Raw genomic sequence first — 72,089 nt, 5'->3', positions numbered from 1 at the left:
TCACGCATTGGTTTTTGGCTGAGTAACAGCTGCAAAAAGAGGATATTTCCCAAATGAAAATATAAAAATGCCCTTAGGATGCAGAAATTTTATCACTCTTTGGGAACAGTGCATTCTGTTTTAGATATTAAAAATTCAGTGTACATAGTTCATACCTATTGACTAAAGTTCTAACGGTGGTTGCTCTAAACAGTACTGTGTGAGGCAAGGATATAAGGAAATAAATTAACTTGATGGAAATTAAATGGCTTCTAAATATATGGTCTTCACAGAATTACGTTTAAACATTCTCATTCTCTTTCCAGTCCTTCTGTTAGTGAAGTCAGTGACAAAACTAGTGATTTCAGTGGTATACAGGAAAAATCCCTTGGTTTTAGTACATTATCTTGGAAAAGTCTCTATGTCTAAGACAGTAAGACATGTTTTATTGCCCTGCAGAAGAGGACAAAACACCATGAGTCAATGTTCCCTACACTAAATGATCTTCTTGTTATGAAAGAAAAGGTTCTGCAGACTCTGAGTCATTAAAAAATAGCAAGGATCCGCAGCAGGATTTTTGCTAAACAGTCAAAGAAGAAACTATATAATTTTTAATGGAATTGTAAATTTATCATCAAATAGATTTCCAGGTCCTGTTTAAAGAACAATTGAAAAGTTACTCATGATCTGTTTTGTTCTGATTAGGAATGGACTGAATTTTTCTGGAAGAACAGTTTTCTATGAGGTAATATGATCTAATGATATTGAAAAATATCTGAGAAGATTTATATTCAGTTGAAACTCCTAATGGAAGCCAAACTGGCTTCCAGATTTTCATCCTGCTTGTTGTCCCATTCACTTTGTCCTAATCACTGTCTCTTCAGCAGCTCTATGGAGCTAGAATAATAATAATAATAAAAAAAATCTTTGTCATCAAGGAAAATTTTTTATTTGCCATTGTTTCATCAAATTCAGAGGAGAAAAAGTAGATATTTGGTATTTAGTTTTTGGGTGCTTATTTTTATTTTACAGAAAGGAAAGTGCAGGTCACACCCCAAAATATTTACTAAAATCCAGAATTTACGAATATTTACTTCTTCCAGAATCTAAGAAGAGCCAGGTTAAGAAAAGCCAGGACATTCTGAACTTACACCCAATCTTGGCTTTTAATCTCAAGTAAAAACCTGGAAGGAGGTACGAATGAAAAGTTAGTGTCAGTAAATAAAACTCCTTATTCATTCTTGACTTCTTTCTCTCAGATTTGATATCAGTGCAATTATATTTTTTTATCTAGAAAGTAAAGCAACTGTATGATTTCTTGATACAAATGTTTTGTTAGAGAAACTCATGATTTGCCATGAGAAATTAGGAAGGCATATAAGCACAGAAAGCTGTATTAGCATATTAGCATTTACATTGGGGCAAGTGCAAATGACATAAATTCTAGAAAATGGTCATAAGAGAGTTGACTTTATGGCTACTTTTAGCTTTCCATGACAGGTGGACCACCTACTAGCATTAATGGTGGAGGCACTGCCTCTTCACTGCTCCCACAGCAAGGCTGGAGCATGGCAGAGGCTCCCACCCTAAATGTCAGTCAAAGCAGAAGGTCACATGCTAATACTCACATTGCAGATGCATTTTGCTCATGGTTTCTCATCTTCTCCTCTAGCATTCTCCAAAGGTTGCCTCAAAGCCATGTCTGGGTCTGGACTTCAGTATATGCCTAGACTCAGGCTTTTGCACAGCGCATGGACAAAGTCAGAGAGGTTCATGCCCAGACTCACAATTCAGGCACCTATGTTTCTTTATAAGCCCACTTTAAGGAGCTAGACTTGCCTGGGCAATCGATGTAAAGCCTGCCTGGGCTGTGTAGGTGCTCAGATACTTATCTTAGACCCAAAAGCTTCTTTGGGTACCTTTAGTGGCATTGCTACACATGACGGGGCCACAGTTTTGGCTAATTTAGTCAGTTCACGGCTTCTCCCTCGAAGGTCTTGATTTGCTAGAAGTGATCTGAGCATTCCCGGTTCAGCAAGAGATAGTAATAAACTACCTAGGGAAGAGTGAAAGGCAGTGGCCATGTTGTCCTGATGACCTTGGGGGGAAAGCACTTGCCTGGGAAGTGGAAGATCTGATTCAGTTTCCTCTACATCCTGAGGAAGTCCCAGCCCCCTCCCATTTCCCAGCCTCTGTGCTAGACTGGGATGGAGTCACACTCCATCCTTCCTATTGCAGATAGACTACCGATAGCCCAGATGAAGAAATCATGAACCCAAAGAAAATGTAGACAAGAAGGCTCCCGTGTGGCTTGTGCTGTGTTGGGAGCAGTAGGACTCTTGGTTTTTGTTCTCTGATTAGGAGTGAACATGTAAACAGCTTGGGAAGAACAATGTTTACATCAGAGTCTAAGCTACCTCTAAATGAGTAACGTCTTTTCTGGGCAATACCACCACCTGTGGTTTGGATTGATATGAATGATTCAGTGTCACATCTGCGATGTGCCTGCTCTTCTGAATACATCACCACAGTCAGGGGGATGAGTATGTCCATTTTGGCCCATTTAGCAAATTAGCCAAAGTTATGAATAATAGCCACGATAAAAACCATGAGATGACTAATCAGTTACAATTTTTTTTTTGGTGAGAATGTCAAAAGGCATTAAACATTTTTTAGAGATAAGAAATGTAATAAGCCTCTAGGCAATCTAAGGCAAGGGAGAAAGAAAACACTGGTACGCTTCTTCCAGAGGGGGCTGAAGGGTTCATGCTTCTCAGAAGTTACTGAAACAAGAGAAACTCATGCTGAAGAAGAGGGAATAAAGTAGCAAAACATAGTCCCTTGTGGACAATTTATTTGCTGGGATCCCTATTCTTTTTTTCGTCCTTGCCCTTCCTCCCTTCTCTTCCATCTTCCTTATCAGAGTGGAGCAGGAATTATTGTGATATTATGTTAGTCCAGAGCATTGAGCAACTTTAATCTTAAATGCCTCTATGTGCTTATGCATGTGTGCCTGTGGATATATTCATGCACTTGTACAAAATTCCATCTGATGCTGGCAAAATACATCCAAAGGAAGGAGTGATGGTATTTCCTCCTTTTGTTCTTGAGGAAGGTAAGACATTTTTTTTCTGCACACAAGTGCTCCCCTGTCCCTGATGCAATCACTTTCAAAATGTGCTGTCCCACGCAAATGAGGATTGCATCCTACTTTTCTCCTCTGCAGTCTGCAAGCTTTAACTGTTAGGGCTTGTCTCTACAAGTACCGTCTTTACTTCCCCCTGCCTCCATGTAGCCAAAGAGAGGGGAGAATCTGGTCCTGCATCAGTTGCATATATCCTGTACATCACCAGCGTTCAACTGTCCATCTTGAAAAAACAGGGTACCTCTTAAAACCTGGATGGAACCTGAAGATGGGTAGGGGGAAAAAAACCCCCGTAACCTGAAAATTATGTTTAATAAATAACAGAACTGTAACTCTGAGAATTTGGTGTTGTTCTGCAATGTCAGTCTGTATTATCTGTTATCTTTTGAGACTATGTCTCCAGGGGCTGCAGAAGTAGGTGCTGAGCCTGGGGTTCTTTCTGACTCAGAAAGGCACAGGGCCAGGAAAAATGGTAGTTCCCAGCCCTTATTAATGAGAGCATGGGGAGATCTTTCTATTTACAGAATCAAAGACCAGCTGACACTTGCTCTGGCACTGAGAAGATTATTATTTTAAATAAGGATCCTGCTTTTGTGTGTTCCTGAGCACCTTCAAATCTGTTTGACCTTGATGAAGAGGAAGAAGAAATTGTTAATACAAGTGTCTGAAGATTCTCTGTGAAGTCCTTACATTCACGTGGGACAGCAGTGAGAAATGTCAGGAACTTGAGCATCCTCAAGATACCATGACCTCAGGACTATTCTGATCAGACTCTGTTTTGCTGAAGCCAGCATAAATATTTTTGGAATACAAAGTTATGTTTTTTTAAACGACGACTGGAAGAAGTGACCTTGTGGATATGGGTGAAGTTGTATTGAATGTCTTAGATGATGAATTATGATATTATTTTGTATCCAATTACATTGTTCCTGAAGAGGCATAGTTTGGCTACAGGAAGGGTATTAGCTTGGATATTTGTTATCATTTCATTTTCATATTATGAAAACAAAAAATATGCAGATTGGTTGTGTATGATTTACATAAAAAGACGTGGCTGGTTTTCTGTTACTTACTAACGAAATGCTATATGCTGTTGTAACTAAAAAAAAATTTCCTTCTCCATGGTTTAACTTTATGCAGTTATCTATGTTGCTGATTTGTGGCAGAAAACTAAGCAAATGCCGTATCTGTTTTTTTACTATTAGGGCAGTACCATGCTTTGGCAAGTTGGTATATTTTTGTCTTTAGTTTACTTAGTCAATTTTTTCAGTTGTTTGTCATTGATTATTAATAATTTAATTATTAATAAACCAATAAATTATTTTTATCTAAAAAGCCCTGAATGGAACAACAGGTGGAACAGAGAAGTAAATCATGACTGAACCTTCAGTTCTCTCTTCTTTCGACATACATCTTCTGCAAATCAATGATTTACATATAAATATATATAAACTGCTGCTGATTGATTTTCTGTCATCTATTCTGGACCATTGTTGGTGTGAACACTTGTGACCATACCAAACAATGCCAAAAATCTAAATCACTTTTTAAAAAGTATGATTTTAAAATGCCAAAACAAGAGATAACCAAATGCTGGAGAATTACTCTATTATTAGATAAAAACATCATCCAGATAGAATGATTTGATATGTGGCTTTCCTTTAGCAAAATAGAGAAAGTGTACTGTAAAGATTTAAGATTGAAGGATTATGCATTTTATATAGATGCTGTTCAACTGCAGCTTTTCAAGAAAGAATATTATTCAAAAAATGAAGTGGGATTTTTTAAATTGGCTGCTGTCATTTTCCCAGCAGCAGCTTTTTGCTCTTCTGTTCTGCAAGTCTATTGCTTTTTTCCTCCCAGTTTCCTGCTCCCACCCCCCACCTCCCTGCCGTGGAGCATCTCCATCACTTCTGCAGCCTCTGCTCAGCTCCTGAAGCCCCTGCATACAAAGCATTACTGCTGCATGGGACAGGTCGCTGGGAAGAAATACATATTATGAGAGCAACTTAGCTGGTAAGTGGGGAGTAACAGTCCCTTGATTTCAAAGAAGGGACATGCAAGAACAGTGGTGGCAGTTGGGAAGTTTAAAGCACTCCCTGACACCAGATCGATGGCTATAAATACTAGCCTGACTTTTGTGTCCTTTTATCTGTCCTCCCACCTTTTAAGAAAATGACCTAAGAAAACCCACCATAATATAGACACAGTCTCTGTCAAGTTTCGGTTACACCAGGATATTTGGAAAACTCTGTGGCAGATGACTTCGTGGATAAAAGCCTGTAAAAAACCTTGCAGATTAAACCCAGCATTCTTTCAGGTTCAGCTCCTAAACAGATCAAATAATCTTAATATCTGCCTTATAAATGTTTATTCTGACAATAAAATCCATAAAGGAAATATTGAATAGCAAATTCACCTGTATTAAATGTTGACCTCATAGAAAGACACTTAAAACCACTTTCAAAGAGAACCTTGTTTACAGTGCTGGAGTGTATAACTTGGAGGCTTTTCAAATGAAACTGTTTTGGAAGAACTTTTTTCTTTTCACTAGTTTCCTGAGCAAAGCTTGCAGCCTGTCAGAAATAAACACCATATTTCAGTGGGAACAGTTTATCATAGTTTCATTATAATGTAAATTTACACCAGTTTTGCACTGGTGTAACTGCTGGCTCCAGCTCAACGTCAATGGAAGTGAAATCATGATCAGTCCCTGGGGATTTGGAACAGGGGAAAAAAAATGGTCAAGATACAGTCATGTAATACTCAGTGTATGTATTTAATTAGGTAATTATATAATACTCTGTGTATGCGTGTGTGTGTGTGTGTATGCAGTATATATAATATATGTAAAGAGCTCCTATATCCATGCAGGTGAAGCACTGCTGTGCACATTTGTCTGGTGTGGAAGCTCGCTTTTGTCAGAGTTACCGGCTTAATATGAGTTTGACTGCAGACTAAGTGTAGCAGGGCAGGGCAGCAGTGGGCTGAGGAGGACTCTTCCCTCTGGCTGTGCAGCACTCACACCTCCTGGACCCGCTGCCAGGGTCCGGCTGCACAGCCACATGGCCCCCTCTGCTCTTGGCAGAATTACATTATTCCAGGATTTGCGCACCCAGAGCTCCCAGTGACTCCTGCTTGCCCTTCTCTGGCAGGGGGTAGCTGCCTGGGCCAGGTTTCTGCCCTTGAGCCAAATCCATTCCAGCCAGGCTGGGGGAGCTCCTCGTGGCTGCTTTTCAAATATCTCTGATATTTTAATCTGGACATAATAGTTCACGTTACTCCAATGTCAATCTGATTTCTGTCCCTTTTCCTCTCTTGGTCCCTGCAGGTATTTCACAGCACTCTAGTCAGCCCCATGCTGAATTAATGCTGTTTACCTTCAAGTCCAGACTGTTAACAGCATGACTGATGTACGGACTTCAGTGACTTTTATTAGGTTTAAACTGCTCCTTTAATAGGGCTGCTCATCCCCATCAAAGCCTGTAAGGTTGACTTCATTTTTTTTTTTTCTTTGTATCCAAAGCAGAAAAATCAGAAAGACCTGATACCTCTTTCAGGTGCATTTCAAGTCAGTACAGGTTTGCTTTTATTTCTGGGATTTCCACTGGGTTTTCAGTCATAATTCCTTTCATAATTCCTTGCTCAAGCAATAGTTCTTTTTTTGTGTGTGTGTTTTTGTTTTGTTTTTTGTTTGTTTGATTTTTTAGTTTTATGTTTTGTTTGTTTGTGTGTGTGTATGTGTGTTTGTTTGATTGTTGGTTTGTTTTCTGGAAAAGGAAAATGAACTGCCTTTCCCTTCCCAGAGTCATTTGTGCAGCTCATATCGTATCTCTTTGCAAACCTGCTAAATGTGAATGTCAGAGGACCTGGATTGCTTGCATTTACTGGAATGACGCTGCTAATCTCTTCCTGCATCTGATTTATACGTAAATAGAAAGGAGGTGCCTTGTAGGGAGTCCAAATAGGAATCCCTTCTGTTATAGGAAGCCACAGCTATGAGTCACTCCAAGTGAAAAACGTAGCAAAAACATCAACATCCCTAAAACCTTTTGGGGAAAAAAATCCGTGCAAAGGAAAATTAACCTGCTGATTCTAACCCCACATTACACGGCTGCTTTTCTCCTGAATGTTCATTCCCTTTGCTTGAGCTAGTAACAGTGCTTTACTACAGAAAGTGGTTTTAAATTGTATACAGAGCCAACCCTTTGAAGCTTAATGGTGATGCAGAGATGAGCCCTCAGAGGATCACTGGCATGAATGAACACTGCAGAATAAGAGTGATAAGCAAAACAGGGACATTACAGAGCTACTTGAAGTTTATGGCTTTATTGAGATGCCAACTCTTACGCATGAAAAAGCCCAACTAAAATTCTCAGTGCCTTTTAACTATTCACACTTCTGAGTTCTCCCCACAGAAAATTCTATTTACAGACTCAAGCTACTCACCTCTTGGGTTCCTCACCCTTGTTTTTCAGGAGGTTTTCTTTTTTATTTCTTTTTTCTGCTTTTTGACGCTGCTAGTGAAAGGGCCTGGCCATCGTGGTGCTCCCCTCCAGGGACAGCAGTGCTGGGTGCCCTCACCTCTGGGCCACCAAGAGGAGCCAGAGCTAGCTCTATGAGCACAGCTGAATGAAAGTGGAGCTCACTGTGTTTTTCTCTCTTCTGCCGTTTTTTTGTCATCAGGATATTATATCTTGTCTCCTGTTTGCAGGTGGCATGCTGGTCCTGCTGAGCAGTGGCTGGCGTTTGGGTGTCCAGCCTGCCGAGCTGCCTCCAGGAGCCCAGATCAGCTAGCAAAGCTCTGTAGGATACCTGGAGAGCTCAGGTCCTCGTGGAGGGTCCCCACCGTCAATGCTGAGGGGGAAGATAAATGGAAATGAATGCTGCAGGGCCAAGGGGTTGCATTAGCTGCTTTTCTTCCTGACCCTGGAGGACCCTCCGTCCATGGTACAAGAGCCAGCTGCCAAGCTGGGTCCTTCCACCCACTGTCTGGGGAGGGGAAGTGGCTCCTGCTCCTTGCATCAGGGATGGCAGTGAGAGATGCCAGATGGGCACTGAGCACTCCCTCATTCTTAAACCCTCCCTCAGGGCCAAAGGCTGAGTTTCAAGCTTGGTGGCTGGACAGCCTGTGCATGAGGCTGATGCTCAGTGTGGGTGCCCATCCCATGTATGTGCTCCTTGAAGGAAGTCACAGTACAGCATCACCTTACAGAGCTTCTCTTTTCTGAGCCTATTTTTGTTTACTCTTATTCTTTCTTTGTTTTTTGTTTTTTTTTCCTCTTTCCTATAAAAAGAGCCATGATAAATCAGAAAAACCTCAAGTTAATCAGGCTAGTAAATGCTACCAATCACACATATTCACCTCTCTAACTATGAACACCTTCACCTGAGTACCAGCTATCTCAGTACAAGCCAGCCAATTGCTATCTACAGACATTTTGCCTTTATGCTTTCAAAGGTTGTCAGAGTGAGATAGGAAGCTTTGACATCTCCCCCCAGGTTGAACCTGAACCCCCCCTGGGTTGGGTGCCAGTCAGACTTAGATAGGCAATGCACACAGAGATGCTGTGCCCTGCAAATGCTGTGGCTGTTGTAGGAACAGTGGAGGATGAGACCCCTAAGGGACTCTGCTGTAAAAGAGGGGGTTGCAGAGATGTCTTCAAAGCAAAATGCCATCTGAGTGCAATCTGAGCAGGCTGAGGTGGTGAAATCCCACCTAACTCCTGCCTCAGGTGCCTTCTTCAGATCCAGTGCTGAAAGTATTCAGCGCATTCAGCAGTATTCAATTGCACCGTAGATGATACCCTCAAGTAGATCCATTAGGAAGGGATCCTGGAGTAGGTAGATATTGCCTGGATTCCCTGGCCATCTGGAAGTGTGAAGTGGCAATAGTTTGTGAAAATGCATCCATGCTTTGAATATATAAAATATTATCTCTATAAATATATATAAAATATTATCTCTATAAATATATATAAAACAATTATATATAAAAAATATCTGAAAAAACTCTCTGATGTGCTCCACTGGAACACTGCTGCTTTCTGAAACACCAAAATTAAGGTTGCCAAATCCAAGTGATGGCTTTTTGTCCATTCTCCCCCTTTGTCTTCAGGGTTCCTCACACCATTCAGGTTTAAGCAGTCTTGCTGTATTTTACTATCCTCCTTCCCTCTGTTTTGTAGCTGAATACTCCAGATGCCTCACCCACAGATTTCTGTATACCGGCTTTATGTTACTTGAGTTTCTGTCTGTTTGTTTGTCTCATTGGCCTGGAAGCTTTCCCACGCACAAGGCAGGAGTTAGGGGACAGCAATCCACCTGCGGTAAGCTATAGCCATTATACGCTTTTCTTTTATTTTAGCAGAACACTGCCTGACCTTGAGCAATGCACGAACTGCAGAGAACACCGGAAATTCAGGCTAAAACCAAACCTGAAAATTAGCAGGCGAAATAAGGGAACGTGAACAGTGAGGTTTTGGTTACAGCAGTCTCTTCTTTAACTCTCAGCCACAATGAAGTGACCAGCAGGCTCCATGCCAGCATCTCCTTCCCCACATAGGAGACTGGATACGAAGTAAAGCCACCAAACCTGTGACTCGTGCAGATTGTAAGAATTTCCTTCTGCTGATTTATTTTTCTAAAGTGGCTTCTTCTTCTTCATCTTTGGTTAAGATGGAAGTGACTATGTTAAACTATCAACTTTTGTTTAACACAATAGGTAATCAGGAAAAGTCGCAACGTCTTTGGAATGAATAGGAACGCCTAGATGTGGCTCCTATAACTGTGTAAATGTACAAATTGAAGTTGTCCACCTCTCTTCTGGGGACTTTGTATGTTATGCAGGAGGGATTGTAACACCCTTCCAGTCATTCAGTTGATGTCACTTGAGTTCCATGAATTAGTGTAAGTAATTGTCACTTAGCAGCACTATAAAAAACAAACAAAATCCCAAGATATCTAATCCTGATTTATTTCAGTTTAATTAATAGGTTGTTTATTTGATCATTTATTTCGTTTATGATGCCACATAACCTGAAGCAGTATCACTAGCTGAAGGAGAACAGAAAATAAAGGACCTAATAAAAAACTGTAAAACTAACCTAAGTTTTCTGTGTGTCACTGCCACTGTGTTTTTAATTTGATCTAGGTACACCTACTATTTAAACATCCTTCCTAATTTAATTATGGGCGATGTAAAATAGGGATTTATTTACCTGCATTGGTGTGCCATATATGTTTGTTTTGGCAATATTTCACAGAAGGCATAGCTTAACAAATATTAATAATATTGTCCAGTATCTTAATGAACAAAGGCTAAATAAGTCTATCAGATTTATCTACTTTCCATGTGAATCACAGCTGTAAGACAAAGCAAACTCAGGATTTTGGCCCCCAAAATTTACTTGAATCTGAAGTGGCCAGCAAGCAAACCCTGAGAGGTTTTTTTTTGAGAAAAAACCAGCCTCATGGTGACAATTAACATGCCCTTGCAGAGGTGTGGTTTGAAAGCCTTGTGTCCTTGTTGGAAACCTTTCCCTTTGTGGTCCTCCTCCTCACACAGCAGTATTGTTAGTCTGATCTCTGTTTATTTTTCAAAGGCCCAGTTTAGAAGCAATCCTCTGAAATATTTATGACTTCTAATACTTTCAAGTTGTTCAAAGAAGCCATGAAATGAAGTTTAGGTACTTGGAGTAGCCATTGGCTTAGGCTGAAGTCAGTGGAGTTGTGTCAGGAGCCGAGCAAGTTTGTGGCATTTCACATTTTTTATCTAATATGAACTTCTTGGTTAGTGTGCTGCTTGTGCCTGTTAATAGTCAAAATATTTTTTTCCTCTTAGGTTTTTTTCTGTGAAACTAAAGATTGCTTTGAGGTCTCACCTAACGACAGTTTGCTAGATGTTCTATATACCGGACCTGGATATTTGGACTCTGTTCAGGCTGGCTATTCCTACAGCCTTTATTTGGTCATCATTTCTGCTTCAGTTTGATACTCTGCAGCAGGAGGTCTGAGATGACCCTTTGTTACTCATTCTGTGGCTGATGGGCTACAACAGTAGCTCTCACCCAAACAGAAGAAAGATGTGGCTGGCCACTTGTGGGTCTAACGCTCCAGATTTCTTGAAGAGGGAGAGCACTCTGTGTCATAGGCCAGAGCATCTGGGCAGAAACGCTTTGTCAGAACAAAGATGTCTCAGCTGTGTTCAGATTGTCCTATCCATTTTCCTGCAGTGGCAATTGGTATCACAGGACAGAAACTCTTAATTAGATCTACTATCTTGTAGACTATATATACTCAATGCATTCATATATAAAGCAGTATGTCTACTAAGTGCCTATTTTCCTCATGCTGTAGGGTAGGGTGTCTGGAAAGTATGTGACATCGGATCCAAATCCAAGTGAGATGGCTGATCATTTGCCCTTTTTGAAAGCCTGTACCTTTTTAATAGTGGAAAGACAACATGTGCTAATGACTTCAGGAAAAAAAAATATCAAAAAGCATGCACTAGCTGCAGGAACAGGAGAACTAATAGCTTGTGGTAGTATGCCTTCCTGGTACTGAAGAAAAACTGCAGCTCAAGCTTTGAAACCTCCTTTCATCCAGGCATTTTGACAAGACAGGAAAAAAAACGGTAACATTCTTTGCTTCTCCAAAATCTTTGTTTTTTCTTTGCCATTGTAGCAAGGGTTTCATCTTTCAGAATATAAGAAAATCCCAGAAAAAAAAATAAAAGTCAGGTTTTCAACAGCTGCAAGCCAAGGAAGCCCCTAGAGCTGTGCTGGCTTGCACCAGCTGCAGGATCTTGCCATTAGTGTCTTAATTCTGACAAATGTTCACAGGAACTGTATTCCTGTTTAACTGAACAGCAACTTCAAGTACCACAAGGTGCTCATTATCTTTCTAAAAATGAACATATTCAATAATATCTTGGTAATTTTTACTCTGTTCATTTTATGGACTGATATGCCAATATATAGTATTACATATTATATATACAGTTGTAAGTCTGTAATTAGGTAAGAAAAAACCACGGAAATAAAGTGTCCTGGTTTTGGTTGCAATAGAGTTAATTTTCTTCTTAGTAGCTGGTAGAATGCTGTGTTTTGGATTTAGTATGAGAATAATGTTGATAAGACACTGATGCTTTAGTTGTTGCTCAGTAGTGCTTACTTTAAGTCAAGGACTTTTCAGTTTCCCGTGCTCTGCCAGTGAGCTGGTGCACAAGAAGCTGGGAGGGACCAGAGCCAGGACAACTGATCTGAACTCTCCAAAGGGATATTCCATACCATAGGACGTCATGCTCAGTGTATAAACTGGGGGAGAGTCGGCTGGGAGCTGCCAGTTGCTGGTCAGGGACCAGCTGAGCGTTGGTCAATGGGTGGTGAGCGAATGAATTGTCCATCACCTGTTTTTTTTCCCCTTGGGTTTTATTTCTCTCTCTCCCTCTCCTCTTCATTACAATTATTATTGTTATTGCTCTTGTTGTTATTGTTATTTTTACTTTATTTCAATTATTAAACTGTTCTTATCTCAACTCATGGGTTTTACCTATTTTTTTTGATTCTTCTCCCCATCCCACTGGGGAAAGGAGGGGAGCGAGTGAGCAGCTGCATGGTACTCAGTTGCTGGCTGGGGTTAAACCATGACATAACGTCATGCAGTTACTGAGTGGATTTTGCTGAAGGTGCTACCTAAGTTATACTTGAAGGCTTGAAGTCTCAACTTGCATCTCACAATCACTTGTTATAGTTCAGATGGTAGTTTCCAACTCCACTATGGAGCTTGCTAAATTAAATCTAATGGCTCATATTATGCAGGAGCCAGACCAGGCAATTGCAACATGTCTTTCCAGCTTCTAGAAAATCCATAAAGAACAATAAACACTAGTTTTCCACATAGACCTAAAGCCCTTTTTGAACATATGACTAAGAGCTTTGAAGCTTTTCTTTTTAGCAGTGTCCCAAATACAACAGGTCTTAAAAAAACGTGGAGTTTTTGTTTGGGTTTTTTATTTTTGTTTTGTTTTATTTGTTAATGGCCTTTATAGCCAATTAAGAGTTATGTTCTACATCCAGGCAGTGGGCAAACAGTGAATTAGTTCTATACCACTGGAGCTGACTGCTTAGCTGTAGTATTACAAAAATTCCTGGTAAGAACTAAATTAAATAAAACATTCTAAATCTGTTGGTTTGGTAGGATTCTGCATAATAAAGTGGTTATCAAAAGCATAGAAGTAAAAAAGCAATTTCAGAGACTTCTGTGATCGTTAGCTATGCATGCTAAAAGTATATTTTTTTTGTAGTCAACTCGAAGGAAAAAAATAGAAAAAGGTTTTTATAGTAGTAATTTCAATATATTTATTTTGATCACTTTCACACTGGCAACAGTCAGCACTTGATGTGTGTATTCTTCAATTGGACAAAGAATAGTATCTGTAACCCCATGGTTCCAAAGCCTCTTCAACTAGTTTGTAAATTGCCAGGCAGCTCTTACAGGCACTTGGTGGAATTTTAATCAGCGAAATTACGGGAAGGGCTGTGGAAAAATAATGAGAAAATAATTTAATAGTATTTTCAGAGTGTTTCCCATACTTCTAGTTCCTATCTACTTCAAACAAAATCACACTGAATGAATAATCAAATAACCTTTTTCTTTCGGTGAGAGTGAAGCTTCTTCCTATTACTTCTGCTGATTCCTTTACATTTCAGGAAATCAATCCTTCAGCTAGTGTCCCCTAGAAAAGAATATATATATATATAAAGTCAACTCATATAGTTGCTAAAGTTGTCAGTATTTCCTCTAATATTTCAAGTCTTACAAAGATGGATTTCTTTCTTTCCTTGTGTTAAGTCATTTTCCCAACCCATAGCCTTCTAATCCAGCTCCAGAATTCTCGCCTTTTCCTCCACTATCTGCTGCCTAGAAAAAGAGTAGTAAATGTAGTAGTCTAAGCATTTCTTCGTGAGAGGCTGGGAAGGATTCCATTGAGCCTGCTGAGCTTGATTCAAACCCAGCGTGTAGATAAAATCTGTGTTAGGACAAAAAGAGCTAGGAGCCTCCTCCTGGGGAGAAGTCTTCCTACACTTGCACTGCCAGCCCAGGTAGGTGAATGAGGTGCCCCAGGCTGGGTGACACAGCCTGCAATGCCTCCTCTCCACTGCTCCAGCATTTTTCCTTGCATGCACTTCAGCCTGACCACGAATGCAGCAGAACTATTCCAACAGCCATAAAGAAAAAGGAGAAGCAATGGTCCAGAAAATGCCACACAGAAGCAGCTGTGACATCAATGACAGTGTCCCAAGAGGGAAGGACAAATTTTTTAGCAGCAGAGGTGAGTCATGCTTTTTTGCTTCAGAGTGCTTGTTTGAGAATATTGGCCACAGACTCTACTGCTGAATTTACTTTCTTCCTACTTCATACCAAGTAGCCAAATATTCCCTAAATCAGGGGTTTAGATAATAGGATATTCTGCCCTTATTAGAGTCGACTAAATAAGCCATTTCAACTGCTAGTTCCTTAATGTATTACTTTCCAGATGGGAAGCTCTCTGCTCAGTCGATAGCTTTGAAACCTCTCTTCTGATACAGAGGTGCTATCTAGAAGTGCTGACTTTCAGCTTTCTTTCCTCAGCTTTCCTTATTTGAAAAGGAGACTTCAGAAAATTCCACTGGAACGGTGGCGATAGCAGCTCGCTTCTCCAGTGTCAGTGTAGAGCCCATGCAAAATGCACCACTGCTGCACACTGCTCCAGCTGCTGTGCCCCGTGCACCACGCCAGATTCTTGGAACTTCTCTAGGCTAACTTCTTGGGAAGTTCATTTCAGGTGCTTTGCCATCAATGAACTTAAAATGCATAGGAAAGCAAAAATAATACCATGAAAATAATTTGCAGCAGAGAAAAGAGAAATTTCTCAGCTGAAGAATGGCTGTTAGCTGCCAGATTTTACAATGAACTTCCAAAAGGAGTAAACATTTACCAGAAAGGAAAATATAGTTTTGTGTACTAACCAGTGAACAACAGGTAATACGATTTCATTTTACACCTGTGTTAATCAGAAGTCACTCTGGCAGAGTCAGTGATCCAGATTCAATAGCAAAACAGTGCGGTTAGTGTTACTGTGAAGCCTTAATGCACGGAGTGCTGATCACACACTGTATCTTAATATTTTGAGTTATTGGCATTTTAAGCATTGATTGTTGTAAAATTACAGTTTTCTCTCAAAATAAACAGCTATTATATACGGCTGTTTGCTCTTCCCAAGTGCCTGCCAAATACGGAAGAAACCAAGTTGCATTTCATTTGGAGTATTGAGTAAGTATAATAAGGTATTATTAATAAGTAAAGAAAATGTATGGGAATTTTCTGAAGTACGTCAGTGCTGTTTAGTCCAGTATTGTGTAAGGGAAGAATAAAATGCATTTCATTGCTTGCGTGTGTACCCACGTCTATGCGTATCTGTTAACAAACATCCTTTATTGTAATTTTAAGAAATACATGGATGGAAATCCTTCCTCCTTTAGGATTAGTGATGTCTGTGACACAGTTCTTTTCAAAGCACAGTATTACTCAAGAGTAATGTCTTTGCCTTTGCTAAATGCATATGCATGTGTTTACACCATGACTAGTAAAATTTGTAGTGGATGGAAGCTCTGTTGGTAGGAGCAACGCACCTGGACACCACTCTTCACTTCAGCCACACACTTGTAAACGCTCCCATGGCAGCAGATGAGAATGTGATGATTTCTTTTCCCTTACAGAGTTCAGAATTACTAGTTTTTAATTCTGTTATATAAAAAAAATAGATATATCACAGAACGATCAGGGCTGGAAGGGACCTCTGGAAATCATCTAGTCCAGTCCCCTGCTAAAGCAGGTCCACCTACAGCAGGTGGCACAGGATCTTGTCCAGGCTGGTTTTAAGTGTCTCCAGAGAAGGAGACTCCACAGCCTCTCTGGGCAGCCTGTTCCAGTGATCTGTCACACTCAAAGTAACGTTCTTCCTCATATTCAGGTGGAACATCTTGTGTTGCAGTTTGTGCCCGTTGCCTCTTGTCCTGTCACTGGGCACCACTGAAAAGACCCTGGCCCCGTCCTCTTGACACTCACCCTTAAGATATTTGCATGCATTGATAAAATCCTCTCTCAGTCTTCTTTTCTTTAGGCTAAACAGGCCCAGCTCTTTCAGCATTTCCTCATAAGGGAGATGTTCCAATTTCTTCATCATCTTCGTAGTCCTCCACTGGACCCTCTCCAGTAGTTCCCTCTGGAACGGTGGAGCCCAAAACTGGACACAGTGCTCCAGGTATGGCCTTACCAGGGCAGAGTAGAGGGGAAGGACAACCTCCCTCCACCTGCTGACCACGGTTCTCCTCATGCACCCCAGGATCCCATTGGCCTTCTCAGCCACCAGGGCACACTGCTGGCTCATGGGCACCTTGCTGTCCCCCAGAACTCCCGGGTCCTTCTCTGCAGAGCTGCCTTCCAGCAGGTCAGCCCCAGCTCGTACCGGTGCGTGAGGTTGTCCCTCCCCAGGTGCAGGACCCTACACTTGCCTTTGCTGAACTTCATTAGGTTCCTTTTCACTCAACTCTCCGGCCTGTCCAGGTCTGGCTGAATGGCAGCGCGGCCTCCTGAGGGATCAGCCACTCCTCCCCATTCTGTATCATCAGCAAATTTGCTGAGGGTACGTTCAGTCCCCTCATCCAGGTCATTGATGAATAAGTTGAGTGGGACTGGACCCATTTCTGACCCCTGGGGCACACCGCTGGCTACAGGCCTCCAGCTGGACTCTGCGCTGCTGGTCACAACCCTCCGAGCTCTGCCATTCAGCCAGTTCTCAGTCCACCTCATTGTCCGCTGATCTAACCCACACCTCCTGAGTTTAAGTATGAGGATGTTATGGGAGACAATGTCAAAAGCCTTGCTGAGGTCAAGGTAGACAACATCCACCGCTCTCCCCTCATCTACCCAGCCAGTCATTCCATCATAGAAGGCTATCAGGTTGGTCAGGCATGATTTCCCCCTGGTGAATCCATGTTGACTACTCCTGATGACCTTCTTTTCCTCCACATGCTTAAAGTTGATGTCCAGGATGAGCTGTTCCATCACCTTTCCAGGGATGGAGGTGAGGCCAGCATATCTAGTTTTCTGCGTCCTCCTTCGTGCCCTTTTTGAAAATTGGAGTAACACTGGCTTTCCTCCCATCCTTAGGTACCTCTCCTGTTCTTCATGATCTTTCAAGGGTGATGGAGAGTGTTTTGGCAGTAACATCTGCCAGCTCACTCAGCACTCAGGGATGCATCCCATCAGGGACCATGGATTTGTGGGTGTCAAGTTTGCTTAAATGATCTCTAACCAGATCCTCCTTGACCAAGGGAGTGTCTTCCTTTCTCCAGACTTCCTTTCTTGCCTCCAGGGTCTGGGAGATGAGAAAGTATCGAAGACTCCAAGTGGTGTTATCAGAAATAGCAGTATCTGCTTACTTCAAAGCACAGAAGGCTACATGCCTCACTCCTTCAAACCGGCCATTGTAGGACAGGAAAAGCAAATAAAACCAAACCCCTTCAATCTGTAGCATCAGAGCATGTTTTTCTTCTATTTAAAACTCCCAGGGATTTTCCTGTATTACTTTGGTTTGCTTGCACTCTTAATAACGCTGAAAAACTCCCGAGCACTGCCCCTGGCTGACTGGTTGGGTGAAAGTCCTCCTGGCATGGGCGAGATGCAGCTGAGATGAGCAGACCAGGAAGGTTTGGAGAAAGCCTTCCCAGGCTGGCTGAGGTCTGGTGGCAGGCTGCCTTCCCAGGCTGCTGGCCTCAGGCACTTCCCAGGATGCTACAGGGACATCTTGGCACTGGTGGCACAGCTGGGTTTTGCTTGAACTCCCTTTATCAGCATGGGTGAGAATATGATGCTTGTTTAGTGCTAGCAGTAATCAAAGGAAGATACTGCTCCAGCTGAAATTCTGATTTCTTTGAGGTACACTACAAATCATAAGCATTCCTTAGGGCTGTGGATTGCCGTGTGAATGAATAAAAAGGAAGGCTACTTTGCTGTCCAAGCTTCGTGCCAGTCTGGGTTTTCAAGACTGTCAGCTGCCGAAATGAGTTGCAAGTAAATGAAAGTTCTCTTTGTGCTGCATTTTCTTTCAACATTGCCAAAATCACAAAAAGCCTATCCAGTTTTATCGGAGAACTGTAAGATAAATAAAGAATTACAACGGTTTATCATGATTTTTATAACAAAACTCACTCAAGTTCATTTGAGCCAGTTTTACTGATGTGCTGCAGTGCAGCCTGTGCTCTTCAGGGATCAGCATGTGGCATCATATGAAGGAAACAGATGGAGCAGATCAGAGATTTTCCAGTTTCCTTCTCAGAACTGAGGAAGCATGGAAAAAATTAGAGCCAGGCTGCAGATGGTGGAGAGCTCATGTGTTGGTTTCATGTGCATTTACATATACTACACTACATGTATCAAGCACAACTCAGTGGCCAAGGGAATGCTATTACGTATCTTAAACTGTCCACCTTTAAACCTGCTTTCTGAAAAAATACACTGCAAAGAGAGACAGAACATACAGCAGATGCCCTTTAATGTTTTTACACACATTGTTAGTCTTTGCTCATTTTTTTTTGCAACAGGAGTAGCATATGAGAACATGTATTTTTTTAAACAAGTTTTAAGGACACGACAATTTCTATTCTTAGTAAAGGCATATCAAGTCAGCCAAATTGTGTATTATAAACATATGTGTACAATGAATTAAGAAAATTCTTCAGATCTGGCAAATACGGTCTATCATTTGCTGTTTTGCCCTCCTTTCACTTCAATACTTCTTTCCTCTTATACAGGAACTCAGGTGGGCTACACCCCTGTATTTTCAGCATACCCTGGTGACTGGAACGGTTCCACAGGAGCTGGTGGCATTGATGTGCCCATGCTGCCATGCACAGTACTGACCATCCCTCCATTGCCCCACACTCATTGCTCAGCACCAGTTTTCAAAATCCCCTTTATAAAGTGAAAAAATGTTTTATAAGACATGGGAATTGGAGAATTCCCCAAATGGCAACATTCGTTTTCATCAGTACTCAAGGCTTAGGTCTGCTGAATATTGGAGGCAATATTCAGAGGTGCTTGGAGAGGAATCTGCCTTATCTTAAAAAAAAAAATCCAAATAACTTTCTAAAATTTCAGAGCTTCATCCACTGATTGTATTTCTTACTGGGGGAAATGATAGAGCTAGGCAGACCCTGTGGTGTGTAACTACCAATGCTCACACTGGTAGCTAGACAGAGACATTTCAGCATTATCAAGAAATATTTCAGTCCTTTTCTCCCCAATCCTTTTGCTGAGCTTTGAGTCCTACAAGTAGTTTTTGCCTTTAACATTAAATATAATTAAAAAGAAATAAATATCTTCTAACAAACATAGGAGAACTAACGGTTAAACATACTACAGGATGTTAGGCTTTCTTGATAATCATGGTACCAAACTCAAGATTCAGCTTCGGTCTTTTCATGGTGGCAGCATGGGACTGTCAGATCAATGTTCCTTATGCACTTTCACTGGACTCTTGCCTGCCTTTCACTTTCTTGCCATGTAAGGCTAAATCTTTCTCCTGTCTTCATCCCTTTATGGATATTCCTCTGGCTCATTGAAATAGATTGTAATGAGGCTCCTGTGTATGAATGAAATACTTTTCCCAACAGAGAGGTGGAGACATGCTCTTCCCTTGAAGCTGGCCAAGGGAAAGCACAGTAACTGTTAGTAAGATCTGGAGGAACCCACTGAAGAAGATACTAGCATAGTTATGGAAGAACTGAATATGACCTGCTCAGAATTTGGCTTGTTTGGGTGGCATGAAGATGAGGTAGACACTGTAACATGGCCTTCAAAGGAAGGCAGCCAAGTCAAAGTCACAAAATTCACAAACTTCAGGAGAAGACTAAACCCAGACTTTTCTAAGCTGTTAACTCATGCTTGTTCTGCTTAAATTGCAGAGGCAGTGCAGACCAAGGCTGTTAGCTCTTGTAAGCGCAGCAGCTAAAGGACTTGAACACCCAGTAAAAATATTCTCCCCTCATGAGAACCCAGTTATGCCAAACGCTTTGGCAACTGGTACCCTTAAAGGGGGCACTGAAGGGTAGAGAAGGAAGAAGCAGCTGGGGGCAGGGAAAACCTCCTCAGACTGAAAAGGTTTCTAATACAATTGGTTTCTGTTCTGTTTTAAAAAAATCATCATCCTCTTCCTCTCCTTACCAAACCTTCTTCTATCTTCCCTGGAGATCTCTGGCCTTGGCTTGTGCCAAGTGTCAGACTGTGACTGATGACCACCTGAGTGATGGTTGCTGTGGAGCAAAAGCTCTACTGGAGGTGGAAGGTCAGGGTGGATTTTTCCAGGATGGACTGGGCAGCCTCTGAAATGGTTAGGAGGTGAACTTTTTGCAGCTGGTGAATGCTGTGAATGCTAAATGAGTACAGATCTACCAATTTCCTCACTGCCCTCTTTCTGCCCCGGTAAATCCAGGAAAGCTCTTCCACCTGCTTGTTCCTCCAGGCAGATAAGAGCCAGCCCAGAGCAGTCCTGACCATAAGGACCACGGACTGCACTTGGAATTCTGTCACCACTATATAACGGAAGAGGAAAGAGAGACAAAGATAAAGCAAGGCTATGTCAGGGGACATTTTATCGGCTGATAAAGGATGAGCTACCCAATGACTATAGATTGCCTAAACCATTCAAGATTAGTCTTCCTCAGTTTCAGAAGAGGGGTCAGTTTGAAGTGCTTGCACAGTACAGCTCTCCAAAGAGGATCAGAGTTGGCCCATGGGCTTGGATCCCAGGCCGGAACATTTTAAGGAGGAGATACTGGTGGACTTTTACAATCCTAGCTATCAGCCAGCCTTCAACAACACGACAAAGTTTGTGTTCTACATTTTTCACATTTAGATCATAGCTGGTGTTAGAAAGAGCCAATTTTAAAGAACCACTTGATTCTCACACATGAGACTTCATCAATCATATGCCTCGCTCTCACAGCACGTCTTCTAGGGACTCTTATCTCGCCTTCCCAAACGTATATCCCATGGGTCTCTCAACATATCCATATAGACCACTCTCAAAGGGAGGAGGAAAACATGTCCAAGAACAAGCAACGCTAAAGGTTAATGCTTTTCCAGGCTTTGATTCAGCAAATTGTCATTTAGAGATTTTTCAGATTCTGTGGCTTCCCATTTGAACTCCCTGAAGGAAACTTCAAGGAAAGAATATTTGGCAATTTAATAACATTAACCAGCTGGTGGGCTGCCATATGGACTTCCCACCTGCTCACTCATCAGCCTTCTCAGATGTCATGGGACCTGATAGCAAGGGGATCAGGTGAAACAACTGCTGGCAGGGCTGCTAACAATGCTCTTTTTAGTGACAAAGAGCCCTGCTTGAGCACTTGCTCCTCAAAAAATCCCTCCTGCTGGGACACGGGGCAGGTCCTGATCATGGGAGTGGTACTGAGTGTTGTGGGACAGATATAAATACTAAGATGCTTGTGTTTGACCCAGCTTGTGAGTCAACCCTGGACCACAACCTCTGCTGTTTCATCTGTATGCAATGATTCTGGTTGACATAGTTTTTATGTTTATGTCTTTTTGTAATGAACTACAACTTACTAAGTTCTGTTTTCCATTATGTGTCCATAACATATGCTTTATCTGTAGCAAAGAAAGTAGCATTATGAAGTTGCATTTCAATCGCAGAGCCATGCTCTCTTCTTTACTTAAACAGAAGCTGGTGTTAATTGGAATGAAACAACACCCTGATCGCTGTGGTGTGAGAGCTGAACGTGTCCCAGCGGCCTCCTTGTCCCTTGGAAGGGGCTTCCTGCGGACAGGGGATGCCATTTCCTCCAGGGTATGGGGTGACACAGGTGTGTGACCAAGTACCCTATAAAACTGGTTTGCCTTTTCTTAAAGAAAGTATTTATTGCAGAATTGCTGTGGCCATGATGTTCCAAGGGTAGAAGAAACATGGGAATACCTTTTAGCAGGATAAAGTTTAGAATCATGGAATCATAGAATACCAGGTTGGAATGGACCTCAAGGATCATCTGGTCCAACCTTTCTTGGCAGAAACACGGTCTAGACAAGATGGCCCAGCACCCTGTCCAGCTGAATCTTGAAAGTATCCAATATTGGGGAATCTACCACTTCCCTGGGGAGATTATTCCCTCATCTGATTGTTTTTGCTGTGAAAAATTTTCCTTTTGTATCCAATCGAAATGTCCCCAGAAGTAACTTGTACCCATTACCCCTCATATTTGCTATATGACTCTGTACAAAGGAGGTCTCCATCTTCTTTGTAGCTACCCTTCAAATACTGGAATATGGTGGTAAGGTCTCTCCTAAGCCTCCTTTTCTCAAGGCTGAACAAACCCAGATCTCTCAGCCTTTCCTCACACGGCAGGAAATTTTGATCATATTTGGGGACCTTCTCTGGACCCTCTCCAGCCTGTCCACATCTTTTTTGCATAGCGGGCACAAAAACAGCATTCCAGGTGTGGCCTGACAAGCACTGAGTAGAGTGGAGTAATGACTACTTTGTCTCTGCTGGTGATGCCCTTGTTGATGCAGCCCAGCATCCTGTTGGCTTGCTTGGCCGCAGCAGCACGCTGTTCAATCATACCGAGCTTCTTGTCCACCAGGACCCCCAGGTCCCTTTCCACAGAGCTGCTCCCCAGCCAGGTAGAGCCCAGCCTGTGCTGCACTCCTGGGTTATGTTTTCCCAGGTGCAAGACCTTACACTGGTCCTTACTGAACTTCAAAAGATTCTTGCCAGCCCATTCTTCCTTCCAATCCAGTTCTTCCTGCCGGGTGGCTTTCCCTTCCAAAGCGTCCACTTCCCCACTCAGTCTGGTGTGATCCACAAGCTTCATTCAGGTTACACTTGCTTTCATCATCCAGACCACTTATGAACTTATTAAACAGCACTGAGCCCAGTATCGATGCGTGGGGGAGCCCACTTCTGACAGCTTGCCTGTTTGAAAAGGAGCTATTTACCACCAACCCTGGGTGCAGCCTGACAGCCTTAGGTATGATATAAAAGCACTTAATCAAGAAATTACTTAGTAAAGACATTTCCTCTTTCCATAATTCTGCCCTATTTATAACAAAAACATTTCAGAAAAAGTTTATCTTAAAAGCAGTAGATGGCTTGCATATCTTCTCATCTGCACTTACCTTTCCCTGATCCAGAGGACCAAATCCCCCCCACGCAGCTTGTCTGTGTCAGCCTCTCTGTTTAGGAGGTGTCTCTCAAGCACATCTTCAATTCCAAAAGCTTTTAAAACTCTTTTAATCTTCCTTTGTGTTCCAGTTCCCAGGCTGTGTAAATAAAATGACAAATATACTGGAATTCGGGCTTTTAAATCTAAAAACTGGGTTCTGTTGCCCTTGCAGTGTATATCTGTGGAGATTTTCAGCCATTTCATTTTCTATAGTTACTGTGTAATCCAGTCTACAAGGAAATACAGTAAATATTCCCAAATTCCCTCACTGACTTAGATCCCTTCATTCACCTTAGAAAAAAGCCAAAATAAAATAACTTGAGAATATTATTGTTATCTATCAGTATTCATACAGATGATTAATACCGAGTGATTCTTGCACTAATTTTAATGCCGTAGAGTATGGCTTCCACATCTTCTATAAGCAATGGAAGACTGGATTTATAGTGCAAGAATTCAAAATGATCTCAAAAAGAAAACATTCTAACAAGGTCAAAACAAAACAAAAAAAATCATGGCAATTTCCATGGAAGAAAATATTTTTCCTATTGCTACACTGATAGTGTGTAAGTCTGACACTTGACTCCATGGTCAGCAGCACTCTCTGTGTTGGCAGATGCATCAAAATATTTTTGCCAAATAAGCTAAAATGTCACCCGAACACGCTGCATACCTTCTTGTTCACAGACACTGTAGACAAAAAACAGCACAATTCAAGTGGCCTAATAGCAGGTGTGTGCCAAAACCTCAAAAGTTAATAGATGCAATAAGTTTCTTATGGTAAGGCTCTCCAGTCCAGTTTGAACATAGATTAACTGGGGGGTGTCTCACATGTTCTTACTCTCTTTTAAGATCCTGTCCTAAATTTTGGTGTGAGGTCACATCAAACCGGCAAGCAGAAATCAGAGTGTGAATGGGAAGCGAGCAAGCTAAGGATAGGAGGTTTGTGATCAGTAGTATTTTTTTATTATTACAGTCAGTAATTAGAGGTTTTTGACAAAGATGAGTATTCTTCAAATACAGAACGAATGTCTATTTCCTAAACCTTTAGGTTATGTTAACTGGAAGTAGAGGATACTAGGCAGAGAAGTATATTGGAAAGGCTGCATAATGCTTCGGCAGAATGAGTTACTTTGGCTGGAGTGACTTCACCACACGGATGGTACAGATGTTAAGTGGAAAACTCTTTTTTGCACAGGGGGAAATAGTGCCTGAGATTTGAATCTGCTTTATTAGAGATGTATTTTCTACTTCAAACTGGTGTAATATCTCACAGGTGATTTATTTGCTTGTTCATGAAGGTTGTCAAAGGCACAGAACTGCTATTACTGGTCAGCAGAGGAGGAAAGATGAGAATTTACAATTCCATATTCTAAGTTGCTATAATTTATATCTTGAGAAGATCTGGAAGAATGGACCAGAAGTGATCTCTGGTGAATAGGAAATTTTTTTCGTCGTCATGCCCTCAGATGGCCAGTGACTGGGAATTTCCCCTGTGACTATTATCACAAAGCCAAATTGCAAGCAAGCCTAGGATTTTGTTCAAGGGAGTGAAAAGAAGCTGCTTTTGACCAGATCGTCTTGGCTTTGTCCCCAGGCCACACTGCTACAGCTGCTCACAGATTTTCTTCCTTCTGTGCTGTTGTAAACAGCAATAAAAGTATGGAATAAATGTGGACAGAGTTCATTTCCTGTAACAGCCACAAGACAAAAAGATGGTCGTCTGAGTCTCAATAATGAACTGTTACATTTACCTTAACTGCTGTGACCTTCCTGAAAAAGATACCATGTTCTTATTAGATCTTCCACTGTGAATGAATATTCATTAGTGACCTGGACAGAATAATTACTTTCACCAAAATATTTGCAGTTGCATTCACACGAGACAGTCTTATCTGTGAAATTTTAAGTTCCTAGAGTGAAAATGAAGAATATGGCATAATGAAGTTTGCCAAGGACCATTTTAATTACTTTCTTGTCTGTTTTGGTTAAACTTTATTTTTGTAGACACAGCTACATTGGAGGGTGTTCTCTGAATCCTGTACTTCTCCCAAGTCCATTGCTCTGTGAGCAGGTATGATGATTTCGGATCTGAACTGAGCTGAAAGAACATACTTATTTTTTTCTTCTCATGTCATTACCAATAAAGAGAGTCTCATTTAAAATGCTAAACCCAGAATCTCAAAACCTGCAGTTTTGGTGAGCTTTGGTACTTCTGGTTAGATCTGTGTGACCGTTGTGTTTATGAGTCTACAAATACTATAACGTCAGCCCATTCCTTCTGCTCTGCAACGTGAAATCAGTATGTTCCAGTTGCAGCGTGCTGAGGGTTGCCTGTCTTAGGCATTTCTAACAAACAGGATGAAGGACATGAACGCAGTGGCTTTGTCTCTGAGGCACTGGCAGAAGGGAGGCAAAAGGATGCCGGGCTCCCCTTGCACCGTGGCGGCAGGAGCCGTGGAGCACCAGGGTGCTGCTGGCAGGGAAGGAGCCACCCCCAGGGCCGCAGCCAGCACCATGCCGAAGCCCTGAGCTTATCCTGCGGATCACTCTGGAGATGAGTGTCAGGGCAAGCAACATGAGCAAGGCCTGAAGTCTTGCTTCTCCTGGTAGAAGCAGAATGTCAGCCTCAACTGCTGTCTGCGGCCAGGGACGTTGCAGCGTGGGAGCAAGCGGGCGCCCAGCGCTCACACGCAGAGGGAGCTTCCCCCCGCGCCGCAGCTGCTGTGGGTTGATGGCCTCTGTCGTTCTTCAGGACTTCAGGGAGAGAAAATGAGCAGAGTTTCATTCTGTAAGCTCACTGAAAGGGGTGAAGATTTACCAAGTGTAAAGCTGAGCAGTTGAGTGGTTTGTGGCTAAAATACGACTGATACGCAGCTGCAAGTTTCCCATGCAAAGCCGAATAACGTCCACCTTAGAAATCCTGGAGCTGTGATGTATGGCAGGCTTTAAAGTCTGTGAGGTATGACAATTAATTACAAACAGGATTTGCAATTCCTTTGGGGTGGAGAGAGAGGGTCTCATGTCAGCATTCTGACTTCCAAATATTCTAAACTGTCTCCCACTGCAGGAGAATTAAATCTCATCTTTCCAGGCATATAACGATGTGTACTAATTAAAGGACTACAAGACACTGCTGATATCTGGGTCCAATAAAAATAAGTGAACAAAGCAAACAGACATGCAAACAAAAAAGACATCTGATATGGCGTGGTGTAAAGTTTAATCCAAATAAGGCTACGAATTGGTCCTTCATGGTGCTTCATCGACATTAAAAAATGTAGTTAAGCTGGTAAATGTACAACAGCTGGCAAATATCATGTGCCAAGTCTTATTTTAGATTAGTAAGAGACAACTGAGGCTTATTAAACTGCTGCAGTGATTCCCAGGACAGCCAGCTGGAGGTTTCAGAACATCTTCTTCTTTCTGATGCGACTAAATTAGTCCACTTCATTGGGGAACTTGTGGCTTTGAAAATGAAAGAATACACAGAAGTTGTTGAATTGATGAAAACAAAGCAAACAGAAACCCGAGAAAGGCAAATAGTCCACCCTACCCTCAGTTTACTTAAAATGACTGAGAAGCAGGCATGAAAGCAATTCACTATATAGCTCTTGTCATCTCTTGCACAGACAAGAGAGTGTGACAGTTTAATAACCCTTGAAGATTTTGAATTAAATTTCTGTTTTTAAATACTCTTTACCCATTTGCCTGCAAATGGCATCCATTTTAGAAAATCTAATTATAGATTTTAAAGCCCTATAAAAGTTACAGCAGATTTTTTTTTTCTGAGAAAACAGCAAAAATCGTATTTCAGGAGGCTTTACTGGTGTGGTTTTTGTTTTTTTTTAATTTTTTATTATTTGTTTGCTTTGTCTTCTTCACTAATAGAAATATTTTAAAAGTTCAAGTTAGGACTGTATCCTCAGTCACTACCAGTTAAATGGAAAGGATTTTTTTAAAGACTACTTAAAATTTCTGCTGAGATGAGCAGTGTAAGACCGCAAAACAACTGAAGGGAAGGAGAACAGGATGATGATAATGCCAAATGTGTCAAGCAGTGAACAAGTTCCCATGAGACTAGTTATCGGGTTTGGTTGTGAACAACCTCATTGAAGTTTGAGTAAAGGTGCTGCATGTAGAAATGAGGAAGTTTGGGGGTTTTCTATGTGAAAAAATGTCATGTACCCCCCACCTAAGGGAAGATCAATAAGTGAAATCTCCAGTGCTCTGAATCCGCAGCCTTCAGCAGAGGCCAGCTCTGTGGTCACTCAGGGACGGTTTTGCTTGTGATGATGTGGAGAGCTGGTGGCTGAGGGGCTTCTTGGTCTCCTTGCTGGTGCTGCCTGGGATGCTTGCTTGCCTCTTCCATGTCTGGATGCTCTGCCTGACCTTCCTCCTGAGGGGTTTCTCACCCTTTTTGGAGGGGTTCATCTCTCTATAGGTTTATGGTGGTGCTCTGAGATGAAGTGATTCCTTTTTTTCAAGAAGAATTTTCCTGGAGCACCATTGACCTTCAAATTCTCCACCTCTTAGCCTGGCAGAGCTGGATTTTACCCACCTCCTTTTGGCTTGAGTGTGCCTTGCAATTCAAAGAGTGATTAGACAGCAATATATGATTACAAAGTCTAGGGTTTTTGTTGGGTTTTTTTAATCATTATTATTTTAATCTGAGTGTACAAGACTATGTGAATGATAGTGAATTTAGGACATCTCCCTAAGATGTTTCAGAAAGTGCTTGTAGCAAGGGCTATGTGTTTTGAGATCTAAATACAAACATATGACATAAAGATCCTTTCATGGTATTTTTTATTTTTTCTTGCCTTTTTTTTTTTTTTTTTGGTTGGCTTTCCAAAACAATAAACTCCTAGTTGTAGAAATGTGGACAGGAAATAACAAAATAAGATTCAATCCGGAGAACTGTGGGCTGATACATCAGATGAAAAAATAATTCAAAACATATATTCAAGAAGAAAAATAAAAGATAATTGGAAAGCAGTAATATAGAGGAGACCTAAGGGTAGCATTTGACAGGAAATTACAAAGACATTTCAAATGCAATGTAGTAATAACTTACATGGAATAATAATAATATTTTATCCATCTGACTGAAGATCTCAAAATGATTCATGGGCTTCATACATTGCAATCATTTTGACCATCACTGGGAAGCATTCGTCTTTAAGGTGCTTTTCCTTACATTTTGTGCTTTTGCTACCCCTTAAGTACATATGGTTATTTGTAATTATATTTTGCTGTTTGAGTCTCTGCTGCATGGTGGTGGGGCTGGTGTCAGGGCTCCCAGGACTGTTGGAGGGGTCAGGGCTGCAGATGGGTTTCACTGAAGCCACCTCGGTACCTTCAGAGCAGCTGCTGGTAGGAATCACCCTTCAAGGGACCTGCCAGTTCCCGTTTAAAATTGCCTCTGTTTTGCAGAAAACATTCAGCTGGAGCTTTCCCTAGAAAGCTGGTGTCCTGGGCAGCCTCCTGCCTGCCCACAGCTGCTCAGGGAGCCCTGGGGGAGAGGAGGTTTTCCTTGGTGGAGGCTTTCAAGCAAATATGGGGTCGGCTTGGAGAGAAAATGGCTTGTGCCAGAACATCACAGGTTTACACTTTAGAAACAGAGACTAGCTTTGAGCGATTTCATAGCACCTGGGAGATACATGAAGAAAACCCATTAATTATAAGCTTAACAAAGGATCCGGTTCATGTGTTTTTTAAAAAAACCAGTCTAATTTGTCATTTTTGGGGGTGGTAAGCTCTTGCTGGGTGTGTCTGTTCTTAATTCAAGGAAACATACAGCTTCGTTGATAGAGCACTGTTTGCCTGTGCGGATATCTAAATGAATCGTTCAGAAAACAGCACCAGGGTGAACCTGAGGAGGAGAGTTACTACAGCTATTTTCTGCTGCTTCCCGGCTTTTCAGTTCAGGTTAAAGACCCCTTCTAAATGCCTTGGTTTTCTACAGTCACTCATTTTATCAATAATACTCAAATTATAAAAGCCTAGTTTTCTTCTCATCAGTACTCCATGACTTTGTTAACTGGTCTGATTGAGCTTAAATGCACAACAATGTGTTGTAAAGCACACACAGGAAAAACCTACTCACTTTCTACTGTGATTCTTCCATAATTCTTTATAAGCAGAGATACTTGCTATGAACAAGACAGTAAACATCATTCTTGAGGAAACACCCAGGGTTCAATGATAACAGCTACACGCACACCACTGCAATGTACCATAGAAACTGTCAAATGGTTTGTTCTGGGGAAAATGATTGCTCTGTGCATCTGGAAAAAAACTGTAATAAGGAATATTTTCAAATACAGTTATGAGTACTTATCATTCCTCTACTGGTATGTACCTTCGCATGTGTCTACGTACTTGTTTCCATTTATGTAATGGGGATTTTCCAGAAGGAGGTATTCACCACTGAAGTATTTAGATCCTGCGACTGCAGGTACAGGTTCAGATTTAGAAGCTGGAAAGAACCCAGATGCTTCCAGCTTTTGTCAGTTTCTGCTCTCTGAATTGCTTTGGGTGCCTGCTCCAGCTCCTACAGCCAACACGTTGCCCTTCTTGCAATTGGGAAAGCAAAAGGGTATCATCTTGACACTTTTCTGCTGGGTTTGCTTTGGAAGACACAATGAACAGGAAAAAAATCTGTCTTGCGTGTTGAAAAAATTTGGCATGTAAGTCTTCTTACGGCCTTATATAGAGAAAGTATATGCTTTCAAAAGCTCATGAGTTCTTGAAATGCACAAAATAGCTGTGGGGACAGACTGGACTCTGAGCTGGGGATGTCATTGTGGAGGGTCTGCCCTAAGGCTGCTGGCAATGTGAGTACTCACCAGAGTCACCCCAACCTGAGATTTGGAGGTAGTGCTGACAGGCTCAGCAGATGGAGAAATGGATTTAGGGCAGAGTCATTAAAATGACTTTATTGCTTTACTGACATGTTGCACATAGTGCATCTTCCAAGCATTACAGATACTGCCCCACCTCCCTGCCCATCTCAGGAGCCCAGAGCATCCTGTCTCGTCAGTGCCACACACAATATAATCTAGGCCTGGGTGAAGTACTAAAAGCACCCAAATGCACTCTAATGAAAGATAGGGCCACCCCTGAATGACAGAGAGCAAACACTGCCGAGTTCTTTTGAATTACATTAGTCACCAACTGAGAAGGGAAAAAAAAAAAAAAGTCTTGAAAACAGTTAATTGGAGAAGTATTATGCATGTCTACATCTGCTGGTGAGTCAAAGTCAAAAAGAATGGCTTGTTCACAAATAATTCTTCAACACTGGGCTGAAAAATAACCAAAGAAACTGTTCAGGAGAATGACTTCAATAACTTTGTGGATCTCCATTTTATTAAATTTAGGGAAACCAAACATTTCCTGGGAGGTGGCTGTATGGCTTTAACTGGAATGGAATTAGGCCTAAAATTAGGATTGTTCTGCATCATGAAGGATTGTTAGGAAGTAATGATTTTGTTGATCAGGTGTTCTTGCTTGGTAAGTATTTCTGCTGGATTTGTGCATCCAGACCAAGTATCTATGATGCATCACATCTGAATTCTTCTGCAAGCTTGAGGGTTTGGGTCCATTGAATGTGTTGGTTTGATTCAGTCTGTAATCTCAGTTGTCTGACTGGGGGCTCAATATGGAGAATTTCATGTGAAGTCAGAGTGTACTGCTGTGCGTTTTGATAGCTCTGGCACTAAAGCACTTGTAGTCATATTTTCCCCAGTTTCTCTCCCGGTTTGAGGCATTCAATTACTCAAATATTTGTAAAAGATTTGTTTCTAAAGATGTTAAACACCCACACATCTCTTTTCATCTTCTTTAAATATTCTGTATGGGTTGTTGGAAGTCCTTTATCAGAAAGTTCTAACATCCATAGGATTAGTAAGTAAATGTTCTTTCGAAGGGGTAACTTATTTCTGTATACTTAACTCTCCAGCATACCAAGTCATTGCTGCAGGCTCTTGCTGAAAATTATTTAAAGTAGCCCTACTTTGTTTATTTCCTTTTGACATCAGGGATATTTCTGAGAAGATTGTTAAGCTAGACATCATGCTAACAACATCTTTGTCCTCCTTCTCTTTTTTCAACTTGGGATAAGTGGAAATTTAACCATGTAGATCTGAAAGAAAAAAGAAAAAAAAAAAGGAAAAGGTTTAGCTATGCAATTGCAAGTCAGTCTCTTTGTTGTGCTCTATCCTGGGCACTCAGAAGCAGATTTCTTGATCTTATGCTGCAGCCACCCATGTGGTACACACACCATTGGCATCCAAAATGTTCGGATGGCAGAAGCATCTCTGACATAGATCTTTCCACCTCTCAAACTGGCAGCACCCCCAGCCTACAGCAGTGGCCTGGCCCGTGAAGGATACTCTGTTCTAAGCAGCTACACGAGTGGCACAAAGGGCTCGGGAGTGGTATGGAAGATGCCAATCAGGACTGCTCATCTGATCTGAGCAACAGCTTCCTTCCAAAAAATGTTGTTTAAAGTCTAGTTTAGGTCATTATGCTGTTGCTGTCAGCTACTCAGTTGCTATACGGAAGGCACGTGTGCCATTCAGCCGGTTCCAGAAAGCGGATGTAAGAATGTAAGACATGCTTTGCTGGCCTTGATGAAAGATCTGCCCAGCCCAGTATCCTGCCACTGGCTCAAAACGGATGTAAAGGGAAACATGTAGGGGCGAATGTGGGACAGTACTTGCCCAGCACGCTTCCCATTTTTCCAGCTTGTAAAACCCAAGGGATTTCCATAGCTGTAGGCAGCACCTTTACATGCCGCAGCACACGGTGGCCTTTTATTGCAGTGGTCTTTTCTTCCAGCGATCTGTTTAGTTGCTTTCCAAACCCCCGTACACTTGTAACTGCAGTAGCATTTTCGTAGCTCGGGAAGGCATTTCCCTGTTCATCCTCTCCATCACTGGTGACTTTAGGGACTGTTATTAGATCTTTACCAATATTCTCTGTTCTCAAGCTGAATTGTGCTTGTCCATTTAACTGACCTTACTCCTGATACAGAAGCTGTTCCCTATGGCCGGGATCATATAGGTAGCATTTCTCTGCATGTTTTCCAGATCTCCTATAGCTTTTTAAGATTAGGGAATCAGAACTGTGCACACCATTTAAGAAGCAGACACTGTATGGTTTTATACAGGGAACAGGTGTAGCATTACAATCACTTCAGGATATGGGCTCTGTGAAGGGGGTACCACCCCGTGCCACTCACAAAGCAAATTGGCAGGTCCAGCAAGGTTTTTAACCCACTTTCCTCTCACAGTGTTGTTCTGTGGGTGAAGGGAAACCATTATACTGCGGGCTCACCGGCGCAGTTCCTGCTGAGTGCTGAGCACTCCATAATAATATATTATTAATACTAAAATCAATAATAATAAATAAGCACTAACACAATGAAGTAAAAAGAAATAAGCATCCAATATATAAAGAATAAATTGTCAGGAGACAAAACACTGCGTATTTGAGAAAGTTCTTTGAAACCTGAGTTTGTGTGGTAAGAGAATGTCTAAATTTTCTAAAACACCCACAAAATCACTTGTAACCTGTGGAGAATAAGTACTAGAACAAAATGAAATCAGAAAGTGAACTTGACAGTGTCATATTTTATGTCTTTGTCTTTTCATCTGTGCATTTTTCTGTAGGCCACAAACTATTCAGCAATAAATCATACCTCTTGACCTTAGATGTCTTTTCCTGTAAGTTAACCTCTTAGGATAAATACTGCACTTTGGACCTGCCTGTTAATTTTATCTGGATTTTTTTTACCTGTAGTGCAATTTACAGTGTGGTTGTCTACTTTTAATATCACATGTATTCATGTTAGGAGCTTACCTTTCCCCACCAAGGAGGAAACAAGGGTTCACTGTAAAAGCTTTTAGCTGTGCTTTCCACACAAACCCCAAATGCAGTTATCACAGCGGAGAATACAAGGCCATGTGGATGTTAACACATTTAAACAACTTCCCAGCATCCCAGGATACTACATCTTTCCTGCTATGGTTGCCCATGAAAACTGGATCGAGCTGGCATGTGTTGCCATCATTCCCTCTTCCTGCAATGTATTTATTATATGTTTTATTCTCCTAATCCTTATGGCCAGTGACAATTGAGATTAAATGATCCATCTGAATATCTGATCTTAAGATAAAATGTTGGATCCTATTGAAGACTGTGTCCCTCAGGGCTATAAGGTTTCCCAAGATTGCAAACGAGATGCTGTCTCTCTTTCCCAGTTCCCCTGTGACTTTGGGTGTACTCGGAAAAATTGCAGATGCTTTGTTTTGCTAGTCTTCCTATAGAGTAAGAAACCAATGGAAATATGTTTAACAGTGGCTAGAAGTGACATTTAGGTAGTAGAAAAGCTTTCACCTTTTTAGCAGTTCAGCAGGGCTTGCTTCTTCACATAACAAAAATGTAAATAGAAGCAAAATAATGTCAGTGTTAGTAATACATGTCTTTAATCAACTCAGCTTAGAATGACATGGTTTCTTAGAAATGTCATATAAACACCTAAGTTAATGAAATATTAGCTAGCAGTGCAAAGTGAAGCGCTCTGAAGTTTGGAGAGTTTACAGGAAAACTCTATCATGGACTGCAGATATGTGAGTTGGAAACCAGATTTTAAATTCTCCTGCTCAGCTGCCTAAACCCTGGATGCCCAAACACCACTGAGCTGTGATATATATTTTTTTCACTCCAAAGTTCCGCAGGGGCTTTCCGTGCAAATGCAAAACAGCTTGGCATCTGTCTCATGACTGAGTAATTAGTAATTATATATAGAGAAATACTTAATGGTATAGCTGCACTGAGTACTGCCAGGGGAGCATCCTTACTCTCAATCCATCTGTTGTGAGAGGAGGGCATGGGGAGAGAAGGCAGGAGTGCATTTGTATCCTTCTTCTTCAAGCTGTGTTACTGCAAGGAGGCAGGGGGAGGGTGGGAAAGAAGTAAGAATCTGTGCAACACCGCGTGTGACAAACCGTAATGATCAGAAATCAAGTCTGCCCCATTTCCTCCACTCTAGATGATTTCCCTGGTCAATAGGCTCACAAGTCACCTTGCTGATGGCTCATTTCCCTCCTTCCTCATTTCTTTTCCCAGCTACTGCCCACAGCAGTACAACTCTCCTCCTCACATCCTTCCTTATTACTGCTTTTTCACTTACCAGCTCTCCATGGTCAGGTCGCCACTTTTACCTCATCTTCACATCCCAAGCATTTCAGCAGTGGGATCTCAGAAAGCATACAGCTTTCACATCCAGACCCGTGAGAGTGGTTCCTCTATGGTACCATTGTGTAGAGAACATTGAGAGGGTGAAGTGTCAGTGGAGCAACCACAGAACAAGTTTCAATAAAACTCTACTGTCCATGGGAAATGGGGTAAACACAGTCAATTAGTGATTTTCTTAGGGACTTCAAGAAGTACATACTACATCTTACCTTTCTACTTGATTCAAGTCCCTCCTTCATGCTAAGCAAGCAGAAGAATATCCCCATATAAATGTCTTAAAAATTCTTTAACATAAGAAGAACATGTAATTTCCCTTGACCTTGTGGAGGGCAACAGCCACAGCTGGGTTTTTAAAACTTGCATGTGAAAAAAAAAAAATAAAAGATTGAATTCCCTATTGACTTCAAAGTGCACAGAAACTGCATCTGCTTAAGCTATTGGCAAAACTGGCCATTCACATCTTTCTCAAAAACATTTCAAGAAGATAACACTTTTCAGTATAATTCTCAGGATGGCTAGTGAAAAGGAATACTTGAATCATGTTGATTTAAATGGTGTTTGTCACATAGCACTGGCCATTATGACTTTTTCCATAATGGTAACAATCTATCTGAAGTGCTTTAGCAGTAAATGTGTTCCAGACTCTCACTGTTGCTCACTTCTGCATTTTAATCCATTGAATCACTCCAAATGGCATCAGGATGCATTTTTGCAATTTTCATAACCTTGTCTGCTGTTTTAACAATGTATGTGCCCAGTACAGTTCAGCTGTATGGAATTCAGTGATAGGTGGTAGGAGAAGATGACAGCTTTGTGTTGAGATAAACTGTGAATGTGCAATGAATTTCTGTGCAAAGCTAGAAATATAAAATAATAATTTCCTCCTAAAATGCTGGAGTTTTCAAAGAATAGTTAGAAGGGCATCTTCAAATCCTATGTCTAGTTTTTAATAAACAGCACTCTTAAAAGAATACCAGCAAAGAATAACTGATTTGGGGGCGTAAGGTAAACAAGGGGTATATTGCTGTTCACTCGGGCAGCACGAAGGTCTTTGGTGAACCGTTTTTTCCTGTGTATGCCTCACTCGGCTGCTTCCTTGGCTGGCATGGTGTAGCAGAAGCTGAGCTGCATACTTTACTTCCTTTCCAAACATCTGCCCTCAAGGATGTTTTTGTTTGTGCCTGCCCCAGTAATGTGGGAGAAGGGGGCTTCCAGCAGCTTCCTCGCCCAAGTCCATGCTGCTGGGGCATGGCTGTCTCCTCCCCAGCTTCCCCTCCTGCTTGCAGTGTCAGGCAATCTGACAGAGCCTCAGTGGTGGCATGGACAAGCCGTGGGGTGGCCCTGGCTGGGAGCACCTCTGGGCTGGGTTCTTCTGCCGTTCTGGGCAGCAGAGGCGGGATGGGGCTCAGACCCTGCCTGGAAGCAGGAGGTGGCTTGGACTCAGACACATGGCAGAGGAGGAGGCTGTCTGCGGGGGACAAAGGTGCTGGCACAGCAGAGACATGCTGGTGCTTTTGCAAGCTGCTCCTGGCTCCTAGCGAGGTCTTGCACCAGTGTGGCCTGTGGAGCGGCGTCCCAAGCCTGGAGAGGCTTGCAGAGCAAATTCATCCCCTGGGGCACTGGTATGGCCTGGCCCGGTGTGCCAGCCGTGTGCCACTGCCAGCGAGTCAACAGGCATTTCACAATTTCTGCTCTCTGTCCCAAACATGGCAACAAATCTTAGATAACAGAGTTCAACAGCGCTCAGCATGCTGTCTCCTTGTTTAGCCAAGCCTTTCCCTAAACTAGCCTGCTTTAGGAAAATGTTTGGGGGAGCTTCTGCTGTTGAGCTGGGTTTCAATGTTGTCAGCCTTGTTTAAACGCAAGAATGTTATAAAGAGAGCACTGAAGAGTGAAGCAATGCCGGGCAGAGCTCTGGTGGCCCAGGGGCACGAGGTTTGTACCAGGGACACCAAATGGGGAGGGAAACACAGCGATGCTGCTGTCTGTTTCTGTCTGTCCCCTCGCAACTGCAGGCACATCACTTTGTTTCCTTGCTGTTTATTTTGCTGCTTCCCATCTAAACTTTTTGCATCATCCTGGCTGCTTTCCCGAGCTGTGGCTCAGCGGGCTGGTTTGCTCACTGGAGAACTCCCGTTCCCCTTAATGCGAGGGCATTAAATCGTGTTGCCATGGGAAGGGCTGTTTGTTACCTATTGCACCAGGATCTGCAGCTGGGGAGGATGGAGAAACAGTATCGGTTAAATCAACATTCTGCTTGACAAGTACGTGAACTTTTGTGATCTACACTTTGGGGAGGGAAAAAAAATAAAGGCAGATTTTGGCTGCTTTGAATGCACTTGAACTGGGCAGCGCCCATACCACAGCTCTGACTAACCTGCTTGGCACGGCCGGGTTCCCCGGGGGCGGCTTCTCCTTGGAGGTGAAGCACAGCACTCTCCAAGCAAAAATACCTTAGAGGTACTGGAAAGGGTGACCCCCAAGTGGCAAAGGTCAAGCACCTGAGCGAAGCCTCCATTTACCCTGCGATTTTGTGGGCACTGGGGAAAGCCCAGCAGGAGCCCAGCAGCCCTCCCTACCTCCGCCGCTGCAGCTGAGCAGAGAGTAGAGCAGCACAGAGATGCTGGGTGCAGAGACTCTGATCCTGCTGAAATTTTACCACGGAAATTGACTTCATGCAATTAATAAGAGCAGGAAATACTTCTTGTTTTTTCTCGGGGAGAGGGGGGAGTGGACAACATTAAGTAATGGCTTTATCTTAATTTGTCAGGCTTTGCCCTAGGGACCAAAATTAAATGGCTGGAAGCCAGTGGAGGACTAGAAAACCGAAGCATTAACACGCCGATAAATAAAAAAGAATCCATTTTAATTAGTTTTCCAGCTGAAAAATAATGAAATTCTACATGCCAAAAAGCTGTAATGGAGTAATGGAAAGGTCTGTGTTATACAATAGGGCCTGATTGCGATCTCAGGGCTCCATTTGAATTCGTTTGTAGGGCGAAACAAAGGAAGGTGTTTGGATTCTCTCTCTTTATATAAAGCCTCTGCTCCAGCACTCCGGGCTGGTCTTCAACCAGGCTTCCCACAGTCCTGCTGCCAAATCTACAAAATTTTCCTGGCTGACATTCAGGAAAGTACTGCTCGGGCTCTAGCATGGAAAGTTAAAAGACTTTGCCTGGATACACTGAAACATATACAAACAGTGCTTGACATATGGCGTTGATTCATCCTGCACAGGCTGTCCCTGCTGTATCCCCGGGGGAGAGAATTGTGAAGTTCCCTAAAATCACCTCATCCACTGGTGTTAGATGTTAGCGAGAGGAATCATCTTAAACACTTGTGGAGACACTTCCCCTTGGGGGATTAGCAGCATGCAGCCGGACTGTAGCACTCATCGGATCTGGGGTGGTTTTAGCCTGGGATAAACAGCTCAGATGCATTAAAAAAAATAATCCTATGGTCAAAGATACCATTAGTCACTGTGACTAAGAGGCTGTTGTGGGTCTTAGAGGAGTGATAGACATTTAGATGTTCAGGGATCCTGTTGCCTATTGAGGAGGGCTAGCACAGCTTGAGTCTAAAGCTCCTATTTATTTATTGCATTGCTGTCCAGTTAGTAACAGATACCAAAAAAAAAAAAAAAAATCAGTGAAGGGTGGAATAGGAAATGTCTCACTGCCATGAGCAGCCTGACAGAGATGTGTGTGTCTGTGAAAGCAATTATCAGGTAGGCAAACGTGCCCCTGCCTCCGCCTGGCAATCGCCTCTAGGAAGCAGGATTCCGGAGACCCTTTCTATGGCCGCTCTTGCTGTGCTGGTGTCCAGCAAGGCACTGCATAGCAGAAGCAGGAGCAGCGTGTGTGTGGCTGCCTGCTTCTACAGTGCTTGTACTGGAAGGGCTGGCCTGGGGCTGCTTCTGTCCCCATGACTCAGCCATCTCTGCCGAGGGAGTGATGTGCACCGCGCTCTTTGCAGAGGAGCCAGCTGCAGGCTCCGGCACGCACTCCCCCAAGCCAGGATAGGCTTGGTTCCTGCCACATGCCTCAGCTTTTCTAGTTGCTTCTCCATAAACAGCCTGGACATATAAGGGCAAGAATTTACCCTTTGCTCATCATTACTCCAACCTACCTTTTGCCTGCAAAGAGCAGAACCATTATATTTTTCCACACTCAGAGAGCACTTGTATACTCTGCAGTCAAAATGACACCGAGGAGAAGAGCCCAATGCAAAACCATCAACCATCCCAAACCAGGACCCCACGAGAAAGGACAATGTACAGTATTGTCCATGCTCGGGATTAGAAAAATGTGAGTTATGCAACAAAGAGTACCAGACTGGCTTAAAGTCAAAGCAATGTTGGTTGTTTTTTTTTGCTGCCTGGAATTTTCAGGCTTTAGGTCAAGTTGTCAGAACTCTCTGATGGCTGGGAATTCTCTTTAAAGTGAATTCATTGTTTTCTGGACCAACTGCGTAGTTCTGGAAGCTAGGACTCCCCAGATATTAACTAACATTAAAAAAAAAAAACACCAACATTGAAGCACTGATGTCAGGAGCAATTACCTATTTCCAGTTTGTTAGGATCCATTTGGATGGACTTTCCCAGTGGCAAGCTATGATGGAGAACAAGATACTACTTCTGGACTGCCACTCCTCCAGCAAGGGAATAGAATCCTGTCTATACAAATTTGCAACATGCAGAAATCAAGTGGAAAGCGATAATTGCAATTTATCACAAGCAAAAGTCAGTCAGTAAAGCAAAACCTGTGTGAAAGTTAGGGGTTAAGAAAAATGCATTTGTTTCATATATTTGCCATATTAACAGCCCCAAGAGTCACAACTATGAAGCAAATAAACAACTCTATAAAGCCAAAAGAGATGAGACATTAGTTTATAGTTTTACTTGGTTATGTTTAAGTGGGGCATTTTATTTCTTTCTTGTGCAATACTGTTTATAAATGATGGCTGTTACCCAAAGTTTTGGTTAAGCAACTTTTTGTGTAAAAATTCAAACAGTGAAAATAAAAAACTGAGGAGATTTTAAAAAATAAATGGATTTTTAGGGACAGAAGAAAACCTCAGACTACCCTACCTGTCCTCTATAACAGAAGTCAAAGTTTAATCTTATTTTTTAACTGATCCAACAGCTTGCCTAGGTTGAAGCATACATTTCCATAAGGCATCCAAACTTGATTACAGATGTGAGTACACTGATAATCCACTGCTTTATGTGATGATTTCTTGAAATAATTACCTATCTTGATCTAAAAAAAAAATAAAATTTAAAGGTACATTTTTCTTTTTAACTTGTCTGTTCTTCTCCTGTTGGCTCTTGTTAGGTTTGGCCTCTTAGTAACTGGAAATATCTTTCAGTAAGACGTGTGGCATCACGTGTGGCAAAAACACACACTGATTTTTCAAGGCTAGTGCTTTTCTCAGGGGAAAAAATAGAAAACAGGTAATCTTGTACTGGACTGTTCTAACCTGTTACGAGGAGCCTTCTGTGTCATGTGCATGAATTATCCCTGGGACCCACATCTTCCTGCTGCATTCAGATCTAGAAAATCTAAGCCCTAAAACAGTATGGCCCAGATGTGAATAGTTCTAATTTAAGTTGGTGGTTGTATCATTCAGAACCTGTGTCATCATGGATGGAAAATTTAGGAATAGGGCAATAGGACAGATTAAATGCCTTCTGCAAGTTACAGAGGTCAGTTGACCAAACTGCCTAGTTGCCAGACATACCAAGAGCTGAAGCATGGCGTGGCAGGGAAGGGATCTCCAGGGTCCCTCCCTGAGCAAGCTGAGGAGGTCTTGCTCCACCAGCTTCCACACAGCCTCCCTGCAACCTCCTCCTTTTCAGGACAGAGAAGGAGTTTCAGGGATGTGAGTTTGAGTTTGGCCATGCTGCTTGAAGGTATTCAGCCCCACTGAAGAAGCACGTGAGGCAGACAAAGAGCCACTATGTCAGGCCGCTCTGACACAGCCTATGCTTGGCATTTTTCTTGCACCGAAATGCAAGGCCCTCACAAATAAATGTGATTGGTCACTGAAAAAACGTATAGAGAGGCTTAAGGAGAAACATGGCCTTCCTCCTTAAGGATGTCTTTATTCAATATTTGAAAAGGCTTCAATCATTATTCTGGTGAATTATTATTGTACAAAATTTGTTGTGTTTAAGTAGACAGGTATTTCATTCTAATCCTGTGATTCAGCCAAGGTTCTCAAATTGAATGCTGCATGGACCCTTGTTATTCTCTGTGTAGGTGCTTGACAACTCAGTGTCAAGTAGTCTTGCATATCTGAAAAGGTGTTAAAAGTCAACTGAGTGAAATAATTTTCTAGTAGTATTTCTTTGCATAAGCAATTGCAATGAGGCTGTCATGTTACCTTAAATAGAAACAGTCGATGTCACAGCACAGAGAAGCATCAGTGAGCTTTAAGCCAGATCTGCTGTGTAGCACCATAATATGCAGCTGTACAAGTACAAACCTTGCGGACGGGTTAAGCTTAAGTATTGTAGAAGAAAGGCTGAGAAAATGGTGATTTGGTTATAGCCTGTTCCATTGCACTTAGAAAAATGGTATCTGACACACAACAAGCGTAATATGTATCTGGATGTTTGAAACGCAATGAGGAACATTTATCGGCTGAATAATCGTGATAAACTGGTAAGATATGCAAGTCAAAGGGTTAGTTTCGTTTTGTGAAAATCAATTGTAATTGTAGCATTACTGACTAGAGCAGTGATTTCCATGGATAAACCATATGTTTCAACAGCACTTTGAGCTCCCAGCTTCAAGTGCTTCGATTAGGTCAGAAAGCCAGGGTGCCAGGTTTGTAGGAAATGATGTGAGAAGTCCCCAAAGTCAAACTGAAAAAATGACAGTGGTGGCAGTAGCAAGTTTTGCTGCTACGTCCCTGTTCTAGCTGTGCCCAGCAGGTCTGTGCTCTGGCAGTATTTGTACAAAACACCACGCACCTGTGAGATATGGTGTTCAGAGAGGTGCTAAAGTCTTATTACAACGTGAGTACCATCGATAAACCAACTCCAGGACCCTGTGCTGATGTTCCTGGAGTGAAGTGGCCTTGCAGCTGATGTTTTGAGAATCAAAAGGGGGATTTCTCTGGGTCAGCCAAACACTGACTTCTCAATAAGCACATTCACAATGAAGCAGACTTTTGCTCTGCCGGCAGAATGTCACAGATTCAGAGTTCCACAGCACACATACATGAATTGCAAGTTTTTGGAATGGAGAATGAACTTTATAACCATTTACATTTTTCAAATAGGAGATTAAAAACTTGAGACAATGAGCACCATAAAAACATTCACAGAACTTATTTTACAAAAGGGAAAAAAATGAACTGCCAAAAAACAGGAAGCTCTTGAAAATGCTTGAATTTGTAACTACTATTCAAATTTAACAATAGACTGTGAGAATGACCTGCCCGGTATAATAGCTATTAGAAATACCAGATACAGAAAGGAAAATCCGCTGCTGAATGACAAATCTATCCTAACAGTGTTCAGCATGTCAGAGGATTCATTTCAGTGTTCGGTTTTGATGGTCACTGCCTGCCATCTGCAAAAATCACCTCTTTTCTTCCAGCCTAAAAAACAGCGAACATGATTTTCTTGTTACTCACACCTATGTTGTACAGGAATATTCCCATTCAAAGTCATTTGAGAGCCACCAGCGTAACTGAAAGGGCAAACAAGTTCAGTATGCTTGTAGCTGTAATCAGAATGTATTTATTGGTTTAACACTGAACGCTCTCATGGTCTCACTGTCATCATTTCTAATCTGCTTGCTCTCTGTGTGTTTAGGCTGTGAACACTTTTGGCATGATACTTTAATTTATCGTGTTTTCAGAGCACTTCACAAAATCTTCAGTTTCTTGATCTTTTACTACCACAGAAAGAAGAAAAATAAATATTGCATGAAGTGGCAAAGAAAAAGCATTGCTTAAAATTGATTTACATCGGTATTTTTAATGTGAATTTTCTAATTTTGGGCCTGTGTTCCTGAACTCACAGGTTCTGTGTCTCATTCTGCTGTTGTATCATGTGTTTTCATAGGCACTTGGATCTGGACTCATACTCCCTCTGCTAGTCACTGAGCAAAGATGACAAGATGAGGAGTACACTTGCCGTGAGAACCTTGTGCAATGGAGAAAGGTGAGGAGTGTGCTTGAGTTCTCATGCCTGTCCAAAAAGTCTCTGAGCATGAATCTGAAGAAGTGACTTACACTGTCCTCTACCATAAAATGGATGTAATCACGTTTGTGAGATTTATGTAGTCCAAATTTCTGTTACCAATAGGTAAGTGTAGTCATAATGAGGTCTGAAATTATTCTGATTCTTAGAAGACTGTAATATTGGGAAATTTGACATAGCTGCATAAGCTAAAAATTCTTAAAATTAACAGTAAAAGAATGTTTTGGATCAAAGCTTCTTGGCATATTGTTTTGAAAAATCTTTTTTATTTTTTACTAGGTATTAAAAATTATTTTCAAAATAAAGAGTCTTCAGAATATGCAAACAAAATATTCTGTTTTGAAAGAGGAAATTAGGCTCATCTGAATGTTTTCCTCTTTGAAAATTATTTGATGCAAAACTGATAATTTTTTTAAATATCAGCTTATAAAAACTAAATTATCTGTTGGAAAAAAGTTCTTTTGAAGTCTTTCAGCCTGTTCTGTCTAGAAGATTACATTTTATACCATATACAGGGAATAAATCAATTATTGGAAAGCCATGTCAGAGCCACTCTGATAAATTCATGGTGCTGTACCTAAATTTCAATCCATGGGAAAGATAATCCGTTGGAAAAGGATGTTAAGGAATCCAAAATGACAACTCTACTACTGTCATCACTTCAATGTCTGTACATTACACTGTTTTGCTAGGTCAAACTAATCGGTGTAGCTCAGGCTGTAGATTACCAGTGCCTCTCTGGCTTGCCATCTATCTGTCAACAGACAGATATCAAACACTTCTCCAGAACGTTAGCAGATTGCCCCTATGAGCCTATAACCTTCTGCCGGATTGATTTATTTTGGGTGGCTTATTTGAAAGCAATGGAAGCGTTTCCTGGTCCCAAAGCCATATTTCCAACCCCAGAAGGCAATAAATGGGCTTTATGGCACTTTTAAGTAGAAACACTGGCCTGATAGAAATTGTAGGGTTGTGCTAGTATTTGGTACCTGATGAGGGTGGGGGTCCCAGCTCAGCGTGTCTGAGGATGTGTGGTCTGGCTAAGACAGCATGAGAGGCATTGCCACTGCCTAGCTCTACACATTTAACATGAGGAGGCTAGTTCTCTCGTTGTCCCAATATTCAGGGAAAGAACATTCACAAAGCAAACCAGAACAAAAAGTCTAATGTGTTGAGGGGTATGCTACTTGTTGTTCCTTTTTTTTTTTTTCTTTTCCGGGAGTAAAACAGTGAAGCAAAGTTCAAGGACTACACTTTTGATAATTTGTATACCCACATTTCTTCAGCACAAAATATTTCATTGAAAAATTCCTAATCAGCCCTAGTGAAAATTCAGAGAACATCAGGATAAAAAAAAAAAAAAAGTGGAACAAATTTCTGCAGCAGGCTTCTCAGCATTCACTGCCTTCAAATTGAAAGAACATTTCTTGCTAAAAGATATATGATGTTTCATCTCCAATTAATAGGATTCGGTGCAAGAATTATTGGGTAAAATTTGATGGCCTATGCGATGCAGGTCAGATTAAATGATCACAATGGCCCTTGACTTTTGCAGCTGTTAATCTTTCATGAGAGCAAAGTCATAAAAGATAGATAAACTCTCCTAAAAGGGAATTGGAGTCTCTGGAGGACTATTTAAAGGATCACTTGAATTAGCTAATGCAAGAAAAAGATGTTTTCTGATAGAAAGGCTTTAAAACCCCTGGAGTTACATAGATTATTTTTCATTTTGACATGAGGAGAAATTGCATTTTCGTTTAAAAAAAAAATGTTTGTTAAAATCCTTCTTGCTTTTCTCCATTTGGGGTGTGGTCAGAAAGGGGAGGAGATTTAATGAGAAAAGGCAACATGAAAATGTTGCAGGGTTTGCTCCTTCACAGTTTTAGAAAACGTTTATCACTCAAAATGCCAGCTCCCTGTGGGAGAAAGGTAGAAACGTAGTGTCTCCTCTGGTGTGAGCCAGATTTATAGCCCCCTGTAGGTCGGAGGCAGTTCCTTTGGCCTCCCCATCCCCACCCAGCAGGCTCGAGGTGGGGCTTGGGTGGGACGTGCACCAGCAGTGCCCTTTGGGAGCAGGATCAGAGTGATCTGCTCAGGTGGAGGTGACAGCTGGGAAGGTACCACACTGTGTTCAGGAGTGGTGCTCTGGTCTTCTGTCCTGCTCACAGTGAGTTGGAGGGGCTGATGGAAACCCGAGGTGATGCCCAGAGCCCTGTAAGCCATGCCCCGAGGAAGAAAGGGGCCTGACCTCAGGGACTGGGCCCAAGAAGTGGAAAGGCTTCACAGGGTTGCCTTTGACTTACTGTGGGATGACCCTGGATGTGGGAGGACTAAAGAAGTTTCCTTCTATTTTAAGTCAAGTCTCAGCAGCAGGACTGGATTCCCAAGACAGACTAAGGGAGGTGATGGTGGCACCGAGGCAAATGGAAGAGGTGTGAGGTGTCTTTCTAACAGGCCAGAGCTTTCCTGCTTAGAATGTGCTGGGAGCCAAGGCTGCCAAGGACAGAAGCACCAGAAAATGAAATATGTTCCCAGCCTGTGGACCCTACAGAGGAGGAACTCTGTAGTGTATGAGCTCCAGGGACACCCCCCCCGCCCCCCAGGAAACTGATGCAGGGCTTGCAGTGCAACTGCAATATAGTTGGGATAAGTCAGGATGTGCAGAATGCAAAAAGGAGACCCTGCAATCATTCACTGTCATGTGATGGGGAGGGCTGATGAAACGGAAAATAAGGAGAGAGCACAGGGAAAATCAACACCTGCAATTTCATGTATTTTAAGAGTGCAGGGAAATAATATGAAAAAGTAGTTCTGTTTCTCTGCCAAATGAAAGCAACTGAAAAAGATTGAAAAGTAATGTGATCGTCTCTTCTTGTGATTGTTTTCACAGAAAAGATAGAGCCTTATGTGTGTTTAACAGCATAGATTAGTGCTGACAATGAATTGCTGTATAGGGCTGAGAAAGTTTGGGAAGATGAAAAAGAATTAATCAGGGAAAGCTAGACTAGTGGAGAAAGGAACAGAAATATATCAAACTGAGTGGTTGCCAGAGTACACAGGATGTCTATCACTAACTGCTAGGATGCTTCAGCCCTTAAAAATTTTCCTGTTACCTGCAGTTAGGGACTTATGGATTCAGCTGCTGTCCTACTACTTGTCCCTTTTCATTGTTTATCTGTGCCATGAATTAGACTATAATTTGAATACATATATTGTAATCTAGTAGGGGGCATAGTATGCTATGGAACCTGCAGAGAAACAATGCATCTCTCACTAAAAAGTATCTATTAACATCTGGCTCTTGAGATCAATTTCCATCATCTCATGGAATTTTTATAACTCTATTGAAACTCTTTCTGGGGTGAATTAAAAATCCTGGATGTACTCGTACCTTGCAAATGAGTGCTATATCCTGAGTCGGTGCAAGTGGCAGCAGTGAAACTGCAGCAGCTGGTTCTCACTGAGGATCCTATCTGACTAATACACAATTTGCCAAATAACCATGCCAGAAATGAGTGCAGTGAATGCACGTCACCATCTCTGAGCTCACTTTCTGACAGCTGAGATAGAGTTGGAAGGAATTTTCTTTATGATTGTCCCACCACTGGCCAGGGAGCAGAAATGGACAGCTCATGTTGTAGTCCCACCACCAGCAGCCCTCAGAAATCCCAAGGCTGGCTCTGCCAGCTGCTGGCTTATAACCCATACATTGGTTAAGAGGACAGAACTGTTCTTCCTTAAGCTCAACATGGCCCAACAATGTGCTTTTGCAGCCCAGAAAGCCAACTGTACCCTGGGCTGCATCAAGAGAAGCATGACCAGTAGGCTGAGGGAAGTGATTCTCCCCCTCTGCTCTCGTGAGACCCCAGCTGGAGTACTGCATTCAGCTGTGGGGCCCCCAACATAAGAAGGACATGGCCCTGTTGGAACAAGTTCAGAGAAGGGCCATAAAGATGACCAGAGGGCTGGAGCACCTCTCCTAGGAAGACAAGCTGAGAGACTTGGGGTTGTTCAGCCTGGAGCAGAGAAGGCTCCAGGGAGACCTTATAACAGATTTTCAATCCTTAAAGGGGACTTGTAAGAAAGATGGGGACAGACTTTTTAGTAGGGCCTGTAGCGATAGGACAAGGTGTAATGGTTTTAAACTAAAAGAGGGTAGATTTAGATCAGGCATTAGGAAGAAATACTTCACTGTGTGGGTGGTGAGACACTGGAACAGGTTACCCAGAGAAGTTGTGGATGCCCCATCCCTGGAAGTGCTCAAGGCCAGGCTGGATGGGGCTTGGAGCAGCCTGGTCTGGGGGAAGGTGTCCCTGCCCATGGCAGGGGCATTGGAACCAGATGATCTTTAAGGTCCCTTCCAACCCAAACCGCTCTATGATTTTCCAGTTCTTCTTGTGGTCACCAACCACATCGTTCCCACCATCATTCTTATTATATGCATGAAGGAATCTGGTGATTTTTCTAGTATCTGTGTGTTACTACATAAATAGGGCTTCTCCAGTGAACTGTGGTTAAGGCGTTCTGCCGGCTCACGGGTTGAACTTTTCCCACAGGGATGTTTAAATTAGATGAAATAAGAAGACACTGTTAAGTGAACAGCTTTTCTTTTCTGCCTGGTTTAAGTTCAGTCTCAGCTACAAGTGCACTCTGGTAAGTGCTCAGCTCCTCGCTGTGGCTCGCATTCCTGCTCTTTGGGTAGCTGACTCACACTCGCCAGCGGAGCCAAGGTGTAGGAATGGTTAGTGAAGGCCGCCAGCTGGACTAGTAGGAAAAACACTTGGGCTTGAGTTTTACAGCAAATGGCAAAGCAGCTGAGCTCACAGGGCCTGTTTTATTTTTTGTCCTCAGTTTTCAGTGTAGTCTCAGCTGTTGCACTTTCCTTTTGTATGCTCATTCATCAAGGTTCGAGTGTCTGTTGCTCTGAAACAGAACTGTCTTGGGCCAACACATGGTGAGATTGGGGAAAAGTCTCCCTCCCCTAAAAATCAAATAATAACTTCAGGGTGAAAGGAAAGAAGAAAACGTATTGTTGGGATTTCTATGCTGCAGTGTCCTTTCCTGGCAGAATATTTACTTCCACTGTCCATGTTGCCTCCTTTTGATCAGCACCTCATTCTGCTCTTCCCCACACAATATGCAGGGATGGGGACATGACTGTATGCCTCAGACAGTCTGTCCATCATTTTATTCCGATTTAGAGGTTATTGAAATAAAACACAGGAAAAACAAAGTTCTTCTTCTTCTTCAAGGAGTAGCAAGAGACTGTCAGTGTATTTTTCAGCTGGGCAGGATTTCTGTGAAGTGCTTGTGACAAGGCTCATTCCTCAGAATACTCTTCATAACAGTGTGAAGGCTCTGGTATTTCATATATAATCCCTCTCCAGTGATTTGTCTTTCTCCTCTGCAAAGAGAACATTTACTTTCAGACAGTCCTGTATAAATTTTATCTTGGTTAGCATCAGCAAATAAACCCATGGCTTTTTCAGCTAAAACACGGAAGTCTTTACCCCTTATGCTGAAGAGCTGGTAAATTCATAATTTTCCCAGGTTCACATTGTCTGTTACTTGGGAGCAGTTACACACACAGATGTACCAGTGGCTTACACAAATGAAACAAAATTATTGAAACACGATTCCTGTTCATCAGGAATTTTAGAATATTTCCCTGATTTTGGTATAGGAGTGTGGTTTATAGCGGGTAGAGGCTGAGTGCTCATGACCGAATTGATAAACTGCACATTAGTTATCAAGACTGGCATGATGCTGTTAAAATTGAGCACATTATGCAGCCAAAAGATGTTCCTTTACCTTGCAGAGCATAAATTAATATGTAGATGATCTTCTCATATTTATACAGTGTTTTGCACATGCAGCATTTGGGCCAATAAATTATATTGCTCCAAAACTGACACAATTATTTAGAGATCTTGCTGGGTTATTGATTTTGACAGGTCAGGTACTTCCCAATGGCAATCTGGTTTGGTTGCAAAGAGCGCATGAAAAATCCTGTTATCTTGAAGTCTGTAAGGAACAAAAAGGGCCAGTTTTCTCTCTTTACAGTGGGCAGCTGGTCTAAAAGAAGCCTCTTCTGGCATTTCCCTCCATGCCAGACTTTCATTGCTTGCCCGCCTCTCTAATCCTGGCTATTTCTGCTGTATAGACACGGGTTTTGAATATACAATGCCTCCAGCAGTCGATGCCAATGCTTGCCTTGCAGAAGCCTATAACCAAGCTTCTTCCCCAGCAACAGCTTGCACTTGTTGAGAGCTTGTTTTCATTCTGACAGGTGCTTCTCAGAGTGTAAAGAAGAAATATGCTCAGGATCTGATGGATGTCATCGGATAGCAAAAAAAAATATTTTTTTTTTATAAGTAAAGCAGCTCTTTTTCCCATGCTGCTATAATCTGCACATGCACACATATGCTTGAAAATTGTATTAGGGATCAAATCTGCAGGAAAACAATACAGTAGAAAAATCATTTGGCAGGAGTCAGCCTAATAATAAATATCAATAACAACAGTAATGCATAACATCTTATTAATTGATATTGTCATCATATTATTCAGAGTTGGATTTAAGTAGCTGCACTTTCTCTTTTGTGTATTGCTCAAGGTAAATGGGTAGTACTTCATATCTGCTGTTGCTACCTCTTCTGTTTGCTTTACGATGTCCTTTTTCTTTCTGTGCCACTGCCTTCTGCTTGTGCCAAGGCACTAATCTGAACCTTATTAATCATTCTTTTTTCCTGCCATACAATACAACAGTATTGGACTTTGAAATGTCAATGCATAAACCTGTGCTGCTTTTTTTCAGTGTGGTCAGTTCTCTCCTTTGCTTTTTCAGCATTAGGTCTGTGGTAGTCTTTCAAATGAGCCCTTGTCATACATTTCCTGTTTTCCTGTTTTCTCACATGTAGACTTTCATTTGAATTCTTTGTATTCTTTACCAGTGGCTTCTCATACATCTGCAGCACTATTCTTGCTCCAAATGTACTTCAACTTTCACCCTACTACTTTTACGGTACAATAAAATGAATCACATGTGATGGTTACATAAATCAGTAGCTTAATTCAGTTTGGCATCACACTGATCTCTAGATTCTTCACTACATTTGTAAAAAACAACTTTTCTGATAGAACATTCTTTGCAGTTAATTCATTCTTTGCAGTTAATTTTTTTAAGAACACATTAAGGACTTAAGTCTTCCCCCCCCCCCCCCCCCCCCCCCCCCGCTAAAACCTTCAGCTAAGGTGTGACAACTCTTTATTTTATCACCTTTCTTTTCAATGTCATTGCAATTTTACAATTTTGTGATCTAGAGCATATTCAGAAAGCTAACATTACCCTGTTTCCATTTCATTTGCTCAAGCCAGGAATCTGACATGCCACACTATTTTCCCCTTTCTGTCCTATTTTCATTTGCCAAGCAACCCAAAAGAACCAGCTTGTCTCAACATACTGCTCAAAGACCGGCGAGAAACGAAAGCACCAAGAGTAAGAAACTTCAAGGCTTTTCGCTGGCTTTATCCTTCTCCTAAGTGAGGCCAGACTGTAAGGAGACTTGGTAACTTTTTGGGAGATAATCACACGATGCTAAGACAGCACTTTGCTCGTTGACTTAGGCTGTTATATCCACAATAGCCGTACTGTTGCTGCCTCTGTGCCCCTTGCCCTCTCTCAAAGAGCACGTCTTGAAGGTAGTTCCCAAAGTCTCTACACCAGCACTGCATAAAGCTTGAAGAACATAAAAGCTTGTCACCTTTACAACCTCTCTTGGCTTGGAGAAAACCATGCACCATCAATCAATCATTTCACTGCTAGCAGTAGATTTTATACTGTTACCACTTCTATTGTGAATGTTACTCCAGACTCTCCTCTCTGATCAATTTGTTTTATTACGGTTTCTGGTTGCTACATATTATACACAGAGACTCAATTTACAGTTCTGCAGAAAGAAAACTATTCCAGCTAAATTTTTGTTTCACAGAACTAGATGATCTTTTTTTGGCCCTTCCAACCCAAACCATCCTATGATTCTATTATTACAGTTTTTGTTATTGTTGTTGCTGTTGTATCTGTTGTAGTAAACTTCTCAAGCTTGCTGGAAAGAAACCATGAGGCTGCTTGCATTAACCTTTAGGCCACTTGTCTTTGGGCCTCGTAAACTGAGCTCACTCTTCAGCTTCCCTTGATTCACAGCACTCTCCTGCTCTTTGCATTTAGAAGCTGGTGCATTGCTTTCTGTTTGCTGCTTCTTGGTGAAAGCTGGGGGCCTCTCACCCATAGCAACCTGGTAGTAATCAGGTGCCAAAGTCATGCATATGACTTGAAGCCCTCCAGCCTGTGTGTGTTATCTGGACTTACAATGCACCTCTTTAGAGTCTTACAATAGCTGAAACAAATAGTAGCCTAAAATTTCTAAACCCTATACTTTATTTCTCACTCTAGATAACGTAAAAGCATGTCACTGTTCAGACAAAGTTGTAACACTGGGCGTAACCTTCTCTGTTACTGGCGGTTTGGGTTCCGTCCTTTCACACTCCTAGGTCTTTTCTACGTTCAAGTCAGATTCCTCTATGTGTCTGTCATCTTGCCTCTGCAAACATATCCCCCTTGCCAGGCCCTGAGTTTCTTCACATCTCCCAGGGCCTCTCCACAGGCTGAGTGGGGGGCACAGCCCCGCTCCTGCAGAGGCTCATGGCCTTGTCATGTCACAGCCTGGTCTGTCAGCCAGCCCTCCTGAGCAGCACGGGCCCACGCTTGGGTCCAGACGTTTAGTTTGGAAACTGGGGACAGGACAGAAACAATTCTGAAATTTCCAAAGAGACGTGGAAAAATTGAGTCCAAGACGTTGAGGTCTAGAAAGAAATAAGATTAAAATAATGGAAACTGGAGGAAGATTTCAGTTATTTCTCTTTAGGTCAGCAGCTCAACGGTAAACCCACGGTTTATTTCCCATACATAGCCAAGAAAATGAAATTTGAAATGAACTTAACTAGCATAATTTCATTTCAGCCAGTGAATCACTTTTATCTGCTTACTTATTTTTATGGCTTCCTTCACCACTGTGTATGTAAAACTCTCAAATAATTATGGGTTTGTTGTCACAACACTTCTCCAAGGCAGAGAATTATTATGAGCCTATTGTAACTGGAAAATTGACATGCAGAAAAATTAGCTACTTGCTCAATGTCAGGTAAGGAGTTTCAAACAGAGACTCAGTCCCACTTCACTGACTTCCATCCCCTATTTGGGCAGGTTTATATATATACACACACACACACTTTTGTGCTTTTGAGAGTTTTACAACTCTTAAATGACTGATTAATAGTATTTCATTCATTTATTTTTTAAAAAATTGAACAATTAGTACTGCTGACAGACACACTGAATTGGGATTCTTGGCATGTGAGTCACAAATTACATGTATTATTCAGAGGTTTCACAGGCAGAGATTATGACTGCAGTTTATAACCCTGCTCTCCCAAGGGACATACACTAATTTGTTCTGATGGAATCACCAAGAAAAAAAAAAAACAAACCAGGGATTTTTATCCAAACAAATGCTGGGAAGACAGGTGATTTTGGTATCTGAACTTCCTCTATCTTTTTTGTGACTGTTTAGGCTGAATATCTTACTGTGCTTCTCTGCATATTTCTTTATATTTCATTACTTATCGATTGTCATTGTTTTGACAGTGATTGAATGTGAAAGGTTGTAATTCTAATAAAAAAGTGGAATGACCTACTTTGTAACCCCATGTTTTTTCATTCAACTACAGACAATAACATTAAAAAAATATAAAGTATTTTTAATATGAAATTTCTGGGTTCTTGAGGAAGGTGACTCACGGCAAACTTAGTAAATGTATGGAGCTGTGCAAATTAATTTAAAATATTTGAATCAAATTAAACACTTTGCTTCATCAGAAAAATGAATCATTTATAGTATTTTAAATAAAACCAAATACAATTAAGTAAAAAATAGGATACTGTTTTGCAGTTCAGCACTGGTAGCTTTACTGTCCAAAGGCTACAGCATTCATTTACAGTGCAGTAGAGAAGATAGAGGTACCTTCTCTAACCAGTTTTAAGTAGCAGTTGCAACTATTTCAGTCTGAAACAGGTTGAAGCTGTTCTGCTTTTTGGAACCATGCAGGGGCTAAAAAGGTCTGCAGGTATTCACATTCTTCCCTATCCATGATGTAAGTGTTTGAGTACAGTGTCATTCTTCCTTTCTTTTTCTGACTGGCACATCCTCACCAGAATTATTTCTAATCAGGTGACTGGAGAATTAACCTAATCTGTGGTGATGTTCTAGGGTTTTTTTATTTTTAATAAATAAATGCCAAATTTAGGGTCCCAAATACAGCAAGGTACCTGCCAGGCTGACAACAGAGGTGCTTATCTGTGGATTGACAACCACTTTCATCCATAGGCAACTGTTATTTTTCCCTCCTCTTGTTTCAGTTCACTTCAGATGAATCTCTGAGTATTATCCAGGGACTCTGAGCATGTATGACTGAGGATGCAGAAGAGTTAATTCTAGGAATTAAACATAGCATTGATGAATTATAGAATGACAAATATCTTCCTCATCTCTCTGAAGACAATTTCTTTTGGGCTGTGGTGTGTCTTGGTGGTAAGAGCTGTACTTAAAAAAAAATAATTCTTAGAGCATTAGATAGTTTTGATGAGTTACTAAAATATGCAGTTGGGATGAGTACATTTGGTGAAATCCTGGCCCACTTGCCATCACTAGGAATTTTTTCAATGACTGTAACGGACTAGAAAATTCGTCCATTTCAAGAAATTAAATGAATGAACAACCCCCCCTTTTTTTTGGACACATTTTTCTTGCATAATTTTCAAAATACTGAGCGACCATTTCATTTTGTGAGCCTCTTGGAGTGTATGTTCACCAAGAATATCCAGATTCAAACCCTAATCTTTATCTCCAAACCCATGGCTTTCTCTGAACTGGCCTCCTTGGGTTTTCCTTACTGAAAAACCTCTCATCATCATCCAAGCGCATGTCACCCTGGCTCTGGGAGGAACCTCTGGTTACAGCATGTTCTGAAGGCAGCTCATCCAGAGCAGGGTGGGGGTGGAGTGTTTATTTCCATAGTGGCTAATTTCCCAAATGAAGAACCTAATTATTCAACTCCCACGTTGAGTTTATGCCTGTGAATGCAGTAAATGCACGTTAGTAGGTGTGATAGCAAGGACCCATGGTTCTGAAGAGCAGATGCTGGGGTCGTCCCCGCTCCCCAGCAGCACCTGTTGGACAGGGGTCTGCTGTTGAGTAACCCTTCTGTAGTACAAAGGGAGGTCATACTATTGGGTACATTTTAATTCTTGCTGGTATTAGTCATAGCTTCGGTGACTCATCAATCTGGCTCACAAAGTAAAAGCAGATTTACCCTTTACAGGGTTTGGCAGTTGGCAGATGATTGTTTCCCCTCTGTGAATCAGACTTTTATTTATTTAGTGTAATCAAGAAGGAACTGTCTGTTTTGTGACCTTCTACGTTAGTGAAAGGGAACAAAGGATTTCTCCTTATTATTATTATTTTTTGGCATCATGCAGTTAGCAGAACAATGCAAAACTATGATAAAGGATCGTACTCTGGTTGGCTGACTGCTTGGACTGTAGCTGCATGTCACATTATTATTCCAGTTGGTCTGAATAATTCTTCTACATGAGCAGAAACGGCCATTTTATTAGAAATAAAGTACACCTATACTCTTTAGAATCAGTCGGGAAGAATTGCTCCCTTCCAGCAGATACCTAGATTACCATTTAACATGTAAGGCACTGGACATTCCTCAAATAATTTTGCTAAGCTGCACAAAAACAATAAGAGAGTTTTGCAACATGCCTGGCTACTGGACAGAGTGCATCCTGCCAGATTACAGACATATCTCATGTAAATTACAGGAGGGGGAAAAAACAGAAAGAAGGCGGGGACTGTGGTAAGCAGCTCAAGGACAGTAATCTGAGGAACAGACCTAAAATACATATAGAGACTGTTCAATGACAGTGGAGCTGAAAGAAATCATAAGAAGCTAAGAATAACTAACCAGAAATAATTAGTTACTGCTTCTTGTCCAGATAAGGAGAAAATGATATTTGGAAAGTTCGTGCAGTTCCTAAACTTTGCATTTTGTTTAAAGAAAATAGCTTCATCAGCGTGAAGCACTAATTCACTCCCTGGTCCTGGCACTCTGTAGGCATTTTGCTGAGACCTGTAAATGATCTGCAATATGTTCAGGGAATGCCAACAAACATTATTCATCGCTATGGCTGCATTTGTTGCATAGTTTTCAAAGCTGGTTGTTTCTAAATGTTTTTGCTCTCTGTGTTTAGCTAGAGAAAGGTTTCAAATGCAGTGAAAAACCTTGGTGCTCAGTGAAGCTAAGCTGGGTTGAATGACGTGAAATGAAACATCACCAACAGTGAAGTAAAAAAGAGGGCTTTTCTTTTTTTCAAGTTTATTGCAAGAAATTTTCATTAGTGTCCCCTGTGGTAAGCTGTAACAGGGCTCTGTGTCCCAGCCAGGTGGGCTGGCTGCATACAGAGTGCACCTGCCGGGGGTGTGGGGGTGGGGGGTGGGGGGGGTGGGGAGCACGGGCCCCCTTGATGTCCCTCACGGCATTTCTGTGCTGCCACACTGTGAAGGTTGTAAATGTGCTGTTTTACTAAGAGCCTTGGTTGAAGAAGAGTATGTTTGGAAGAAAACATAGAAAACCTCTATTTCATCAAGCTACATACTTGAGAAGGTACATTACGAAGTAATTCATGCTTCTTTTAAATCAAAACTTTCTAGGATGTTCAGAGGCTTCGACTTTGAGATGGGGACAAATCTGTTAGGTAAATGCAAAGCATGACTGCCTAATCAGTTTAGTGGGGATGAAGGCATTACAATGAAAGCTCCCATGAACAATTTCTTTATTAAGCAGATCTTGCTAAGATTAAATTACCAAATTGAGAGTGCTTTCCAGCAAACAGCATGCTTCACTTAGCAGTGCATGGTCAATGAGTTACAACAAATGATCAAGGGATATTGCAGATTATTCTTCATTGGGATCTATAAGGATGAGATAATCGTCTGTGGGGAATGGTTCCAGGGAAGGTGAGTTAGTGATATGTTGAAATCTTTTTTCACCCCTCTATTTTTATCTATTAAGGGAAAGAAAAAATGATGGAAACCATATCTATTGATCTGAATTCAGACACGCATAATTTGATCTGAGAGAAGACTGATTCCATTTCTGCTGAAGCCAGTAGGTTTCTGAACAGATCACAATTCACGCTCAAAGCTATGTGTTTTTGACTTAAGACTTAAAGAAGTGCTTGAAGAACGTACTTGAAGCACATTCCCAAATCCTTTACTCTGACTCTGATACCATGACATACCAGTGTGATCACACTTTTAGTGTAGCTTCATCTCAAATACTCCTAAAGTAAATGTTCTTGAATTTCATAATGTGAGCTGTAACACCTTGAAAAAAACAATGATCATGAATACAACTAGACCAAGGAGAAAGTTACTTGCAAGACACACAAGTGTGCTTTGTTCTTCCACTTCCTTCTCTTCAGAAGCATAATGCTCCTGAGTCTGTGAGGTGACGAGACGCTGGGACTGGTTGCCCAGAGAAGCTGTGGATGCCCCAACCTTGGAAACATTCAAGGCCAGGTTGGATCGGGCTTTGAGCAACCTGGTCTAGTGGAAGGTGTCCCTGCCCATGGCAGGGGGGTCGGAACCAGATGATCTTTAAGGTCCTTCCAACCCAAACCATTCTACGGTTCTGTGAGGCCCACAGCTGTCAACAGTATGAGAGTAAAAATATTACATGGTATTAGTTGCCTGTTGTGCTAGGCACAGTGTAAAACTACACTAATTGAAGTTAGTAATATTAATGATTTTATTATAGCTGTCAAGATTTTTAGTGTTCTTCAGGCTTTTTTCCCCATTTTCTTGTGCTACGTGAAAGTCTCAACTATTGTTTAATTAAAAAAAGATATTCTGATACACATGACTATGCAGGAAAACAACATAGAAAGAAGACAGATGTATTTATTTATTTAAATTGTCACAATTTTAAAGTCAGTCTCCAAGTTTATTTGTTCTTGCTCTGGATTTAGGGGACTGCCAATACTAGGAAGAAAGCAGACCTTCTGGCCGGCAAATTCTGTCTACATATACAAGATAAGTAAAGGGTGGAGATAGTAAACTATTGTTAAGAATGTGGAAATTTTAAGCGTAAGAAGATTAAACTACCAGCACTTCCATCACTTGATTATGCAGATAAGGTCAGTGCCCATGGAAGAGCAGAGGCTGCCTGTGGGAGAGCTGGGAACTGACCCTGGCTGCTCCTCGGGAAGGGAGGAAAGCGGCATCAGGTGTAAATGAAGCGGCACTCACCAGAGCAAAAGCTGAATGAGCTGGAGAGCTTACTACTTCCTTAATGAGCGTCACTGTGAAAAATCGCAATGAACTGCCATGAATGTCCATATTCTTGTCTCTAGGTTAAAGGAGGGAGGTGTGAAACAAAGAAAAGCAATTACTGTTTTTTACAAAATAGTTCAGCTTGGGAACTGCTTGCCACAGGATGCTGTGAATACTAAAAGTTTGCACAGCATTACGGGAGAACTGGGCAAGCCCATGGGCAAGAGATCAGTAAATATAAATATTATATACTGTTATATAGGTCAATAAATATAAATAATATAAATCACCAAATAAAAGCAAACCTGAACACAACAACCTACCCATATTGATCTCAGGGAAATTAATTTTATTTGAAAATGACTCAAGGCTGAGAATGCATTTCAGTGAAGGATCTTCTGTCTTCCTTGCTCTCACACTTGTAGGCAGTGAGTTGTCATTGCTGCTGGAGACAAGATGTCAGCGTAAATGGGTTTTTACTGTGGCCTAGTACAACTATCCCAAGGCCATAATGTTATGAGGGACACTTCTTGACAGCAGCTAAAGATCTAACCCATCAGCTGGTGGAAGTTCTCTTAGATGTTACGTGGGTTTTGTGACTACCAAGTAGTTTCCAGAGACGCCTTTTCCCAGAATCTCTTGGCCTTACAAACAAAGCAATTCTGTGTGGTTCTAACCTCTTAAGACTGTGAGTCACTTGTTGGGATTGCAGCTTATGGAAGGGGTCAAATGCTTCATTAACAAGGGTCCACTGCACCACACTGGAAAATCTTTCTTCCTCAGTACACCCTGGATAGTTCTAAAATCTAAGAAATGGCTTTCTACAAATAAACAACATCTGTGTGTTATCAGTATTATCCATCTTCAGGATGGAACACATTCATTTGGGTAGAGCCTGAGAGCCCTCCCAGGAATATTTGAATCTATTCCACAGGTAAAGCAAACAGATACTTATGCCCCAGCCCTACATCTTACACTGACTGCTGCATTCACAAGGAATCCCAGTGAGCTCTCGGGTCCATACAGGATAACCATACTGCAGGACAGTGCATTACTTTTTGTAATTAGTACAGTGTGGTTTTTTTGATGGGCATACTTCAGTTTTGTCATTTCTTCCTAATGAGAAAATTCAATTTAGATCGACATCTCGGAATGACTTAATATGTACTAAGGGTCTTAAATGAAAAAGCGTTAAGTATCCATGTAAGCTCAGATCAGATATCTAACCGCTCAGGTGAGAAACGCAGCTCTTGAAAACAAAGGTGCACCAGCAGATTTCCTTCAAACAAATACATTTCAGTGTGACTCAAAGACCTGGAGCTGATGTAAATAGCTTGGAAGCAAAGTTAACCACACCGTAATCTTATATTAAGAAGAAATATGTGTGAATCTCAATGATTTCTAGAAATATAGTCCAAATTCTTGAAAAAAAAGTATCTTCACAATATTACTACAAATGAAAATTTTATTTTACATATTGCCAGGTTGAGGGAAAACACAGGAAAGAAAAGATAGGTGACACTTGAATTTTCAGTCTTGATTCAAGAGGGAAGTCTATGATTAAAAAAAAGCTGGAGGATGCAGATCAATCGCTTTCCTGAAGCCGTTTTACTCAGGAGTTACTCTTCCTAATAACTAACCATGTGTGAATTGTTCCTTCAGCAGACTGACCTGTGGTTTCACAGGATTTAATCAAACTGTGACTCAAGCTTACACCATAACATAATTATTTGCCAGCTAAAAAAGAGAAGTGTAGTAAATGGGAAAATCTTACCTTTTTTCCCCCCAAAATCCACTGGTGAAAGAGTCAGTAGTTCTTCAGGTTCCCATTTCTAATTCCCTTTGCCTTCTTGACTGCAAGATGTTACTGGCTTTCATTAACTGGTAGTGACCTGTTATGTTTCATTAACTGGTTTCATTACCAGTTTCATTAACTGGTAGTATGTCTGCCCCAAGTGCACTTCTAGCCTCTTGCAAATGCAAAGTAAAATGGGTTTGTAAAAAGTCATGAAGATTGGTTAAGCAACCAGTTTGACTGTATGTTTGTAATGGGCTAGGACCATGCATACAACCGGTCACTGTGATTTGACTGACACGCAATTAAGATGTGCTAACTTGTGCTTGTGGGAACATATCATTAAACTGCCTTATCTCATACTTCAGCACCTTAAAAAATATAATGTGTCATGGTTGTGATAAAATTTTTATTTTATTGATACTAAATGTAAATTAAAAATTTAGCCATGTGCCAAACGAAAATTTACATCTTCTATCCACATTTTACTCATCCTAGTTTCTTATGATTAAGCTTTCTGTGTCTTCCTTTCAGTACCAAGTGTACTTCCAGAGACAAAGACATTAGTTATTAGAACATTTTTTAGGATTTTTATTAGCATTCAGAGGATCTCTGGACCACACAAGGAGGTCTTTGGCAAACGTCAAATACAGAGTTTTCCACAACGCTAGGCGGCTGCCTTCTTCAGAATCTTTAGCTTCAGTTATGATCAAATGGTTGTGAAAACACTTTAATATGTAAGAACTAGAGTGCTGTGCTTTTCTGTCTCAACAAGTTATTAATTCATTTTTAGCTGAGACTCCATGTCTAGATAAGAGCTCTCCTCCTAACACGCAGCTACCTCTCCCTGCCTGAATTCTTTCCATCAGCGAACTAGGTATAAATTTACCTTTTTCATCACTGTGACTGTGTCAGCAATCTGCAGAATCAGTAATACATAGGGAGAAAGAAATTATTCCTCTCTGACACTTGGTGGCCAAGTGATTTCACCCTTTGTGTAATATTAAAAAAAAGAGTTTAAGAGGCTGATAGTATTTGTTTTCTGCTTCTGCTTACATGTGATAACAGACAGATGCAGGCCTTAAATTGTATTTTAAATATATCAACATTTTCAGCTGATAAGTTTTAATGTTTTAAATGTAATCTGTAAAATATGTGGGCTAAATGTGAAATCAGTACAAATTCTGCAGAAATGAACAGATAATTAACCTGAATGACTTGGACTCCCTGGAAGTCAGGGATCTAGTCTAAGCCACAGCTTCCATCAAGAGAGAGTGAGGAGGAACGTGTGGTTACAATTCAGTCCAATCAGAAATAAATGTCTGAAATAGAATCACCCTCTGGAGGTGCTTACATCCTCTCCTCAGTAACAGGCTGAGCTTTGATGATCAGCATCAGTTTGTCACCTTACTTTTAAGTGGTTAAAATCAGTTGACATGAACTTTATCTTGCCATTATCTGTTTCCACCCAACACAGCAAAGCATTTAACAGCAAGCTTATTCTTAAATGTAAGACAGGTGCCATCAATCTTTCTAAGTGTTTTGCTGGAGCATGTCCAGAGTGCTCATCAGTTTGGAGGATCAAACACTGTACCTTTAACGGTGTTTAGGACTTGAAGTTCCTACTGATATCATTGCTCTGATGTGCAGTTACAGCTTCCAAATCTGAAGGCCAGACTTGAAAGGATTTGTTTATCAGTTGTCCATGCTGCTGTCATTACCAGAGGGAAGTGAAGGTGTCGAAAAAGGGCTGGCACATCTCACATCTGGCTGGCTACTGAGCATCTGAAAGTTATTTTCATTGGAGATTTTCTTGAAAAAAGCAGGAATGTTTAGAGCATAGTCACTGAAGTGGGAATAGATTTCACATACAATTATTAAGCCTACTTAGCTTACTTAAGGCATCTGCTGTAGGTGTAATTTAGGACATACAATTTTAGGAATCCAAATTTCCTATGTAGTCCATGGGAGGAGACACTCAGGGGGCCAGTGGGAACACCAGAGTTAGCTGCCCGCAATTGCCAGTGTTATCCATTTTGCTGTTTAATTGCAACATTAATGCCTGGTTGTTTCTTGGCAAGGTATAAAGTGTACATGGAAAAATAAGATATTGCAAGAACACAGAGCACCTTTTTGAGGCCATTTAACTCCCCTGTAAATTGGCAAGCAAACCCTGCTGTCACTGAAGTCTTGTGTCTAAGCAGTGCCAACATGTTCTTCACTTGGTATTTACCATATTTTACAGTACTATTTCACAGCAATCTACAGAAGTGGCCTGCATAAACTGTATTGCAGTTTGAGTATAAGAGGTTAAACTCTTATTTATGTACATATCATGGAGATAAAATAGAAGTGACTTAACAATGTTATGCCTTGGCTTTCAACGTGGTGAGTAGCATGTTATCATCCTGCCAAAACAAACATGTTGAATTTGTGACAAATTTCCAGAGAAATAGATTTGGACTCACTTAGCCACCCAGCTTAGGTTCCAAAATGACCTGAAAGAGCAAAATACTTCTCTCGCCTACATTACTGTTGTTTTAGGCCAAGGAGAGGATTGGCTTAAGCACCTCTGCTATGACTTTCATTATACTGCTTGACTTATTACAAATCTAGTCAAAACAAAGGAAAGAAAACATTTCAGATTTTGAAGACTATTACATACTGACTTATTTACAACTTATATAAAATGGGACTTTGCATTTGCTTCTTCAACTCCAGTTGCCACAATACGTGTTTGGCAGTGCTGCCCATCCAAGATGACTCATGATTTTTGTGAGGCTCCACCGCAAATAGCTTCATTCTGAGAAATGTCTAAGATAGTGGCCTAGACCTTTACTCTCCCACCCATGGCAGGAAGCAAAATATCTGCTTAAGTTGGCAGATGCTGACTGGTCAGCATGCTAGAGAAGTGCACCAGCAAACAAGAAACTTCACATGGGATGGAGCAGTTTCTACACTTGTATCACTTCCTTACATGAAGGGGAAGGGAAATTGCCACCTTGGTCCATGTTGACGTGACGCATTGTTTATTAGTTCAAGTGACTTTATCCTGACATGCTTATTAAGGTAAAATGTGGATGTCGGTATTTCTGATAATTCTCAGACTTGCCAGTCTTACAGACCACTCTGGTCTTGAAAGCTGAGTGAGCTCTGAATTCAAACACATCTAACAAACAGCCACCTCCACCACTCTGAATGAATGAGTGGGAGCAAAGGAGATGTGCTGCTGTTACCTGCAGGACAATTCCACCATCTCAGGTGTGGCATTAGTAGCAAAAATGTAATAAATGACATGTCAAAGACTATCTGTTTGTGATATACTGTTCTTAACAAGTCCTGCATACAGCTCTGGCCTCTCACAAGGGAGAAAGAATTTCTTGCTGTAGTAGGAGGGTTACAGTCTTATGTCAAAACTGAAATTCAGTGGTTTGGATTTTCTCATCCCTTCTGACACCAGAGCCATCAGACTTGAGCATCCCATAAATCTGGGCCTTTGAATCAGACTGAAACACAGATCTTTAGATGTTTGCTTCTGTGCCTACATATCAGAAGACATGATCTAAAGCATGACCTCAGAAACTTGCAGAAACAGCAGTTCAGCTGTTTCCTTTTCACTAGCCCATCATCTGTATGTGATGGTGCTGACACTGCTGAGGGACTATGAAGACAATCTAATGTCAGGTCGTGTCTAGGCTGCTAAATAAAAAAGACCAGCAGCAAAGGTTCAGCATTTTTTTCCTTGTTCTGTTTTGCCATCTTCTCATAGCTCTTTCCTTGTCAACACCTAGTGCAGTCTGGCAGACTAAGAGACACTTCATTTTGGGGACCCAAAAGCAACGTTTTCCAAAGGAAACACTTTTGGCTTCTTCCCTGCACAGTTTTCTACTATTATTCACCAGACTTTGCATCATCACTTATGTCCAAAGGGTCTCAAGCTACTTTTCCAGGCGTGTAATGCATACAGCTCCAATGTCATGCTCTAAGCAAGCTGCTGCACAGGCCCGACAGCAAGAACGTCTAGCAAGCTTCTATTTAACACAAGAGCAACTGTCAGCTGCACGTAGACACTCTGGACAATGAACTTTTTGGCTGTTTGTCCTTAATAAAGCAAATTCTGTCCCCACAACAACTTCCGAGTTAAGCCCAAAAGAACGAAGTCCCTCCTAGACCTGAGTACTGTCAGGCAGTTACTGGCTGCAGAGTGGTACCTGTGTGCAGCTGGCCAGGTCTCATGTCTGCGTCTCCCCTTCTGACAGTTGTTCTTGCAGGGATCAGTGTTACCACCAGCAGAGGTGATGGCATTGGCTCGGTGTAAAAGAGCTGTGCCTAAACATGTTATACCTTCATATTTCTTGTCCGTTTTACGTGAAGTACAGAATCGTCTGAAAATAATTTGCTAGATGAGCTTGTTCAGATCTACCATTGCTTCATCTATGGATGACAGCCCTATCCATATTCATGTAAAGTGAAGGATATGGGGTAGATCATGGGGTGGGGCTTTGACATTCCTCAGAGGCTTCTAATTCCTGTCCTGTTACAGGAGTCTCTAGGGGACCCCTCCCACAAAGCTCCCCCCTCTTATTACCTCTGCTAATGGGACTGAGACCTGTGTACCACCTCGTAGAATGAATGCTGGCAGGCTCCTTCAAGATGGGAGTCTTAAATTCCACATCCTATTCCCTTCCCCCAGATCTCTGACAGTGGGAACCTGTTCTTATCAGTTTGAAAGATGAAGAACTTGCAGATACAACCTTTCCAGCACAGATCTACTCACCCCACAGATGCTCTCTGAATCGTTAGCAGTAATAGTGCCGCCATAGCAAACGATACTTAGAATCAGGCAATCTTAATGAGACCATTTTAGATTATTTGGGATTAAAGGATGTTGAGGTTTTTAAAATGTATTTTATTTCTAAATTATTTAAAATGTTGTCTTATGGTAAGTAAATTAATAGCTGGACCTAACTCAGTGTACAAGTTCAACTGGCTGAACTAAGTAGTGAGTTACCTGCAGCAACAGCACCAAGATATTTCTGAAATACAAGTGATGACACCCTGAGCCAAGATTCAGAGCTGGGAGCTGAGAAGCAGGATAGGAAGGGAGCCTCAAGGCCCGTGCGCAATGACCAGGCAATGCTGGCCAAGAAAACCTCCCTACTGGGTTCGGCGAAACTGGAATGTTGAGAACGCAGGCAATCACCTAGATTACCACCTTCCACCTTTAAATTATTTTAAATTTATTAATTGGCTCCAGAAGATTCCAGAAACATTAGTGCTTCCACCCTCATTTGAAAAATAACACCACAGAATTAGAAAAGGTAATGGCTTTCTGTAAGTGGTTAGCAGTGAAAGGAAGAAAAGCCAGCCCCAAAATGATATCTCAGGAGTTCTGGTCCTTCATGAACACCATTAATTTTGTAACTCCCACTGAAATAAGTGTGGTATTATTATCTTTCCCCAGAATTGCATTACTGTAATTCTAATGAAACCCATTAATTAATGAACTGATTAACTGACATAAGCATGCTTGAAATTCAGAATTTCCTATCCTCTGTGGACTTCACACTTTATACTACATAATTGCTTTTCTGACATAATCAGAGCTGGCAAAAATGTTACTGAATTTGATCCTACAATTTTGTTTTTCCCTCTACATCTTCCACCATAAGTAGTTTCCAGCACAAGACCAGCGTTTCCTCCAAACCACTTGCAATACAGCCGGTACTGCACCTTTTTATTGCTAAGTCAAGACAAATCCTCAGTCTAGGTTATTAAATTTGGGTCAAGTTTGGATGCAGCGCAGCCCCATCCTACTCTGGAACAGAGTGTGCCTTCCAAGTCTGGTCAGATGCACGTTGTACAACTGTGCCTGAAGGCAAGTGGCAGTGGTTTACATTAAGAGCAGAACTGGGCTTGGGAAAGTGAGTTCAACCAGCATGAGAATAATGCTTCTTTCTTTAGCCATCTCCAGGCTCCACCCCGTTTCTCAAAATCGCTGAACTATTTACAAATGTTTAAGAGAACCTCTGTGTTATTAGAAGAATGTTTACACTGCCATGCATTTCAGATGCAGGCAGAGCTATACAACCAAGGCCCACCCCCCAGACAAGAGCTGCACTGTATTATCAAAATATGTGCTGGTTCTACTCTCCACTACCATACAAGGCAGCTCTGCATTCCGGCTGGTAACCTTTTATTGCCTCCTAAGTTTTCCAGATCACTGCCAGATTTCTTGAACTTCATGGAATGATTACAGGCTTCATAAATATAAACCTCAGATTCTGTTTAGCAGTTTTGCATGGGAATGCCAAAATGAGGAAAATAGAAAGTATTTCGGAAAAGACTATTAAGACCATTTGTGTTAGTTAGAAAGTTTACAGTTTCAATAAACTTCACCAGTTAGAGTGAACCAAGCCTCAAAATATCACTGTGATGTTGCTATTACACCCGCCTTACATAGGATGTTAGCTGAGGAACAGAGTGCCCATGGAATTTAGACAACATCCCGTTGCATTCAGCAGAGGACTGGACTTAGATGTTTCTGCTTTGCAGTCACAGCCTGCAGTCTACTGCTAAACCAAGCTGACTCCTGATGCCTTTAGACAGGAAGAAAGTGTTACACAAAAAACATTCCAAACAACTTATATTGATACCCTCCATGCATTATGATTAATTTAGAAGGGGACAAGAGTCCACTTGTTTGCTGTAAATAAGAAATTTGTAGAGGAACATTCGGTTTTAGTGATAATTTCCCCAACATATTTAAAAAAGAAAAAAGAAAAAAGAAAAGAAAGAAGTGATGGAATAGATGCAAGTCCACAAAAGCAGCCTGAAAAACTCTGAATGCATATCATAGAGTTTTCAAACTGAAAAACGTGCATTGAATTCCTGGAATGCGAGAGATGCTGTTTGTATTCTGCCCACAATGTTCTGGCTGCTTATTCTGGAAGGTCATTAAAATGTTTTCTAAGAACTGATGAGCTGTTTACTGATTTTATTTTTACTGATTATTCTTGATTTCTGTCCTGAACACACTTTCAAAGTTATTAATTAAAAATGCCTCACAGCTTGTTTCAACCAGAACTTTAAGCTTTGTTGGGTTTTTTTAAATCTATTTTCTTTGATGAATATCTACACTCAACTGAGGAAAGTTGAGCCTCAATAGCTTCCATTGACTCAAATTCCTACAAAATCTCAGTCTTTTCTTTGCATGTGGAGACCACATAAAGGTGTCAGTACCTAAAACTTAGCTGTCAGAACTTGTCATTTTTAGGTCCAGAATTTGAAATGCAGAAAAGGTTCATGCCAGAATAACCAGCATGCTGAACAGAGAGTCACCCCACCAAAACACACCGGTAGGAAAAGCTGAAAATTCTCAACACGGATTTTTCAGCCTGTTCTGAAGCTTTCTAGTGTCAGATTGAAATGGGTGCAGACCACACTAAAGTGCTAGTTAAGGTACTTTCGGAAAGACTCTTCAGACTGAGTCATGTGTGGATGCATTTTCAGTGTAGGAGGTGCATGTGAGAAAGCGACAGATGAGTCTCTTCTGTAACCTCAGCCAAATTTGGCAGAGGGATGGAGATCTAATATTAAGTTCCCACAAGTTTTTGGAAACTTGCAAAACAAGTTTTGTCTGTTAATGCTGAGCCTCTGCCTCTAAAAGACAAGAGACATTTCACATGGGCAAATGACATCTAATGAATTCCCTGACCATGGGAAATGCTTTAGTCAGAGTGTACGTATTGAACAGCAGAAAAACCTCAGACTGGAGTTCTTGCCTGTATGGAGTCTCTGCTGCCTAGTCAAATGCAGATGAGGATAGAAGTCGTAAATACATTTATAAGTATGGTTTCCCAATTAAATTGGATAGAAGTCGTAAATACATTTATAAGTATGGTTTCCCAATTAAATTCTCTTAAGTCTGTAAGGGATAAACTCCTGCTGCAGCTTAATATAATACTACTAGACTGTCAATTAATCACAAAACCACTGGGAGCTAACCTGCTTTGGTTCAAGTACTCGGGAATGCTTCTTCCCAGTCCCAGGATCCAGCTGCACCTCTTTACTAGGGGATCTGGGCTTAATTTGGGAAAACACAACGAAGCAATGATCTCAGCTAGAGGGAGAAATAGCACCTGGTGGGTACAATTTTGTGACATGCAATAGAGAAAACCAGAGCAGGCTATGTGGTATAAAGAACTCAGTTGCCCCCATTGTTGGAATAAGCAGGTTGTTGACTATAACTTGGCTGGACAAGGCCCTGAGCAACTTGGTATTACCCATGAAGTCTGCCCTGCTTTCAGCCGGGCATTGGACTAGATGAACTGCAGAGGTCTCTCTTCAGTTTAAATCTTTCTGGGATGTTATGAGCCCTCAAACCCTGAATTGACAGTTAAAAGAAAGGTGATTGTTTTGCTGTTATTTTGCTTAACTGTTATTAGTGCATAAACACTTGGCCTGGATGCCCTTAGGTTTTGGAAAAGTTTAAATGGACATCAGTGTTCTGCTTGTTTGGGAACATAGGGATCAACTCAGACTTTTCAAAGTATCTTCTCTTGCTATCCCTGTGTTTCACTTCTGATCTGATTCTGAGGAATCAGATCTGCTTCCTAGGAAGTGCCAGGTTCAGACAGCAGACTTCAGCATAGAACATTAGCTTATTATCACACAAAAAAACATTTTGCTTTTTTATTTAAATGGGGCACAACTTTAATCATGTCATAATCATGCATCATTAGGAGTGTGGATTACTGCTGAAGAACAACCTTTGCTCACCACCTGTCCTCTTCTCCTTATCTTGCAACCTTGATTATTGCAGGCTTTCCCTAAGCTCATGGTCTGTTTTCTACCCATAGCAATTAAATGGCATCATCAACTTTCCTTCTTTTGCCCTTCGCCACCTTAAGTTTTCTACTTTTTCATACTAATTCATAATTATTCCAGGGTGCCTCCATGATTCAGCATTATTTCCCCTGCCTTATTTCACTTTTATTCCCCCTTTTCCTACTCATGTGCATCCTAAAATACCTCCCTTGTGCTTCCTCCTCCTATCTAAACTCATGATCACGCTGTTTTCAACTCCTGCACAGACTCCTGGACTTACATCCCCTTCCTCATCTTATTCCTTTCTTAAAACCTTCAGAACATCTCTTCTCTTTCAGTTCAAAACTTTTTTTTTTTTTTTTTTCCCCTGCAGAGTATTTCCCAGGGTCTTGCCTTGTGGATGCAGCACGTGTGCTCAGCGTTGCACAGACGGCATCTGCTGGGTAACTGCAGAACATCATGGGACTGCTCTCAAGTCTTGATTCATGTAAATAACTCTTCCAGGGCAACCAATAAATAATCTTGATATTTTATTGTGATGCTATATTTTTTTAACAAATGAGAAGTTAACAAATATATGAAACTTGACTATTTTCTCATAAACAGGGTGCAAAAGTTTTCTAAAAAAATGCTAGGCTTGAAGCCAAATCTGAACAATGCTGGGCTTAATCTGTAGCAGAAACGTTCTCTGATTTGGGTCATTTTTTCACTTGTTTGGAGGGGAGGCAGCTGGGGAAACTCTGATCTGTTACATTTTATTGTGATTGCTCATAGCAGTCACAAAACCCAGCACTGTTGCGCTGGTGGTGGCACAGGGCAGCAGGTACACCTAGGTGCTCACCAGTGCCAGGTGAGAAATACCTGCCTCACCTTTTGTGATTGAAGCAGTGAATGAACACAGGGTGGCAATCTACAGTCTGAGTCTAGTCCTGGCTCAGCTGGTTTCAGACTTTTGCTCCCTAAAGCTCCTTTCTTCATAATTTTGTTAATAAAGACATTGAAAAAATGAACATGTTATTTTTAGTACTTTGACTGAATATTTTTCTCTTCGCTTCTCCTGGATTGTTGATGATCTTTGGATGATTTGCTTTCCATTCAACACCTATTACTGGGATCTCTTTGGCAGTACACTCAGTTTTATTAGGTATCATTCTTAAGCCTTTTACTTAATTAATAAACTCAATTTACTTATTTACTGACGGATTGAGTAAAGGCAGACTCAGAAGGTCCTGACCCTAGCCTTTTGGCCTTAGCACGTTGAAGCGGTAGGGTAGTAGGTGCAATACATGAAGGTGGCTGATCACTTACAACCTTTGTCAGAGTCTCCAACTTGATACCGTTAGCAAGCAGCTCCTTTTAAGACAAAATCTCGTTCTACATGAAAACATCAAGAATCTAGTTCTGTGTGATGCTACTCACTGCTGACTGGTAATGACACGGCGATACAACTTTAATAGTGTATTCCAGCTAACATTCAAACCCAGGTATTGACTGCCTCATGTGTAGTTTACGTTGACTACGATATCCTGAATTGCCATGGCCTACCTCCAACAGCTGGCGTGAAGAGTGCCTGCCCCGAGCTGACACCACAGCGTGATGGTTGGGACATTCTCCCAGCTGCGAGGCACAATTTGGAGCTGAAATGCTTGAGGACAACCTCGAACCCAGACTTTCCACTTCTGGAAGCAAACATTTCACTCACCCAGGGATACAAAAGAGGGTGAACACACCTTCCTCATTTTTCACGCAGAAAACTGTACTGAAATTGTTTGTGCTCAGTGGAGTGTGGCGAGTAAGTGAGCAGCAGGCCTTACACCAGCAGCAGGCTTGGGTTCCTGTCAGTTCTAGGATAAAACAGGGCATGCTACAGTCCTGACACACAAAGAGGTGTGGAGGCCTAGCAAGAGACTTTCTTATGGCCTATCACATCCTTTTCCACCACACACAAAATCATTCATGTATATTGATGTGCTGTGCACTAGACTGGAATCTTCTCTCACGGTGTTTTGCTTGGGCTGGAGAAGGAGAAGACCACATTGGTCTCAGTGACTCAGTGGACTGCTCTTGTGGAGGTGATTTTTGTGATGGTTTTCCACTGGAATGCCACAAGTTATAGGGCTCTGCTGTGGTGGGAGACCACACCTAGGACCTGAGGACATCATATATGAATTCTCAAACTGCTGGAGCAAGTCCCTGCCCTTGAACTGCTGCAACCTCATGCTAGCTCCCTTCATCCTGTTCTTACAGGTCAGCCATTATGCCCCTGTGCCCTTGAAGAGCCTGCTGCAGTTGAATTGTTGACCCTTTCCTGGATGGGCAACCTTGTCTTTGCCATCCATTGCTAGCTCTAGCATCCTAAACCCATGCTAAACTTGGCAGAGGCTGTCAAATCAAGAGTTACCACCCTGCCACCCCTACCTCACCAGTTCTGGGAACGGATGGTCTAGAGGTTCCAAGCACCTCAAATTGGCCTGAATGCAAGTAGTTTTGTGCTAGTGGTCATTACTTCAACAAAACCAGAGAATTTCACTTCACACCATCAACTGTGTTCCATAACTCTCAAAACTTAGGATTCTGCATCAAAAGGGGAAGTCGCTGTGTTGATTGCTCATTAGCATGTATTTTAAGACACAGACATTAATTTTCAGAGATAAAATATACATACAAAAAGCTGTTTAAAGTAAGATTTTCTTTTCTTTCTAGCACATGTATAATCATAATAAGCTGGAGATGCAATCCCAATGTCAATAGAAGTTATAGGTTATTCCGACAATGTATAAGCTTCTGTAACTAATTGAAAGACACATTTATTTGGGTTTGTTCTAAAGTTTTTGCAAAGACTTTGCCAGCCTGGACTTTACAGACCCACAGGATAACTATTCCTTACATAAAAGACAGTATTAGATTTGGACCATAAAATGGTAGTAACAGTCTCATGAAATCCAAAGCTAACTGTGTCTGTCTGCTAAGGTGTCCTCCAAAATTGCTTCTTAGATAGAACTGAGCTGGCCTTGACTTTAACTCTTCCCAGAGAAAGGAAATGCTTTGCCTGGAGTTGACATAAAACATGTTGTTGTAGCACTAAGTCATGAAAAAATAAAGAAAACGCTGTTCTTTGTACCATAAGAGCTACAATAGCATTAACCACTTTTTTTTTTTTTTTTTTTCATCCAGAGTGTAAAGACTCCAATACACTTATGTTTGGAGTGATATACACAAGCTTTACAACATGAAGTGGTTAGAAAAGGATAAGCGCGCTAAAATCCTGTCATGTGCATAAACACCTGTACCTCCTGAAAAGCAGTGTTAGTTACACATGCTCAGAGTGCCCCTGACCTTCTTTGCTCGCAGGGCATGGAAGAGGCAGTCTTGAAATGCTCGTGCAATGCTTGTGCAACGGGCCTCCTGGGCGCCTGAGCTCAGCAGTCAACCAACAGGTGATACCTAGATGCTCCAGCTAAGGTTATCAACAAGATGAGAATAATGCAGGGTTTACCAATAACTTCAACTGCATTGCACCCTGTCTGTAATTTCTGGGCGCTAGGCAAGCTTCAAAACTTCATGGAGTGTTAGAAGCGTAAGTGGACAGAAAACTGGTAATTTTAGGCGTTCTTTGAAAAGGCTGACTGCTACTGCCATATGGAAAAATATCAAGTATCAAGTTCCCAGATCTCCCAGTTAGGTCTGGCATGCTCTTTGGCACCCTTAGCTGCACCTTCGGTGCTTAAGCTGCACCCCACGTCTGTTTAATCCTTACTGTTAATGGTTCTACTGTATAACTCTACTTGTTCTTCACAGACGGTTGCTAAAATCAGAACTCTACCCTGAAAAACCTCAAACTTTGAGTCATAACAACCTATGCTGTCACAGTAGCCACGTAAAATGCGACACAGAACATAAAGCGAAGACAGACAGAAAGTTACATCCCAAAAGTAAATTTAAGGTTTTCCTTTTTACACATGCCAATAGTGACAAAGCCAAACTTGCTTTCTGCTGTGAATCTTTGTCTTCATTTGGTGCTTAATGTTTGAAGAGTTAAAATCGCTCTGGCAGTGGTATGATAAATAGAGCTAGCTAAGTGCCTCTTCAGACTGTTTCTTCCAGCCAGTTAACT

General features: G+C 41.5%; 1 long non-coding RNA gene across 1 annotated transcript; it reads left to right on the top strand.

The window, feature by feature from the left end:
- Positions 1-36,769: 36,769 nt before the first annotated feature.
- On the top strand, positions 36,770-68,508 carry LOC114016544 (uncharacterized). The gene is made up of 3 exons (XR_003561035.2): positions 36,770-36,941; positions 42,758-42,856; positions 68,349-68,508. It is a non-coding gene; the product is annotated as an uncharacterized LOC114016544 (long non-coding RNA).
- The last annotated feature ends 3,581 nt before the right edge of the window (positions 68,509-72,089 follow it).

Source organism: Falco cherrug, chromosome 5, assembly GCF_023634085.1.
Source record: "Falco cherrug isolate bFalChe1 chromosome 5, bFalChe1.pri, whole genome shotgun sequence".
Classification (NCBI taxonomy): Eukaryota; Metazoa; Chordata; class Aves; order Falconiformes; family Falconidae; genus Falco; species Falco cherrug.
This window is presented reverse-complemented; position numbering and strand designations above follow the sequence as displayed.